Source organism: Crassostrea angulata, chromosome 5 (genome assembly GCF_025612915.1).
Source record: "Crassostrea angulata isolate pt1a10 chromosome 5, ASM2561291v2, whole genome shotgun sequence".
In the NCBI taxonomy this organism is placed as follows: Eukaryota; Metazoa; Mollusca; class Bivalvia; order Ostreida; family Ostreidae; genus Magallana; species Magallana angulata.
The window spans coordinates 5950664-6018479 of NC_069115.1; the positions used below are offsets into that span (position 1 = coordinate 5950664).

Consider the following 67816-nt stretch of genomic DNA (forward strand, 5'->3'; position numbering starts at 1 on the left):
GTATTTCTTCAGTATTTCTCAAAGAACAAGAACTGACTCTTCTCGCGACTTCAAACCGGAAAACGACCTGATATTATACTTACGCTGATAAATATTTCATTGATGTAAATATATTTTGACAGTTAAATGAATTCAATTGATTAATTTCTTAGTATACCAAGAGTAAATTCATTAAATTACAAAAATAAAAATAAAATTGTGTTATTAGAATTTAAAACGCTGCGTACTATTTTTGTCAGCATATTGTGGCTGTTCCAGTGGCCATTCTGTTAATTTCGCATCACTTGTTTAATAAGACAGAGCCTTTTAAAAAATGATATTTGCGGGAAGGAAATACATTTTTAAAAAACGTAAATATAAGCATTGAATCATTATTTTTTGAAAAATGTGGTCTCATAACTGCAACAATGTGTGCAAGCAAATTTTCATAACGCGCTAGCGCGCGTCATACAATTTGTATGCACACACCGTTGCAGTTATGAGACCACATCTTTCAAACAATAATGATTCAATGCTTAATTATACAATATAATATTATATGTTTCAATGTTATGATGTATTATTGCAGTTTGATATTGTTTCATATAATACAATATTGTATTATGTTTTATAATATTGTATTGTTTGATCAAATACAATAATGTATAAGACAATACAATGTCATATCGTACGTTAACAATATCATATCTCACAATATTTTACGGTATGTTATGGTATTATATGATATATATTGTAATTATGATAGGATGCAATTTTAATTTTATATTATTGTATGGATTAACATATGAACAATTTTTAAACAGATGATATACGATGATATACGATATTGTTTCAAAACAGAATCCATGAATATCCAAGATCATAAAGGATGGTTTTCATATGATAAAGGTGGTCTCATAAAGGTGATGCCTCGTCTCGGTGAGCTTTGTAATCTGTGATTACCTATGTTTTATAATTGCGGAGCTCTCCATCTTTTAAAGGGTTCCGAGGCATATTTTGGAAATCTTATTTTTATAAAATTAATTAAATAAAATTAACCAGGGGGATGGGGTCCGGACTCCCTCTCCCCTTTTACTGCGTGAAATTATTAATATTTAATTTTCCGGGGTGGGGGCGGACCCCCTATCCCCCTCTAGATCCATGCATAAGCAAGGAGTGTCGCATAATGAAATAACTTGTTACTGTGTTTGGTCCACTGTAAAGAGACGGCTGGAAGTGGATTTGTACACATTATGGCGGACATTAAATTTTGTTCGGAGTAGATAATGATTAGGCATAACCAGCACTGGTAAACATATATGTTACATGTACACATTAAAATATTTATAAACGTTCATAGTAAGCGCGATGGCCTAGCGCATGCGTACCGATAACAGCATGGATTAATCGGAAAACCTTGGCGAGTACAGTGCCTGTGAATGCAATAAAAAATTGCGAAGGCGAAAGTGCGAAGATGCGAAGGCCAGAGTGCAAAGGTTGGGAAGGAGCGATAGAAGTATCGCTCCTTCGCCTTCTCACTTTCGCACTTTAGGCATCATCTTCGCGCTTCGTCGTCGCATCTTCGCACCTTTGCTCTTTCGTCTTCGCACTATCGCCTTTGCAACTTCGCATCTTCGCCTTAAGGTCGAAGTGGCCCTATCGGAACACCATAGATATATGTAAATGTAATTGTTAAGATGACAATCATATCCCGATGCAATACGTCAATATCTTGTTATAACGGAAGGATTTTTTTTTCTAAGATATACCCCTTCTTTCACTTTAAGTTTATTTCAATATGAATTATAATTTCTGTTACTTTATGGAAACTTTAGCGGTAAAATTTACAATAGTGTAAAGACTATTTCACAAATAATGAAAAAATATACTGAAAAACTTTAATCTACAAGGGGGTCATTATTCTACAGGGGTCACTTTTCTTCATGTGGAGTGTGCTCATTTTTATGAAAATGACACTTATTCTTCAGGCAAAGGGGTCATTTTTCTACGTAGAATAATGACCGGGGGGTCATTTTTCTGCGTAGAATAATGACCGGGGGGTCATTTTTCTACGTAGAAAAATGACCCCCGGTCATTATTCTACGGGGGTCATTATTCTTCATTACACCGGTAGTGTACATCTTTACGGAAAAAACCCTTCAGCTTATACAATGACAGCTAAAGAGCAGTAAGAAATAAAATTTAAGACATGTGTTTATTTCATAGCAATAGTTAAGTAAAGAAAAAAAGAAGATCCGAAAATAGCATTCACAAAAAAGTTTTCTTTCACGGTTCATCAATAATCTGCTTTGGATTAAATACCGCGTTTTGAATAAGGTGGCTACGCTGTACGATTGTAGTTGAAATTTGATGGGAAATTCAAATTGTAAATCGAAAGAGAAATCGCCTCTTGTAATCAAACCTTCATCAAAACTAATAAATCATTCACAGTAATAAACAGTATCTGAGATCTGAAAACAAATTGAACTTACATAAAGGTCATCTTAAAGAGATTTAGACACGATTTGATTTCAAAATATTAGACAAATTCTTCTATTTGTTATGTTCAGTATGGTAGCATGGGTATTTTAAATCAATTTTTAATCAATCAAATGTTGCTTTCTTCTGTTAATAATATTATTTATGAACACGTTGAATCAGTTTACCTAGTTTGCCACAAGTCATTTTGTCAAAGTAATAGTAATTCCATACTGAACATTATTTGCAAATAAATATAAGACTCGAGCTTTGTTTAATAACAATGATTTCTTACTTCTGTATCTCTCTTATAACTTGACTTAAAACGTTCAAATTTTGGTCAATCATTCAAGATGCGCAAGTAAGCCATTTTATACATAAAATAATAAAAAATAAAATCTAAAATCGTGTTCAGGTCCCTTTAAGATTTTATTTAATTTCAAGAAAACAAAGACATTTGACATTATTGTAAATCAATATTTCTTGATTAGAGAATTTTAGATATTGAACATTTTCTGGTTTGATGATGATATTGACTTTTGATAAAATATATACGCATTAAATAAGCTTTTAAACAACCCCTCACCTGTATACATTTTAAAGAACAGTCACATAGAAAGTCAGAAAGAAATGAAAACTGCTTTGAATATATAACTTTTTCTCTGACACTATCAATTGGCATTTTGGGTACACGAAAATGCTGAAGAAGATCATGAAAAATGCCTGTGTGTTACTGGAACTATCACGTTAAGATTTCAAACGGACCGCAATTTTTTAAATTTCTTTTTAAACAACAGTCCCATAGGCCCGAAGGTCACCTTAGTACTATTAACGGTGTGTTCCCGGTTTTCGCATATTTTTATAATTAGGTACAGAATCATAGGTATGAACTGTGTTTTGATAACGGTTATAGTGTACTTTTTATCTGAAATTTACGTTTATTTTTAACAAAGCATTATAAAGATGAATTTAGTGTATAATGTAACTTCATAAGTTTCAAAATATTCAAATACTTTCCTTTTTTTAAAAATTCGTTTTGATTAAAAGTAATATTGGCATATTCAGCTACTGAAATACACCTGTAGTGGAACCAAAAGTTATCTTTCTTGATGTTGTACTGTACAGTCTGAGAGTTATTCCTCTTTATGTCGAACTCTTCTATGTTCAGTTTTTCACGCTGTGTACGTGCGGTCCCGCCACAGTGCTACACATTTTCTTTCCTAACATATTTCCATGTTTCATTCTTGTCCTCTTAAATTGTAAGTATCATAATTATGTATTTAGATATATGAAATACTCATTTTATTTGTTGTTTTTGCCATGACATGTTTATAAAAGCAAACATAAAGCACCCTCGTAATGATTGATACTGTAGTAGGTTGTAGGCGCCATATTTTCTCGTGTTTACCTATCTTGATGTCAAACATATATAGATACCTTCATCATTTATATGATTTACTGGTCATTAATTAAGTACACAGCACACCTATAAAGTGTGAAGTCTATGTTCATATTTTTCAATTAAATTTTTCCTTTTTTTACTTACATTCCATAACTTCCCTCGGGCTACTGTTTCAATACTGTGTGCACATTTTGGAATTCGTCTATTTTGATAATTGTCAATTTATTTCTTATGACAACTATGATATAAATACATATATGATATAAATGCATTTTTGTGTGAATTGTTAAAATGTCAGTTTGCATATTATCACATGTATTCATAAATTGTTTATAATTTGTTTTAGCACTATACTATCAGATCTTCATGTATCTATATTCAATAAAGATTCCATATTAAGTATTGGTTATACTTGCTGTTTTTCAAACAGTATAACACCAGACACTAGCTACTTGCACTATTCTAGATTTTCAAGTTTGTAAAAAGCAGGAACAGATCCTATAAAACAACAGCATTAGGTTACCCAAATGACTGAAGCGACCTAAAAAAAATACATGTTCACTATATGGGTATATAGTGATCCCTCCTCTAAAAAAAAAGCGTAAACCCCAAGAGTCAATGGATTTCAAAATTTGAGGAAAAACATTTAAGATATAATAGCAAAGAATTAAGTTAACCTCTCAATAGAAAATGATTTATACAATTTTCTAATTTTAATTTTGTGGCTATAATAGTTCTACATAAGGGCTTGAACCTCTAGCCTAATGGTCATCATTTCACAATTTAGGTAGAAAAATTTGAGGACATCATATCCTTGCATACAGTTTACCTCCTTCCCCTATGGAAGTAAAGAAGACATTTTTTTCTAAGATTGAATACATTTTCAATGAATGACTATATTGGCTCCACCTAAGGGTCTGAATCCCTGACCATAAATTTCACATTTTAGGGAGAGGGTTTCATGAACATTATCATCAGTCATTCAGGTTTTCTCCCACTACTGTGGAAGTAAAGATGAAGATATTGTAAAAATTTAGTACGTTTTCAATATATAACCATATTCTCCCCGCCCTAGGGCCTGAACTCCTGACTCAGGGGACATTTATTTTAAAATTAGAGGGATTCATGTACACCTTAATCATGTATTTAATTTTCTCAGATAGAATAGATAATATTTTCTAAGATTGAATACTTGTTCACTTAGTGACCAAATTAGCGCCGCCCACAGGTCTAAACAATTGACCCAAGAGCCATTAATTTACCAATTTGGCAGCAGGCTTTATTCATGGACTTTTTTCTACATGTGTGGGAGTAGAGAAGAATATTTTTGAAAAGGTGCCTTTTTTGGAAGATTGGCCCTGTCCATAAGGCTCCGGGATAGTAAGATCATAAATGTCACAATTTAGATTGCTCTTACCATAAATATGTTTCACACCAAAACTGGTATCAATTGGCCTTGTACTTTTTAAGAAGATGTTAAAATGTAAAATAGGAAACGGACAACGCACGCGATGACCGACGAAATTGATATGCATTTGGTCACCTGAGTGACTCAGGTTACATGTACCTAAACATTTACAAAGTTGCATTTCATGCTGCCAGTCCGAGACATCAAGACTTTTGGTAAACGTTCTATCAAGTCAAACAATTTTCATATTTCCCATTTATGTCAGAAATTTGTGATGACAATAACAAGACAATATTCACGCGTGACGCTCGTCTGACAGACATACAAATGATCTCTTTTTAAGGATCACCAGCATAAACAGTATTTGTAGCTGTATTATTGGTATGTTAACACTCAACAAAATATCTTAGGTAAATAGGTATATATATATATATATATATATAGGTAAAAATTACGAGAAAAACCAGCTATTCCCTTGTCTTCTCTTAAAATAATTAAAATTCGTAATTATAGCTTCATGTACCCCCTGATTCATTACATCGTGTTGATATAATGTATAACAGGTATTTTTTGCGGCTCAAAATCTTTTTATAGTTTTAAGATTTAAGTTTTGTTTTTCGATGAATGTTTGCTATCACCTCACGTCATTAATTAAGTTTGTACAGAAAGCATCAATTTTTCACACTAATATTCATACATTAGTTTAGTTATGAAATTGGTGGATTTTTAAAACCTACTCAACCCTATGTTTTATTGAATATTATTAGTATAAGATATGAAATTTGAGATTGGATGTTTAATATCTAAATTAACCAATCAAATCATGAGTATAAAATCAAGTTTCTTAGAGACACCGAAATCTAATGAGTTAAAAATCAGTCATACATGCTCTCACCTACAATAATTGTTTTATAATTTCTCATTAAATGGTTACCTGACTTTAACGAAATAGTTCTAATATCTATACTACTATATTAAAATAATAGACTTGAATTTTTGGGTTTTAATACCGAGAAATCGGAAGAGTACTGTCTTTTGTTTTATTAATTTTTAACATCGTTGGTACTTGGATAATACCAATTTGTTTTTAGTTTTTCTCAATCAGGCTTCGCTAAACAATAATCAACGAAAATTCCTTTTAAAAAATCCGGAAATCGTCTGAATTTTTCGGATTTTACAATATTACTCATGCACATTACATTCACGCTAAATCGCGGGATGCTCCTTAGTTTATATTTCCACAATATCACATTTGCATGGATAAATTAAAAAACGATAATATAAATACGTGCAAGTTTTCATTAAAAATTTGCCATATAATTATTCTGTTCATGAAACAATATACGGGAGATAACTCTAACGCAGTGCGTTTAAGGTAGTCCATCCATAAATGAGGTGAATTCAACATCTTTGGTTGATATGAACTATATTGAATTTCTATTTTGAAATTATTATGAGGCCGACATAAACCAAACTCGGGAATAAGTATGCAGTCCATTAAATGAACTTTTTGCACTTGGAACTTTTTTTAAAGAGTTATCTGCCTCTTGCATAAATTAATAAAATTGTATTATCAAAAATATGTACAGTAATATGTTTTTTTAACATTATCAAAAAAAAGGAAAGCTTTTGCAACTTTTTACCTAGAGATTTGTGAGAAAATTATTTGTACAATAAAGATATATTTAAAAATGCATTTTTCCCATAGACTTCAATGTTAATTTCAAGATGGGATTTTGTTAATGATAAAAAAAAAATTCAAAATTTTAAAGGTGAATCTTTATTTTTGAATAAACCCTTTGAAATCACACTAAGATTTTATCAAACTTGCAATTCACGAGATATGAAATATGACAGTTATGGATGGACTACCTTAATATCAACATGGTGTGCAAAATTGATGTATCTATTTCGTAAATGCCCGAATTAATATGCATTGTCAACCCGTGCACACACGGGTTAAAGTCTAGTAATAATTAAATTAGTTGAATATCGTGTGCATTGTAAATCTATGATAATTTGCTCTCCCTGGGTATATCCATCCCCACCATTATTCGTTTAAACTCAGTGTGTTTTACGATTTGATTTGGTAAAAATGAAACGGTTAAGAGAGATTTTAGCCCTGAATTAAAACTCAATAATCAAAATACAGGTACCACTAGCATAGAGTTTGGACGCCTTCCAAGACTTCCAACCACATGTCTAGAATCCAAACATGCAAAGTGTATTGTAGTTTAATACATACCCATTAGTTTTTCTTTCTTGATACTGTCAAATGTTCAGATTGTGATCTCGACGAACTTAATCTTGCTGAAAGTACCAAATAATTTCACTCTATCAATGAATGTACATGTAGGTCAAACCTGGACAGATCGCTTTCGCTGGCGTCGAGTCATCTTCCTCCATCTCTGATGAGAATTATTCAGCTATAATATCAAACTAGATGCTGTCATTAGACAGTAATACCCGCACCATGTGTTTGCCTCTAAATAACACTGTTTTGTACCAGTTTAATTAAAAATGAAGGCTATATGCAAGCTCTGGTAATACAATTAAAATTTATAATTTTCATAACTGAAGGATGAGATCCCTTCCCATATGATAATACACATCGTGACATGAGCAGCACTTTATGTGCAATTTGGGGTAGAACTGTTTGCGTGAATTTTCAGTTAATCAATAATCTTAACATTTTATGTCATAGAAATTATAATGGTCTACAGAATTATTACAAACAAAATTAAAAATTAAATTATGCCCCCTCCCCGTGGCGGTTGCCGGTTTTAGATGTGCTTCTGTGTGCATACATGAACATCATCGTGTGCACAGATTTAGAGAAGGGGTGGGAGTGAGGGGTCCAGACCCCCCTCCCCATGAAAATTCATTTATATCAATTGTAAAATTACCAAAAATACACCTTGGACCCCAATGCTCCTACAGACATGTAAACGCTCAAACCCATTGCGCTTCAATGTTACGTAACATTATTTGGGGAGTAAATATTTAATCAATATTTAATATACTGTATTGTTTATCTCAATAGAAAGTATACATGTACATCACAATATGTAGGTGTCCTGCACCACCTTAAAGCTGTTATTTACCTAATAAAATAGTGCACGTGGATTTGAAGAATAGGTCATAAAAATACATGCATGTTACAAATGAATGATCTTTGTCTGAAGTTACGTACCGGTACACAACACAGGTCTGCATGTCTCATTAGCGGGTACTAGTTTTACCCAGCTCTTCGATTAGATGGGTTCACGTGTATATACACATGGGTGTTGCTAAAACGCGGAACGGAAAACGGAACGGAAGGGAAAACGGAAAATCTTATCTAATATTATTTACCTCATAGATTTGTTAATCATGCTAAAACGATATACTTTATGTACCTTTTTATTTTTTTTTGAAAGATTAGCAATATTAGATTATTTATTCAAGAATATTCATTTCCTCAAAATTAACAGTACATGCATTGACCACTATATTCTGTCCCAAAATATCCTCGATTCACTTTTTGCTGTATATTTATATATACCTCAGGGTTCAAGCAATTCTCTTTTAGAAGAATTAAACATTCTCATTATTCTTTCTTTAAAACGTCCTCTCTAGCTTATCAGCTGGTATATATACACGGCTAAAAATAAAGAAGTCTACGGGGTTTTGCATTTCAACAGCCCCGGATGATAGTGTTGAAAAATTGTGCAAGGTCTTCTGAGTGACTTCCAAATGGAGAAAAGATGTCAACATTTTCCATTATAAATCGTCCAAATGTGCTGCATGAATACATGTGTATTTTGGGATCGACAGACTATAGTCCCAATATATAATCGGAAAATCAAACAAGGCGACGTCTAGAGCTCTCTATTTGGATCATATGTATAAAGCTGCTGGAATAAACAACTGCTTAGTAATGCAAACGTAAACAGAATTGCATTGCTAAAAATACTAGTTTCACAAATTACTAGTTTCAAAAATTACCGGGTATTTTAATGTTTATTGTATTTTAAATTTTAATATCGTCAGTCCTACGTTTTTTTTTTCTTCCATCTCAATGATACTGTATCGTCTGTATGATAAAAGATCGTCTAGAACACCCAAAATTCAATTTTGATGTAAGTATATACATGTACATCATATTTGAAATATAAAAATACTCAAAACACGCATAAAACGCTTTCACTAACTGTGTACGTTACGCTGATATGCCAGCAATACCATATAAGAAAAATAAGTAAAAAGTTATAGCTAATTTGCTCGTTTAATCATGTTAATGTTTCACAATTCGTATACATTTGATTTTTCTGTTTCTGTACTCAACTAAAGCCGAATGAATACAATGCTATAATTGACAGACATTCATATGAATATTAATAAGATAACAACATGTTGATAATCATTCATTAGATATAAATAAAAGATACAAAGTAAATCATTTCTGGCCAGTCTATACCCTTTTAAGCGATAAACGTGATGATATTTTCCATTCCATTCCGCTTTCCGTTCCGTTTTCCGTTCCGCGTTTTAGCAACACCCATACATACATGTCTGTGTTTTCCGTATGCAGAAACGGATTAGTTAAGATCAGCTAAAGGAATTCATTATTGTGTTTTAATTGGATTATCATTATGATGTTGACCAATTTAGGTAAGCATAATACATGTAGTAGCAGAAGCACATTATAATGAGATGCCAGCATACATATATAAGTTCTACTTTCACTTTCTAAATGTGATCTCCCTTTGACAGCATACTGTATCATCATCTTTTAATATTTAAATAAGCTTATCATCGTTACCTTTCCTATCGCATTTGTAAAGTTTCTGTCATTTTAGTTGCAAAAGTTATTTTTTTCATTTGTCAGACTGCATGCACTATTGAGTTGACCCCATATTGACCCTGTATAAACAATTTCTTATTAAATTTGTGTATTACATGTAAGTTGGTGTAGACACTTATCATTTTTATATGAGTTATAATAGGAAGGAAGGAGTATTTCTTTCTTAATGTATTATAATGCATCAAATACAATGTAGGTCATGACCTTATGGGACTGTTCTGACCCCACGAAACAGGAAATTACAAAATATCTTCTAATGTCATTATGATGCATCAAATGGTGTAAAGTACATTAATGACCTCCAGGTGTTGTCTTTAACCCCCTTGGGAGTTCCAAGTCATATATTTGACAATTTTTTAATGAATTTAAAGTAAGACTAAGCCATACTACAGTCATGAACATGAATAGTATAGAACAGAACACAAACTAATACATCTACATGTATCTACATGTATATATACATAGGAAGTATTACAAAACAGATGATTGATCTATATCTGGGTTCTTAAATTGAATCATATATCATGTACATATTATATTATTGTTTCTTTGTTCAAGGCATTTAAGATGGTATGTAGGTCATGGTCCCAAGTGCTCTTCCTGAAATTATTAAATATCATAAAAACCATTGAGATCCCCACCTTAATCCAAAGATATAATTATTCCTCCTTAGGTCATGCAGGCGCATCAGATCATTATGGCATGTAAGTCATGACCCTAAGGGGTCATCCTGACCCCCTTAGAATTAGAAATTGTCAATTATCTTTAAATTATTGATGTTTGATGACCCTATCTCTATTTAATCTTTATCATTACGTCTCCCGAATGAAATTTGGAGACTTACTGTTTTTGTACGGTTCTTAAAACATGTATTATTATTCTTCATCTTCTTTTTCTTCTTTCCTGCTCTGAACTTGTTTCTCAGAGATGGCTGAACAGAATTGTACAAAACTCTCGGATATGATAGGCCTGCATATCTAGTTGTGCACCCTGGTTTCATTTTTCTCATTTTGGGTTAGACAACCACTTTTCGGGGGAGGGGGTGTCAAAAGGGTGTGGGGTCTAACATTGAACCTTGTAGGAAGAATCGTAGACTCTATTGTAAATGGTAACTTGAAAACGGACAAAGATAATAATATAGGGTTTTCATAATCATATATTGGCTGTTACCGGCAATATATAGGGTTTATTAGATCTGACCCCTGGGGTCATCCCCACCCCCCAGGAATTTGAAATTACCATATATCTCAGAAACTGTTATAATCATGACCCCTAAACCATATATATTCATGTTTCTGATGTCAAGGGGCATCAAATGTTATGTAGGTCATGGGCTCTGTGAGTGGTCCTGACCCCCTCAAACAGCAAGTCCCTTAATATCTTCAAAACAGTTGAGATTCCCACCCTTAAACCATATATACTCTTGTTCCTTGTGTCAAGGGGCATCAAACGGTATGTAGGTCATGGGCCCCGGGGGTGGTCATGACCCCCCTTGAACAGGAAGTGCACGAATATCTCGAAAACGGTTGAGATCCCCACCCCTTAACCATATATATTCTTGATCCTTAAAGGGCATCAAAAGGTATGTACCGGTAGGTAATGGGCCTCAGGGTTAAATTTAATTTTTCAAAACCGTAATGCACATCAATGGAACAATTCCTATAATATCCCAAGATATGATGTGTTTATCCATTAAATCATAAAAGGAGTTCTAGGATCTATGTTTTTTTGAAGTGATAAACGTCAATTTTCTGCTACTTTTTGACTCCCTGGATGAAATTTAGATTTTGAAAACCTTACTGCACATCTATAGAACAGTCCCTATCATATTCCAAGATATGATTGTCTATCCATTAAATCATAAGAGGAGCTCTTGGATCAATGTTTGTTTTTTTAGTGATAAACATCAATTTTCTGCTACTATTTGACTCCCTGGATGAAATTTAAATTTTTAAAACCTTATTGCACATCTATAGGACAGCTCCAATTATATCCCAAGAGATGACGTAGCTTATCCAAAAGTTGTTAGAGGAGTTCTGGGAACCATATTTTTTTTGCCAAAAAACGTCATTTTTTGTTGCCCACTGATACCCTTTATAAAAAAAAAATTCTGGAACCTGATTACGCCTCAATATGACACCCCCAATCATATTCTAGAAGATCATTTGGCTACTGCCAAAAAAAAATTACGTTTTTGAAACCAGTTTTTTTTTGTTTAAAAAACGTCATTTTTAGCCATTAAATGACCCCCAGGACAAAATTGAAAATTCCGATTATTAAAATTCCTTATTGCGCATCTATAGGATACCCTAAAACATATTCCAAAAGATGATTTGTCTACTGTTGAAAATGTAGGAGGAGTTCGAGGAAGAAGGTTTTTTGTGAAAAAACGTCATTTTTTACCAATTATTTGACCCCCAGGACTAACAGAGAATTCTTGAAACATTTTTACAAAACAACATGATACCCCAAATCAAACTCTAAGAGTTCAGTTTGCTGGTTTATAAGATGTATGAGCAGTCTGAGAAAGTAAAACGTGACAGACGGACGGACGGACGGACGGATCAGGGTAACAACAATATACCCAAACTTTCTTTAGAAAGTGCGGGTATAAATATGTGATTGGTCTGCCAAAGAGAGCGTCCACGTTCGAACTAGACCATCCTTTTTCTGAGCTTTAGCAACCTTTATGTGGCGATTGGTCTTCTCAGCATTCAAAATCAAATCCACTTTCCTCCGCATTGCCGAAAACTTAACTGATTTTTATGTCGTAAAATAAGAATTTTGGGTTAAATTAAGTCTTATTATCATTTCTATTCACGTTTTATTTTAAAAAGAAAAAAAACTACGAAATCCTTTCCACTATAAATTTTCTTGTTTAATACCTTTGAATTGAACCAACAGATTTAACGACCACGAATTGGTTTACGCCATTCGGAGTAGATTCAAACAAATGAGCAGTTTGGTCTTTAGTATAGACCTGCTTTGCTTTTGAATCACTTAGATTTTATGAATGATAAAATTTGATTTCTAGGAATCTTTTTTGAATCACATAGAGTTGATGTTTTTTTTTTAACATTACCCTAAAACCATCAGGATCATCTCAATTCAACATCATGATATACTCGTGATGCAACTGATTAATTTTTAATAAATGCAGTAATTGGGACATTAAGTTTATGACTGATTTTTAACTCATTAGATTTTGGTGTCGCTAAGAAACTTGATTTTATACTCACCAGATTGTGTTACCGATCAACACCTGTTAGTGCTTGCATAGAGACTTTAAAATGGATTTTCCTCTTAAGACGATAAATGAATGATTCAAAAGACAGAAAAGATTATGATTCAAATATATTATGTCATATATTTTTTTTTTTAGAAAAAAAGTTATTTATGTGAAATACGATGCATCGACTACAAAATAATGACTTGTCTTGAAAATTTAATTAAAATATCCAAAGTAAATCAATGTTTTATTTATTTATTATTTTAATTCTTTAATCGTCTATAAAGAACTAAATTATAACCAAATCAATTCAAACTGGTATCAGATTATTTTTTTAACCTGATAACAAGATTGGATATCTACAATTGATGCACATTGTTTACATCACAATTATGAAAAATAAAATGGAATATACATCCATTTATTATACAGGAATCTAACAGGTAGTTTTGTAACTTTAAATTGGTTCTCACTCTCATCAGATTCTTGTATTTCTTGAATTGGAACAGTTGATCCCTTTACATTCTCAACATCCACCTGAACACGCTATGCCATTTTTTCGACAGCTACATTTCTTATGGTCGTAGTTGGTTTACAATTGCACTGGATGATTTTCAATAGGAATTCAGGTGCAGGTGGTTTAGACATTTCATTAGGTAGAAGTGTGTCAGTTTTGAGAGTCCAACCCCTTTCTGTAGGATCAAAGTCTGCCACTGATATGTCTTTCCAGTACTGACAGTGTAAGTAAACTCGCACTGAATGAAATATGGCATCATCAGAAGTGTGTGGAAGTGACTGCACGTGGACCACACCTTTCTTTTTAGATGACAATGCCTTTGTCGTGAACTTTCTCCATCTGAGAATGTATAAACCCTCTAGCGATACTTTACCATACAGGTTTACCAATGCTTCTTCTCCTGCCTATATTATATCTTCTTTGCTAAAATTTTCTTGCAAAAATACAGCTTCTTGTGATTTTAGATAAATGTCATTATCTTTTTCAAGGCAGCAGGTTTTCTTATGTCATTCAAACGACTAGTTGTGTAACACCCTTATAAAGCATGAATAAACAAGAGTTGACAACAACTTCTAAGAACTGACTTTGCTTTTGATATATCCCAAACTCTGTTGTTTTGCAGTGGTGAAAAAAAAATTGTCTACCTTCTTTTGCATAAGGCGACAGCAGAACTAGCAAATCAGTGTCTTTTCCACATACAACCACCGTGTAATCATCTGCCTTTATTAACAGCTGTCAGATGTATCAACAAATCTGCATCACCCTAATTTGTATAGCTTCGATATTGCATGCTCTCTTCTAGTTCTCGTACAAGGAGTTCAGCAAAGCGTTGCTTGCTTGATACATTCAGAAGAAAAGCTTTCTTCTTTATTCTCACTGGCATATTCTCAGTAAGTTATTGAGTTTGTTTGAATTCCTTTGGTGCGCCTCATGTGAGTCATATCTTTAGTTGACGTGCCGATGTAACCATCCATTACAATGATGGGATTTTGAAAGTGCCTTTGACATGATCAACATATTTTAAGCAAATCTTGGAAAATGTCTCGGCTTTGGACCATGAGATCCTCCATCGATTACATTTAATAGATTGGTTGTTGGAAGTTTTTCAGCATGGCAATCATGTACTTCATATAGCTTCACCAAGCCTGGCTTTTTCTTTGATTTAAACATTGGTGACGGAAAGGTTGAAAGTTTATAGTGAAACAACTCAGCTGTTGTGTTTCTGATTCAACAGTTGTCAACCTCTGAAACATTATCTTAGGATCAATTTGCGAGAATTGTGTGACATAAGTGTTCGACGTTCGTTTTATATCAAGTATTTACTGTACACAATGTCTTTTTTTTTTAGCATTATCATTTACCGGTTTTCCACAAAATAGACATTCTTCTTTAAAACTTAATTGCATTTCTGATCAAACAGATTTGGATGGAATAGGGATTACCGGTGATGTTGATTTTCCTCTAAACTCTTCATAATTATGGGATTGACATAAGAGCGTCGGGATTCCTCATGAAGAATCTGTCCAGCCCTAGTAGATATACAATCACCTCTTTCAGAATTCGAATTGTTAACACCAATGCTTCCCTTTTCACGTAATTCAATTGTTTTCCCTGTATCCAGATCTTTCTTGCAGAAAACACACTTTCTATAATATCTTATTCAATTCAAAGTGTTTTTAGTTTTTAAATCATTTGAATTGAAGAATATTATTCACAAAAAATTGTTTCATCCATGTATGTGCATAAATTAAAAAAAATAGACTTGAAGAATTATAAATCAAACTGAATTTCAAAAACTGCTTTCGAATTTGTACCGTGTACCTTATATGCGTATAAATTGCATAAAATTGTCACACTTGGCTCACCGGATTTTTATCAAACATATGAAGTCGATTTTACGTTCAATAAGAAATGAAGCATGGGACTTTTTGGCATCTCCTTTAGAATATTTTATCTCAGATTATGGAACTAATGTTTAATATAAGGAATATGGCACTGGGCGATAATTGTGGTTTGCAAGTTTAGCTAGTTGCCTACTTGTTTGAATTTATGTCGTTAACTTCTTACACAAAGCAGCAAATAAAAAAAAAGTTACCGGGTAACCCAACTTTTATGTACTTATGTAACAGGAATGATCAATGAAGCTTATCTAAAATCAATGAAAATGCTTTTACAGTGTCTCAGCGACTTGTGAGGTGATACGTCACTGACTTGTGTCATCATAACCTCGTAATTTCCTGTGTATAGAGGACAAACCACACAAAACATTTAAATTCAAATTTTACAATTCGTGGTCACATTAAAGATCCCCTTTTCAACGTCTTCAGCAAATGATATTTGTGTGTAGTTTTAATATGTTGTTTACTCTGTAATGTAGTATAACTTAAAGCAGAAAAAACTTTTTGTAGCAATTTTCCTGGTATCATTTTGTATATTGACTAGACTAGGGGACCAGGCAAAATTTATCACTATGGTGGGACTGGTACAAACAGGCATGGGACAATGACTGTTTTCATAAAGGAAAAGCGTGAGACAAAAACTTTTTTTAGCATTAAGTACCTATGGGACAAACGCTTTTTGAAAATGAGTCGACTAAAGAAAAAAATTATTACTTTAAACATATTTTCTTTTTTAAAGACAAACATCTTTTTAAAAACTTATTCAAGAGGGAGGTACTCCCCTTGTTATCCGAAACCGTCACTTGTTTCCTATAACTTACTTTTAAGTCACACTAACATTCTCTGAAACGATATCGTGTCTTAAAATTAGAAAGCTTGTGCAATTCTGCGTAAAACGATGCCTCATATTGCCAATTTCATTGAGGTTTAAGAAAAATACGGCCATTTAAGTAAACCAACCATTTGAACTTTTCTTTATTTAAATTAACATTAATTCATAGGGCTCTCCTTCAGTAAAACCTAACTACTTATTTTTTTTTATATATCAATCGTTGTTCAACCTCCTTTGATAAGAAACCATACATACATCTACGTGATATTATCATGATAAAAGCATCACATTACGTAGAAATACCCTTACATGTATACGCACCCCCTATCTTCAGATTTTCATAAAAAACATTAGTTTGAAACATTTACTTAATATTTTACTTAATATTATGAAACTTGAGGCAATTTCCTTAAGTCATTTCTCAAATACATATTTGAAATAATCATCACTGATGCTAGCAATTACTTTTTCTTTGGTAAATTGGATGATTTGTAGCATTTTAAAAATCACAAATAGATTTACTGTCCTGCACGAGGTTTGTTGTTTCCATTAAACAGGAAAAAAAACAATCGTATTTAGTGAGTACATGTATCATATCTACCAGTTCATATATTCTTGTTTCTAGTCTCCTTTTGTCAAACCATGCTGAAACAGTTAGACCTACAAGTGTGATGCCCGTCGTAACTTAAACAAATTTCAAACACATCCGGGTAGATGGAGATGGATGAGAACTCCATGAGAAATTTACATGTGTTTCTAAATTTTTTATGCATATACTAGCATACAATAAAAAGATGTTGATTCTTGTTCATTTCAAAATAAGTAATCACAGCAGATGTTGTTTGTAGGTCAAATGTACATTTACATATCCTACATGTATTGTTAATGAAGACAATTGGAAAGGGGGTCTTTTTCATGTAAATACATCTGAAATATCACTTTTTGACTGGAGGGAGCATGAACTTGGATATTTAGAGACTTTGTATACTATTGTAATTGCATCTATCTACATATTGTAAGCTACATTTGAAAGATAATATTCTTTCCCAAAAATGGGGTTATATTTTTCAGGTTGCTTAATGTCATTTCATAGAATTAAATAGCAAAATTGCTGCAAATTTATAAATTTAATGATTAAATTGTTTAAAACTGTTTCAAAGTATTTACTCTTATCTCAGTAATTAACTTAAGCCTATTAATTGTCACCAGGATATGAAATCCATACTTTCTATGCCTATTTACTCAAGTTGTGGCTATTCTATATGCATTTAACAGGGAGTTATTCCCTTCCATGTACATTCACTGTACTTATAGTGTACAACAACAATTGTTTACATTGTACTTCTTGTAGTGTTGGTTGCTACAGTCTCCTGAATATGAAGATTCATATTCATGGGTCAGTAACTTTTTTTAAGCCTACAGGCTACACATATTTTTTTTCAAAGTGAAAGCCATGGGACGTCTACATGTCAATTTTTTTAAAAAGATATTTTTGTGTACGTCTCCTATCATAGTAATAAATTTTGCCTGGTCCCTAATATTATGAGTATAAAATATTTTAAAAAATATCGAAGACTGTAAATTATCTGGTGTTTTAATAGAAATTACAATTAAAAAAACCACAGACAAAGTCTTGTCTAAAGTGACATGCCACTAAAGAAATTATGCCCCTCAAAGCAAAGAACAACAGCCCGTAATCGGTTGTTTAGATTTCAAATATGTTCAATATGCCGATGCCGTACAGAAGTCTTACGCTCATCCCACAACAATTGATCAAAAAGGAAAATCACCCTGTTGGAAATATACTTGAAATAGGCATATTTCATTTTCTTCTAAGGAAATGATATAATAATACGATTTAACTAATCAGAGTTAAATCCATTTATCAAAGGAAAATCATGTTTAGATTTTATCATATTTACATTTGATTTTATTATCAACTCATAAATCTCGGCACATATTTCACAACTATCATTCCCACAATAACCTGCTTCTCCTGGTATTAGCCTTACCATCGGCCTTACATTTTGAGCTATTAGCCAAACCTGTGACGTCATTCTGTACTTGCATCAGTCATCAGTCAAAATATATTTAAGAGGTAAGACGTGTTTTTGTTTCAGGTTTATCCATTTTATAATGTTAATAATTATGCCGTCGTTTTGTGTAAATTATTTTGTTACAAAAAATTCTAATAATTTTTTAAAATTCTATTTCAATCCTCGATGACAATTTAAAGCTTAGATTTTTATGGATTTAATTTGTTCGTAATACGGCACATGTAGCCATTGCTTCAAAATAAAACGCATCACACGTAGCAATTGCTCGATCGTGCACGTGTTTTCAAAAACATCCGACGATTATTTTGTCTATCTTACAAAATATATATGTGTTGATTTTTATTTTTTATTTTAAATGAGTAGACTATGCCAAAGAGGAAAGTTCGAAAGGCCCCACCTGCACCACTTGCAAAGCCGTGCGACCGGAAGCACGTCGCAACAGACAGCTCTGGTGGTTCCCAGCGTAGTGTGAATCTGGTTGATCTATCTGGTCCCCAGCATAGTTTGAATATTGTTGATTTGTCCTCCTCACCTTACCTAGATAAGGAAACTGTGTCAACCCAAAAGCAACCAGCAGCGCTGAACAGAGAGCAGTTGGACGAGGTGACACGGGCAGTGATTGCCGCCATGTCTAGTAGGGTAGAGACCTATCATCTACAGAACGAGATGACCCAGGATGCATCCGTAGAGTATCTAAGTACTGACATTCTACCTACACTAGCCATAAGTAACAATCAAAAGTCTCATGTGCAAAGTTACCATAATGACCTTGGGCACAATGTTTCGAATAATCTCAAGCTAAAATTAGCTATTGGCGAGTATGTTAACTTGGGGCTTTTAGTCGATCGCACTTATGAATCTGATCCTAATGACGATACAAAACACTTCTCTATGCAAGGTGGCAACATTACCTTGTCGTCCAAATACATACCCAAGGTTATTAAAGATATTCAGGTATGGACTGATGCATTTATAGTTTATGGTTTATGCCTCTATATATATCCTAGCACAACCCGAGTGCAGTACAGCTTTATTCAAGTATATGCATACTATTAGGCTCGGGGCTAGTCGTGCTAAAGCTCTCGGCTGGAGAGATTATGACATACAATTCCGTTTGAAAAAAGAATGTAATCCAAAATGTCATTTGCTGTTGTTGATCAAGAGTTGTTGCTTATATATATGTACAGCCCTTTGGCTGTTCAATGGTCTGTGACACACAACGTCCCCGTTAGATGTTATGAATTCAATTATAAAGGTCAATGCAACAAAAGTGTGTATGTCAATACAAGCATGAGTGCATTTTGTGTTTCTTTAAATCACCCCTATATCAAATGCAGACGCGGTTCAGGTTTTGATTCAACTTACAGGCCAAACAGCGTTTTAACGTCCTGGCGCCCTCAGTTACCTAGAATGCAGTCAACCACGTCCACCTATGCTAGACCTGCCCTACCTCAGCGTCCCAGAGCCCCTCAAGCGCAACCCACCAATTTAAACCTTAGCATCATTACACACTCTCCGGTTAATGTTCTAAACTTAAGTAAATATCTCGCTCACTATCCGGATCGACTAGCTGCTTTTGAATTATAACAAGGTTTTGAATATGGGTTTAAGCTTGGTTACCAGGGTCCACGAGTTGCATCAGTTGCTAAAAACCTAAATCTTTGTACAGTTTGCAGCGCGAAGCTATGCAGTCCGTCAACAAGGAGCTAATTTTGGGGAGGGTTGCGGGCCCCTTTGTGTTTTCACAACTTTCTAATCTAAGGTTGTCACCGGTGGGCATGGTGCCTAAAAATGATGGCTCATTTCGACTCATTCACCACTTATCATACCCATAATGATTTAGTGTTAATTACTTTATTGACAAAAGTTAGTGTTCATGATCAGTCAAATTTTCCTCTTTGGATGAAGCCCTTTGTATGTTAGCTTATCTGGGCCCCGAGGCACAAATAGCTCGCATTGATATTAAAAGTGCCTTTAGATTGATTCACAAGTCTGATTTTGAGTTGTTAGGTTTTAAGATACAAGACATGATTTTTATTGACAAGTGTTTACCATTTGGCTGCTCTGTTAGCTGTGCTAGGTTTGAGAAATGTTTAACTTTTTTAGAATGGGTATTTAGGGACAGGTCAGGTTGTGGCAACATAGTGCATTATTTAGCTGATTTTTTAAAAGCTTGAAAAGCTGGATCACAGGACTGTGTCGATAGGAGTCCCATTAGCTGAAGACAAAACTCTTGGTCCCGCAAACTGTCTAGTGTACCTTGGCTTAGAAATTAACACATCTCGTATGACTGTTAAGATCCCCTTGGAAAAAAACCGCAAAGTTACTTTACTAGAGTTTAAGAATAAACTGAGTTGCTGAACTTCTGTATTCGTGCTATCACAGATGGTAGGGCACTTGTTAGAAGGTTAGAAGGATGTTTGATGCATCCTGTGGGCTGTCGCGTCCTTATCACAGGCGTAGAGTTACTGAGGATATGAGAAGGGATATTGACACTTGGTTAATGTTTCTTGGAAATTTCAATGGAGTTACATCATATAGATTGGTAAATTGGTCAAATGATTTTGATCCCCAGTTATATAAAGATAGTGCAGGTATTGCTGATTTGGGATGCAGGGCAGTTTTCGGTCATCATTGGGCATGCTTGGATTGGCCTGACATTTGAAATGCATCGGATATCTTCTCAGACAACATTTTTGGAGCTAGTTCCTATAACTATGGCTTTTGCAATTTGGGACAGCAATCTGTCTGGTAAAAGATTAATAATTCATACTGAAAATGAAGCCTTAGTTTCAATTCTCAATTTAAATACCTCAAAGTCCAAAAGAGTCATGTATTTGCTTAGGCAATTAGTTTTGCAGTGTCTGATGCTTAATATTCAGTTCAAGGCTAAGCATATAGCAGGGATATACAATGTTCAAACATATTCTCTTTCCCGACAGCAATGAAATCGATTCAAGGCCAGTTTTCCAGGAGCAAACAGCTAGCTATCAGCAATTCCTGCATCATTTCTGCTCATGATTTACAGCTTAGATCCCAGGAGCTTTTAAGTTATGCTTTGTCAAACAATAACTACAAACTATATGATACTGTAGTAAATGCATTTCATTTGTTTTGTCAAATCTATCAAGGTCGGCCAGTTTGGTCCTTATCTCAGTCAGATTTAGTACCGTTTTTGTATCATTCCTATCACTGCGGAAATTCTCAGCCAACACAACTAAAACATATATTGCAGGTATTTCCTACCACTGTAAATAACATGGCTTCCCAGACAGGACCCAAGATTTCTTACTTAAAAATGTTTTGCTGTGCCTGAGCCGCAGCAATCCCCACCATGACACTATAAAACCAATTACCTTGCAGATTTTAACCAGCACTGTCCCCCCCCCCCCCCTCCCCCCAAGCATCTGCCATTCATATTATGAATCTACACTTTTTACAACTATATTTGTTATAGCATTCTTTGTTTTTTTCAGAATGGGCGAGTTAGTACAAAACACAAAGCAGGATGTGAGGCATGCTATCCAAGTGCAAAATGTGTCATATTCACCACTTGACAACAACATTAAAAACGTCCATCATTCAAAGACTGACCAGGCGGGTAGGGCGGCTACCATTCAACTTAAGTCTACACATAAGATTGTTTGTCCTGTGTCCCGCATTAGGTTATATTTACAGTGAGGCCGAAGTGTAGGGGGTCAATGGTTTGTCATATTTCAGAAAGTTCGGTGACTAGATACCAGGTAGTATCAATTTCTATATGTTACTAGAGAAATTAGGTTTAGACACAACGGTGTACAAGACACATTCATTCCGTATTGGTGCAGCATCTAATGCTTGGGCGTCAGGAGCAAGTCACCAGTTTTTTGCAATTGAGGGTAGATGGAAATCTTCTTGTTTGCTTAGTTATATAAGACAGTAGCTCCTCTCAAAAATGTTAAGGTATTGAAGGTGACAGCCTTATCTCATGTTTTTATTTACATGCATGTCACTTTTTCAGATTATACAAAAATCTGGATTGTTGGGTCATCCATCATTAAACATGCTTTATGTCATGCAAGGAAGTTTTGTGGGGGCACTGATTTACAGCTAAGTAGACACAAGGCATCCATTTTCTGTCGGGCAAAGGGGACATGAGGTGGGGTGAACTTTGCTCTTAAGATTAAGACATTGCTTAAGGTAGAAGATCCACCTCAGATTTTGGTCATACATAGCGGAGGCAATAATATCTCTATGCAAAACGGGGCTAAATCAATTGAACTGCGATTTAGTGTTCTCAAAACCTTGGAAAAACATTCTAGACTGATACCATCCACCACTTTAGTTTGGTCCCAGATTCTGCCCAGGGGTGTATGGAGGGGTTGGAGGAATCAAGTAGTTTTAGAAGAGGTTAGGAAGCAAACAAATAGGGCTGTTGCATCTGCTCTAAAAAGGTTGGGTGGAAAATATATAAAACATCCAGAGCTGCGCATTGATATCCCTGGTTTGTTTGCCACGGACAAGGTACATCTTTCTGGCCTGGAAATAATAGCGTTTTCTGCATCGCTTGCAACAAGCACTACAAAAATTTTTGTCTGACCCCACTGTGTTTGCGTCGCCTACAGTAGGGGAAGAGGGGCTATGGCTGCGCTATGACTAATTAGGTCATAGTTAGTCACACTTGACGGTGACTTCGTGTTGTTGTTATTTCACCTAGTCCACTTGGTCTCGGTCATGTTGGTTGAGAAAAATTTTGTGTATGTGTTTTTTCTTACTTGGTCAATTTTCAGACCATATAACTATTAAAAAAACCATTGTTTTACTTAATCATTTCAAGTAAGGGCTTTATTTCAACAACTCCTACAACATGTACATGTAGTTGTCTTATACGCTTATGCCTTGGGGCATTATTCTTCTCTGCCCTCGTGCTTTGATCTCGCTTTTTAATTTTTAATAGCTTAATGGTATATAATGATTAATCTCACCTATAGCCCTCGTTCATGAGTGTAGCTCTACTTGTGGCGCAGACTATGCTGTGCATAGTCTCGTGGCGGCATTTTGGCTTACCAGTAGTGCTTACGTCAACAATATCAATTGACAGTTATTTGCATTTGTATTTATATTATGGACTAGGTGAGCAAGCAGTTGATCATATTTTCCCAGGGCTCAAGCTTTTGCTTTGCTTGTTTGTTAGGGATTGTATATAAGGCAAGAGTTAATGCCTGGCTCCCACATTTTTTTTAGCAGCCATGGCCAATCATCGCCAAATAAAACTTAAAATAAAATACTGTGTAGTTGTTTTTCGTTGGGCGATTCCCAAAGCTTGTTTTGTTTTCTGTATTTCATCTTTGATAAATGTATATCAGTTTACAAAGAGGCAGAACTCGCGACTCCTTGTTTCAATAATGCGTAAGCAGAGTAACTAAACCTTTTACCAGGTGTGAAGACAGTTTTCAGTTTCTAATGAGGATCACAAAGATACACTTTATTTTGCACAATGGAAATTAAGGTTTTTATAATTGCAATTAGTCACTTTATGCATATGAATTTAATTATACTACGTTATGGTATGTAATTTTAATGATACACTATGGTATAGCTATGCAATGCTTTGAGATCTTTATGCTATGACATGAGAAATTGAAATGATATGGTATGCTACATTTGTTACGCTTTGCTATGGAATTTAAAAAAAAATCTTTATACAGATTAGTTGCAATCATTTCTAACATACACAACTAAAAAGACAGCTTTAGCATTAATTTCAAATTAAAACATTTATTTTGTTGAAAAGGGTGACAAAAATTAAAGAGCCAATAAAACTGTAATAATCTGAAATTGGTGCAGCTTTTGAAAACTTTCTTGCATACAGATAGTCACATCTGAAAAAAATTGAGATATGGCATGAACTAAGCAAAATTTAGATAAAATTTTTTTCTTGACTTCTATGAAAATAAATCTACATATACCAAAACAAATCGATAGAAATTTTGAAATACTGTTTAAAAATGTTTTTAAAACATGAATATATCATAAAACACAAACTGTATGTTTAGTCTGCGCTGAAAATTTTGAGGTTTAATTAACAGTACTCTTAAACTATTGATTTATGAAAATTGTCCATTTTCTTCTCGAAAACCTCCGGCCACAAAATTTAGTCCCTTACTGAACTCTGTTAATATATATAATTTTCTTTTACCAATTTAACTAGTTCAATATGGTTTATTTGGTTTGGTTTATTTGGCATTGTAAAACATGAACATACAAATAGAATTAATACATAATTTTTAGATAAGAGGTAACATAAAAAGGTTACCCAAAAGGAGAGAAGCGAATCTCTTTAAAATGATACCATGCATGAATATTTACACAATATTCAATTAATAGTAAAGCTGTCAATGGTTAGGAATATTGACGTTAATCTTTGAAAAATGTTTGACACAAGGGCCAAATGTATTGTTTATGGAATTAAAACTTTAAAATTGAGAATAAGGGTCACTATGTGATCGAAATCTATCAACCTTTCAGATCAGTATGTATTACTTGATATGATTTTTCACCATAAATTAAAGCTATTAAAATAATTGTCTTCAATGAGGCTTGTCCGGTATGCATTTTGTATTCTACGATACCTCAAAAGCATTTGACTCAAAAAGTGAAATGAACATTATATCTCTCTAGTGTATTCTCTGCAGTTTGAAGTACATAATTGATATACTATTTGAATCAATTTCTGACATGCGTCACGGTATGCTTGTTTAAGTACATATATTATGTACTTTCAAAATATGCTTCACAACAAAATTCACCAGCGATAGCAAAATATCCAATCGTATATTGGCCATCAGTTTTAATTTTTTCCCTGAAATTAAGACATTTTCCTTGCCTGTTTAAGTCATAGGTGGGCAATACTTTGTTGAATCTTTGACAGACAATGGACCAGTCCTAAATTCATTCTACACCTGAAAGAGTACCATCATCAACGAAATCGCGCAAAGCGTTATTGCGCTATGCTTAAATACACATAACATATCAAACAGTCACTGTGGTGGCACAAGATGTAAACGATGTGTGTATGAAAGCTTAGTTTTGTGTTTAATTTTACGGGTAGGGAGATTTCGTTATCTGTAAGAACCTACTAGGTTAAGGCTCATTATATCACGGTTGCTGAGCCATCCAAGCGCTGCAATCCTTTTCTGTTGTATTTCGCAAGATTCACTACACGGAAGAATGGGTATCAAGTAGCAAAATCTAATTGTATTGAAAATGTGTTTATACTTTTTACTTTTACTTTCCATATCATTAAAATGAACAAAGTATATTTTCAAAGTTTTCAATTTTGTATTTTGGTAGTGCTTTAACTGGCCATCAACTGAAAACTCCAAACCTCAGGTAATCGATTCATACCGCATGACATTAAAATTGCGCTATTAAACTAAAAACGACACCAGCTTGTGCTCTCTTTGTTTGTATGGAACGTCTATCAAATCAGTAATGTTGCAAGATTAATATGTTGCCTCCTATTCAACCGGTCACCATAACTAGCTTTGACATTTGTGTCTATCTGATCGGTTATTTTTCATTATTTTCGCGCATAGTATTATGATTTAGCAGGTTCTGGATAATTATAAATTGGAACGATTGCTTTCTTTATTGATTGAACGACGGAACATTCATCAGAAAGTATGTCGTATTATTATGAATAGCATTGTTGCTTTTTTATCTGATCAGTTTCCTCGGCAAGCATCTTCCTAAGACAATACCCATACTTCATTGAATTAACTGTTTTAAATAGTTGAATGCACCTATGAAAAATAGGGATCTAATCATATTTAGACTCATTTTTTTTATCCGATATATTTTCTGTTTCAACATTTATATCATTTTCCTTGATTAGTTTTTATTTTCATTTATTTAAAATTCTTCAAAAGGAGTCCTTTTTAACAATTTCATTTTGTCAGATACATTCGTATACTTTATTTTTTTTCACTTCAATTTATAAAAAGATTACAACTTTCTGTTAATACAAGATAAACTTGTAAAAAAAATAAGACATAAGTCTTTATTCAGTTTATGGTCTCAAGACCTTCGATATCTTACAGCGTCGAAATATATCTAATATTTAAAATACATGATTCAAAATACAAGATTTGATTTTCAAAATTCAACATCTTAATAAACCAATAAAATCATGAATATAAAATAACCTAGTGACAACAAACTGTTCTTAATAAAGATCATCCAAACTTGTATTACGTACAAATAAATGTTTTATTATCTGTAATTTACAGTTGAAGCGACATTAATGTTGATAGGCTAATAGTGCTTATTCGTTTGTTTATAATGCATGATCGCTTATGTATCGTTTCGTTTGACACTCCAAACCAAATATATAGTATGAATGCTTTTTGATTAATTTTTTTTTTTGGGGGGGGGGGATGATTTTGCATTGAACAGATTGCGTTTTAGATTAAGTAGGTATTAATAGCTATTAAATATTTCAGCAGTTATGATTCTCATCAGGAGTTGCAGAAAATGATACATGTTGTTTATTTGGGGTGAGACCTGAGATCCTGTGGCATTTAAAATTCTAAATATTATATTCTTATACTTTTAGAGTCTTTTATTTTCAGTCTTTAGGACAATTATTGAATTTAGTAACTAATACTTAAGTGTCTTCTTGAGGATGCTTTTCGCTCGATTTTTTTGTTTGAAATTTGAATTCATTTCTAGAAAAGAGCTACCTTGCTTTGGTAGATGCACCTTAAAATCATCAACTGATGTAACATATTCATAATTGTAGGGTTGAAAGTATTTCTTGCTTGTCTAATGCAATCTCCCTTTACAAAAAATTTAAAACAGATAGACTATGAGCACCCCTGAAGTTGATTGTAGATTTAATTAATAACTTTACGCTCAACTTGGATTTTGTAACCTTTGTAAACGGTATAATTTTGTAAAGTTTACATAGGACTCAGAGACTACAAAATTGAATTGCTTGTGACCATGATGTGAAAAAATCATCTGTTGTTTAACGGTGTTTTTAATATAATGAAACCTTTATCCCGGTATGGTATCTTCCATCAAAAGAAAATTCTTGCATTATAAAATTGCGTAACCATGTGCTAATATGTGTTTTTACACATTTTTATGTCAAACATTTATGAATTCGGAACTGCACCTGTGCCTGTGCTAATGGTTTTCTTTTTTTTTAAATTTACAAGTAAATATTTTCAATAAAAAAATGATGTAGTTCCCTGGATTCGGGATATGGAACGTCCAAATTAATTCTATAAGCCCGCGTGTTATCCTCGTGCACCAATAAGAAAAGTTGATTGAATTTGTTTGCTAGTATATAGGCTTGTCATGTAATTAATAAGGCGTTTGGCGGCGGCTGGAGGCTCTCATTGATAAACTAGTGTTTTTAATGTAAGTTGATTTTTTTTTGTAGAATAGGACAAGAAAGTGATCACTGCACTGTCCTATTTTCCTTGTCAGTGTATTTCATTGCGAGATAGAAGATATAGATGGCCACATTTTAGTGACGGTCTGTTGTCATTAAGAGGCTTGTTAGTTTCTTTGTCTTGACTGACCCATTTTTATGCATTTCCGATTTTTTTAAATATCACTTTGCAGAGTAATCATGTTCGGTTCATATAACAATACTAACTAGGTCATTGTTATTTTAAAGAGATAATATAGTTTCTTTCTCAGTTTTAGTTATAATCGGGCTTACAGTATCCATTTGGAAAAGTTTCAGTTTTGTTTTTATCTATGTAACTCTCAAGTTCTCGGCAAGCCAAAGGCGGAACAAAGCTATAACCTGTATTTTTCTTACATTCGACGGGTCATAATATAAAAAAGTACATTTAATGATGTAGTCAAAAAATATTAAAAGTATTAAATCGAGATCAAAAGAAATAAAAAAAATAACATTTTGTCTTACTACCATACACGTTCGCATGGAAATATTTTTCAAAGTTTAAAATCTAACCAGGACAGTATTTTGGCAGAAAAAATGTAAAGGAAAATATAGCATGTTTTTGTTTTTTAATAATAATTGTAGATATATGAGCGCATTTGGTATTTTTAAAGCATTAAAATTAGTACTGGATTTTTTTTCAACTAATGTGAACTAATGATTTGATACTTGGGTATAAGAATGTGATTTTGAGTGGGGTGATGATTTTTCGATAAAATTATATTTTTATTAGTGCTTTTAAGCGTTCATTTTTTAAATGGATTTGTTTATAAAAAAATCACAAAAACTGGATTTTCTCCATTCTTAATGGTCAATAAATTAGATTTGATGAAGTCAATTTATTTTTATATATAAAATCTTCACGCAATGTCAATCATCAAAATCAGAAAAAAATAAATGTTTTAGTTTTAATATTTGAAGTAAAGAATATAATCATATAAACGTTTTTCAGTAAAGTTGTTAGAAAGAGAGAGAGAGAAAGAGAGAGAGAGACAGACAGACAGACAGACAGACAGACAGAGGGAGAGAGAGGGGCGGCACATATTAAATAAACATGTACATGTATTTGTACACTTTTACCTACTTGCAAAATGGGTCTGTTTCTCAGGGGGTAAGGGGTGTTTAATTTCAGAGACAAACACTGATTTAAGTATGCTATTGTTTTTTTATGAAAGAAATCTAAATAATTATGTAATCTAATTGCATTAAGTAATGAGAAAATGATTACAACATGTGTATAGATGGAATCTGATTAGGCAGAAACACTATTTTACTTGATCAATGTATCGAAATACCTCTTTTAGCGAGTGATATATAATTTCTGACCATACAGAGTCTATAACATATCAGACATTTTCATTTTTAGCCTTTAACATTCATGAGGGTTTAGAGTCTAAATGAATTGTATTTGCAACAATATCAGTTTGTAAAACTCATTGCCAAGCCCATTGATAACGTAATTAGAGATTTTAGGGGACTAAAATCTTAAATCTTTAATTTGCTGTAGCTGAAAAAGCAAAACTCTTTGTTAAGCATTTGAAAGGATATTGACAATCGTATCAATTATCTGAAAGCGAGGGGTTGAGTGGAAATTCCGAAATTTCATTGATATTTTAATGGTATCGTTTAAAGAATTGAGCGGAAGACCTTCTCGTTACTCGTAACGAGATCGTATCTAGTTATTAAGGTCTTCCGTTTCCAACGGAAGACCTTATTGTTTTCGTTCATTTCTTTTTCCCTATTATTAAGGTCTTCCGTTTCCAACGGAAGACCTTATTGTTTTCGTTCTGTTTCTTTTTCTTCGCTATTTTTCTTTTTTTTCCAACAAATTTTGTGCACGCGATTTCTCAAAAATGACTCAACCGATTTTCATCAAACTTTCAGATATGATAGATACTGATCTAAACTTTATACATAATTTTTTATTTTGATGACGTCATTTCCGTTTTTGATATATTGACGTTTTAGCGATTTTCAGAGGGTCGGCTTGTCCAGAGATCTTCTCCTTAACGATTGAAGATATTGAGTTCAAACTTTCAGGGATTGTAGTCGAAAGATTGTAGATGTGTCTTTAGGTATTCATTTTTGTCTGACTCAAAAGGCGCTGAAGCTCGCCTGGACTCAAAAATTGAGATTTAAAAAACGTCGTTATTTTTTCTGGTTTTCTTTGTTTATCTCTTTTCTGAAAAATATTTTGTTAAGACATATAAAGTAAAAAACGTTTCTATTTACATGACCTTTTCTTTGAAATCAAGAAAAAGGGGCTGGTCTCTCAAATAAGGGGTCCAAAGGGCTCTAAAGTCTTTAATCTGTAGCTCTTTACTGAGAGATATTTTGTTAAATGTTATAGCAGCAAATATGTTTATCTCACAGTTATGTATCCAAGCAATGTAAAGATTTTGTCATGTATAACGTAATTAGGGGGTGTTAGGGGCCAAAAGTATAAAATTTTAAACACCCATATCTCAGAAAGGAAAAATATTTTGTAATGCAATACCGAAGAAAAGTTGTTCAAAATGATGTTCTTAACGAGAGCAACCTTCAAAATTTCGTCAAACGGCCCCTATAAGAGGATAAGGGATCGGCCCTTAAAACCTTCTTTCTCATATATCTCCGGAACGATAACGAATTTTTAAACACTTATTGAACAAAATGTGTATAGAATTAGATGACCTTTCATATGATATCAAGAAAAAGGGGCTGACCCCTTAAATAAGGGGTCCAAAGGGCTCTAAAGTCTTTAACATATATCCTTTTACTCAGGGATATTCTGTTAAATGTTATATAAGCAAATATGTGTTTATCTTACAGTTATGTATCTAAGTAATGTAAGGATTTTATCATGTGTTATGTAATTAGGGGTTTTTAGGGGCCAAAAGTTCGAAAATTTGATCACCCATATCTCAGAAAGGAAAAATATTTTGAAATGCAGTATAGAAGAAAAGTTGTTCAAAATAATGTTCTTAACGAAATGCAACTTTCAAAATATCGTCAAACGGTTCCTATAAGAGGATAAGGGATCGGCCCCTAAAACCTTCTTTCTCATATATCTCCAGAACATTAACGAATTTCTAAACACTTGTTGAACAAAATTTGTTTAGAATTAGATAACCTTTCAAATGATATCAAGAAAAAGGGGCTGGCCCCTTGAATAAGGAGACCAAAGGGCTCTAAAGTCTTTTATCTGTAGCTCTTTACTGAGAGATATTTTGTGAAATGTTTTAGAAGCAAATATGTTTACCTTACAGTAATGTATCCAAGAAATGTAAGGATTTTATCATGTGTAACGTAATTAGGGGTTTTTAGGGGCCAAAAGTCCCAAAATTTGATCACCCATATCTCAGAAAGGAATTTTTTTTGAAATGCAGTATAGAAGAAAAGTTGTTCAAAATAATGTTCTTAACGAAATGCAACCTTCAAAATTTCGTCAAACGACCCCTATAAAGGGATAAGGGATCGGCCCCTAAAACCTTCTTTCTCATATATCTCTAGAACGGTAACGAATTTCTAAACACTTGTTGAACAAAATGTGTTTAGAATTAGATGACCTTTCATATGATATCAAGAAAAAGGGGCTGGCCTCTTAAATTAGGGAACCAAAGGGCTCTAAAGTATTATACCTATATCCTTTTACTCAGAGCCATTTTGTTAAAGGTTATTAAAGCTATATTAGGTATAATACGTTAATATATCCTAACAACATAATGATTTTCTCATCTTTTCTATCTTAATTGGAAGAGTGCAAGTATTTAAAAAAGCAATGTCAGAGAACTTATAAAAAGAGATACAAAAAAAAAATTTAGTACTCCGCTCCTTTTTTCATATCATGTTTTGTTGTCGAAAATCAAAGTCAATGACATCACATTTCCTTATAATAATCGTACGGAAGACCTCCTCGTTGCTCGCAACGAGATCGTGTCTAGTTATTTTTCTTTTTTTTCTTACAAATTTTGTGCACGCGATTTCTCAGAAACGGCTCAACCGATTTCTATGAAACTTTTAGATCTGATAGATAATAATCTTAACCTTATAGGTTTTTGATTTTATTGATGACGTCACTTCCGTTTTTGAGAATTTGACGTTTTAGCGGTTTTCAGAGGGGTCGCTTGTCCCTCTACGTTCTCCTAAACTATAAGAGATATCGAGTTGAAACTTTCAGGGATAGTAGACAAAAGATGGTAGATTTGCAATTTTATTTTCATTTTGATCTGACATGAACGGCGCCGTCGCCTGGACCCGAAAATTGAGATGGAAAAAAAGTCGTAATTTTTTCCGGTTTTCTTCAATTATCTCTTTTCTGAAAATATTTTGTTAAGATATGTAAAGTAAAAAAAGTTTCTATTTACAGGACCTTTTGTTTGAAATGAAGAAAAAGGGGCTGGTCCCTCAAATAAGGGGTCCAAAGGGGTCTAAAGTCTTTAATCTGTAGCCCTTTACTGAGAGATATTTTGTGAAAGGTTATAGAAGCAAATATGTTTATCTCACAGTTATGTATCTAAGTAATGTAATGCTTTTGTCATGTATTACGTAATTAAGGGTTTTTAGGGGCCAAAATTCCAAAATTTCGATCATCCATATCTCAGAAAGGAAAAATATTTTGTAATGCAATACCGAAGAAAAGTTGTTCAAATTAATGTTCTTAACAAAATGCAACCTTCAAAATTTTGTCAAACGGCTCCTAAAAGGAGATAAGGGATCGGCCCCTAAAAACTTATTCTCATATATCTCCAGAACGGTAACGAATTCTAAACACTTAGTGAACAAAATTGGTTTAGAATTAAATGTCCTTTCATTTGATATTAAGAAAAAGGGGCTGGCCCCTCAAATTAGGGGACCAACGGGCTCTAAAGTCTTTAATCTGTAGCCCTTTACTGATAAATATTTTGTGAATGGTTATAGAAGCAACTATGTTTTTTTTTTACAGTTATGAATCCAAGTAATGTAATGATCTTATCATGTGTTGCGTAATTAAGGGTTTTTAGGGGCCAAAAGTCCAAATTTTGGTCACCCATATCTCAGAAAGGAAAAATATTTTGTAATACAGTACAGAAGAAAAGTTGTTTCAATTGATGTTCTTAACAAAATGCAATCTTCAAATTTTCGTTAAACGGCCCCTAAAAGGAGATATGGGATCGGCCCCTAAAACCTTCTTCCTCATATATCTCCAGAACGGTAACGAATTTCTAAACACTTGTTGACAAAATGTGTTCAAAATTAAATGTCCTTTCATTTGATTCCAAGAAAAAGGGGCTGGCCCCTTAAATTAGGGGATCAAAGAGCTCTAAAATCTTTTATCTATAGCTCTTTAATGAGAAACATTTTGTGAAAGGTTATTAAAGCTAGATTAGGTATAATACGTTTATATATCCTAACAATATAATGATTTTCTCTTGCGTTACCTAACTTCGGTTTTTTGGGACCAGAAGTAAACAAGTTTAGTCTTTCTATCTTATTTGGAAGAAATGCAAATATTTAAAAAAGCAATGCCAGAGAACTTACAAACAGTGATACAATAAAGCATGAGTTCTTCACTCCTTTTTTTCATAGAATGTTTTGTTGTCGAAAATCAAAATCGATGATATCATACTTCCTTTCTAAAGATCAGAGGGAAGACCTCCTCGTTACTCGCAACGAGATCGTGTCTAGTTAAGGTCTTCCGTTTTCAACGGAAGACCTTATTGTTTTTCTTAGGTTTCTTTTTCCCTATTATTATTATTTTTTTTTCTTACTGATTTTGTGCATGCGATTTCTCGGAAACGGCTCCACCGATTTACGTTAAAATTTCAGATCTGATAGGTATCGATCTGAACCTTGTTGGAAAATTTTTTTGTTGATGACGTCACTTCTTGTCTTGAGATATCGTGGATTTGTCAGTTTTTATAGGGGTATTTTGTACGGAGAACTCCTCTTTTACCATTTAAGATATGATGTTGAACTTTTCAGGGCTGATAAACAAAAGACTGAAATAGTGTCTAATGGTCATTAATCATCTTTATCTCAAAGAGCACCGAAGCTCGCCTGAGCTTGAAAATTAAGATAAAAAAGGCGTCGTGATTTTTCTTTGTTTTCTTTGAATATCTCTTTTGTTGAAAGCATTTTGTTAAAATATATAGAACAAAAAAAACTTAATTAAATCAAGAGCTTTCATTTGAGATCAAGACAAAGGGGCTGGCCCTTCAAATAAGGGGCTGAGGGGGCTCTTAAGTCTTTTAATGATAAATTTAAACCGCGCGGAGGTGTTAAGGAAGCATATGGGCAATTTAGCGTCTTATTTTGACTGTTATATTCAAAATCGTGAAATTAAATAATTATTTTGAATAAGATCAAAAACTTAGTATTATCCTTTAAAATAGATGTCAGTGCAATAAAATCGGGTAGTACATAACTGCCACATTGGTGCATTATCACGTGACAACTATAAATAGCTTACGTATATTCCTTAACATAAAATGAGATAGAACAACACTACCCCGCGGTTTCAAAAAAAAGATTAACATACCAAGTAAAAGCAAAACATCTCAGTTTAATCAAAACCGCTGCTAGAATCCTATGTTTTTCCTTATTAAAAAGTTATTTATCCGGTTCTCGTAAAACCTTCCCAACTTTTATAAAGTTTGCACGGAAAACGGCAAATTGCATCAAAACAACACACAACACGGGATTCTAGCAGCACTTTTCAATTTAAGCATTGATCAAACTAACGATACGTATAAAATTTCAAGTTCAATATATACGGGGTAGTGTTGTTCTAGTCGGATTTTTATATTGTAAACAACGACAGAGGAAAGCCTGGCCGAGAAATAAAAGCAAATTCACATACCTTTTAGCGTATGATTGTTAAACTAACATCTCCCCCAGTATTCTTATGTTCAATTCTCAATTAATCACACCACAATACTTTATTAGAGTTCTTAGATTAGTTATATTTTGAATATGTTTACAATGCTTTCCGATCAAATTCACACGACATTCAACTTTTAGTCATGACGTCATCAATGTGTAAATCTACGTAATACAAACTAATTTCTGGAAAAAAATTGTCTTCAGTATTTTTTATTTGTTTTTGATCTACGTTTAGTTGCTTAGATATTTGAATATGTACATAATAATTAAGATTTGTGATTTCACGGAATTACATGTAACTCAGATTCCATATGCTTCCTTAACACCCTTGCGCGTGAAATATTTTATGATGCGTTATTGAAGCAATTATGTTTATGCTAACGTTATTTACCTATACATTGCAATCATTTACTCCTTTGATGCTCAATATCTAAAAATGAAGAAACATTTGTAAAAGCAATATTGAACAAAAGATGCTCAAAATATTGAGCTCAACAATCTGAAACCATAATTTCCTTGTTGTATGGTCCCTAAAAGGAGTTACAGGGTCAGCCCCTAAAACGACCCTTTCCAGATATCTCGAGAACCGTACACAATTTGTAAACACTTTTTGAACAAAATGTGTTTGAATTGACAAGGGCTTTCATTTGAGATCAAGAAAAAGGGGCTGGCCCTTCAAATAAGGGGCTGAGGGGGCTCTAAAGTCTTTTAATGATAACTTTTTACCGTGAAATATTTTGTGATGCGTTATAGAAGCAATTATGTTCATTCTAAGGTTATTTACCTATACATGGCAATCATTTACTCTTATGTTACGTAATTAGGGATTTTAAGGGGCCAGAGGTCCAAAACTTTAATGCTCAATATCTCAAATGGAAGGAGAACTTTGGAAAGCAATATTGAACAAAAGATGCTCAAAATATTGAGCTTAACAATGTACAACCATATATTGTTTGTTATCTGGATCCTAAAAGGAGTTTTAGGGCCGGATATCAAAACGATTTATCTCAAAAACGGTAACCAATTTCTAAACACTTATTAGTGGTACACAAAAATACCTTTACACTAAAATAAATGAAAAGGAGCTGATCCCTGAAATAAGGGACATCAAAGGGATAGACAGTTGTTCACCAAATACTCATAGATCCCGCCTCCTTTTCCAGATACGTTTCGTTGACGAAGATCAAGAGTAAGGTCATCCCATATTCTAAAAATCGGACGGAAGACCTACTCGTTGCTCGCAACGAGACCCTTTTGTTTTTCTACGGTTTCTTTTTTTAGGGTCTTCCGTTTCCAACGGAAGACCCTCTTGTTATTCTACGGTTTCTTTTTCTTTAATATTCTTTTTTTACTTTTTCTGACTTTTTTGGAGCACTATTTCTCAAAAAGTCTACAACCGATATGCACAAAATTTTCAGGACTGATAAAGCATGTTCGGTGCTACATATAGTCAAATTTTCAAATGATGACGTCACTACCGGTTTCAGATATTGACGATTTTGTAAATTTTTAAGGGTCATTTTCTCCACGCATCTCCTCCAAAACTAATCAAGATAGAAGCCTGAAATTTTCAGGGATTGTAGATGAATGTCTGTAGATGTACCCCCATGCTTTCAATTATGAAAATTGCTCAAGGCCTCGAAGCTCGCCTGAACCTGAAAATTAGCACCAAATTTTTTCACGAAATTTTCGCACATTTTCTGTAATATCTTTTGATGTATAAATATTTTGTGAAAACATGTAATGCAAAAGTTGTTTAATTTTGCAAGACCTTTAATTTGATATCAAGAAAAAGGGGCTGGCCCCTCAAATTAGGGGCCAAGATGGCTCTAAAGTCTTCTTACAATAACTCCTTACTGAACAATATTTTGTTATTAATTATAGAAGCAAAAATGTTCACTGTATAGCTGTTTATCTATTCAGTACAATACCATAGTCATATGTTGCGTAATTAGGGGTTTCAAGGGGCCAGAAGTTGAAAAATTTGATCATTAATATCAGAAAAAGGAGAAATATTTTGAATAGCACTGTAGAACAAAAATTGTTTAAAATAATGTTCTCAACAATACAAAAACTAAAATTTTGTTGTTGGTGGCCCCGGTAAGGAGTTTAAGGGTCGGCCCCTAAAACACATTTATACAGATATCTTGAGAAAGGTTAGAAATTCCTAAACACTTGTTGAACAAAATATGTTTATATTTGCAAGAACTTTAATTTGATATCAAGAAAAAGGGGCTGGCCCCTCATATCATGGGCCAAGGGGGCTCTAAAATCTTTTTATAATAACTCTTTACTGAAAAATATTTTGTTATTATTTATAGAAGCAAAAATGCTCATTGTACAGCTGTTTATCTATACAGTATCATACCTAAGTCATATGTTACGTAATTAGGGGTTTCAAGGGGCCAGAAGTTGAAAAATTTGATCATTAATATCTGAAAAAGCATAAATATTTTGAAAAGCAATGTAGAATAAAAGTTGTTCAAAATTATGTTCTTAACAAAATGATACCAAAAATGTTGTTGTTAGTGGCCCCAATAAGGGGTTAAAGGGTCAGCTCCTAAAACACAGTTGTTTAGATATCTCGATAACGTTTTACAGTTTGTGAACACTTGTAGAACAAAATATGTTTAAATTAGCGAGACCTTTTATTTGATATCAAGAAAAAGGGGCTGACCCCTCAAATAAGGGGCCAGAAGGGCTATTAAGTCTTTTAATAATAACTCTTTTCTCACCAATAATTAATCATAAAGCAACAAAGAAGCTTTTTTATGCTTAATTTTAAACTGAAATCCGTTTTAAAATCGGACGATGCATTACAATAATATTGGGATTTAAAAATTTAGTTTTCCGGAAATTTTGATTCCACGTTTTTGGTTAAGAAAATAGCGTTATGTTCAAAGAAAAATTAACTCGTACCAAAAATAATTGTTAAGTCGTACTTGAACACATTCGGATTTTTTTGTTAAGTCGTTCTTGAAATCAGAAAGGATTTTGTTAATTCGTACTTAAAATCATTCGGATTTTGTTAAGTCGTACCAGGAATAATTCGATTTTTTTCATTTTTTTATTATCGTTACTCTTGTTATTGGTTTAAGAGCTCTGCTTCTTACAGGAACTTCCAGCTTTACTTCCTACATTAACGGAAGACCCACTCGTTGCTTTGCAACGAGCTTTGCTCTAGTTATTATTATTATTCTTTTTTTTTCTTACCGATTTTGTGCAGACGATTTCACGGAGATGGCTGGGTCGACTTCGCTCAAATTTTCAATATAAACGTGTTTTTATCTAAAGCTGATACATGTTTTTCATTTTTGAAAAAACACTTCCGGTCAGAAGTTATCGTCCGTTTACGACTTTAAAAAGTCAATTTTGTTGGTCGGGTTTCTCAAAAACGAGTAAAGATAGAGAACTGAAATTTTCAGAGATGATAGATCTACCGTTTTTCTGGTGCACCTCGGTATAAAGAATGTCCGCCGTCACTTCCGGTCGTCACCGGAAGGAAATTTCAAAAATTGAATTTTTTGACTTTTTTATTTTTTAATATTTTTCTTTGAAATTTTTACACCTTATAGTGACCCTTTTACTGATTAAGAATATGTAATTAGTTTCAAAATCGATTAAGGCATTCTCGAGAAATTAAGCGTCAAAGTTCTGAAGCGGAGTCCGAGTAACTCAGTCGTTATAGTCGTGGACATGGCCCAGGCGACCCGGGTTCAAGCCTCGAGTGCCGCAAAATATTTTTCTCTTTTTTTCGCTTAGATCTATGATTTTATCTTTCAATTGATAAGTTTAATCTCATCTTTTCAAAAATTGGACGAAAGACCCACTCGTTGCTCGCAACGAGATCGAATCTAGTTTCTTATTCTTATTAAGGTCTTCCGTTTCCAACAATTGTTATTGCTTTGTTTCTTTTTCCCTTTTATTTTTTTTTTTTTTTCTTACGCATTTTTGTACAAGCGATTTCTTGAAAACGACTTCACCGATTTCCGTGAAAATTTCAGATCTTGTAGATATTGATAAAAACCTTATATATAATTTTTTATTTTGATGACATCATTTCCGTTCGGGAGATATTGACGTTTTAGTGATTTTTAGAGGGTCATTTTGTCTGGCTATCTCCTCCTAAACGAAAAAAGATTTTGAATTAAAATTTTCAGGGATTGTACACAAAAGATTGTAGATGTGTTTAAAGGCATTTATGGTTGTCTGACTTCAAAGGCCTCGAAGCTTGCCTGGACCCGAAAATCGAGTTTGAAAAAACGACGTAATTTTTAATGGTTTTCGTTCTTTATCTCCTTTCCTAAAAATATTTTAACATTATATATAGAGCAAATAAAATTTATATTTACAAGAGCTTTCGTTTGATAACAAGAAAAAGGGGCTGGTCCCTCAAATTAGGGGCCAAAAGGGCTCTAAAGTCTTTCTTCCATAGCACTTTACTGAGAAATATTTTGTAATATGTTTAAGAAGCAAAAATGTTCATCTTTCACTTATAAAACTAAACATTATAAAAATTTTATAATGCGTTACGTAATTAGGGGTTTTAAGGGGCCAAAAGTCCAAAACTTTGATCCAATATATCTCAAAAAGGACAAATATTTTGAAAAGCAACATAGAATAAAAGATGCTTAGAATGATGTTTTAAACAATATTCAATCATAAAATTTTCGTTATCTGGCCCCAATAAGGAGATTAGGGGTCAGCCCCTAAAATGTCCTATCCATGATAGCTCTAAAACGGCAAAGATTTTCTAAACACTTGTTGAACAAAATATGTTTAATATCAAAGGAACTTTCGTATGATGCAAAGAAAAAGGGGCTGGCCCTTCAATTTAGGGGCCAAAAGGGCTCTAAAGTCTTTCTTCCATAGCACTTTACTGAGAGATATTTTGTAATATGTTTAAGAAGCAAAAATGTTCATCTTTCACTAATAAAACTATACATTATAAAAATTTTATAATGCGTTACGTAATTAAGGGTTTTAAGGGGCCAAAAGTCCAAAACTTTGATCGAATATATCTCAAAAAGGACAAATATTTTGAAAAGCAACATAGAATAAAAGATGCTTAGAATGATGTTTTAAACAATATTCAATCATAAAAAACTAGTTATCTGGCCCCAATAAGGAGATTAGGGGTCAGCCCCTAAAATGTCCTATCCATGATAGCTCTAAAACGGCAAAGATTTTCTAAACACTTGTAGAACAAAAAATGTTTAATATCAAAGGGACTTTCGTATGATACCAAGAAAAAAGGGCTGGCCCTTTAATTTAGGGGCCAAAAGGGCTCTAAAGTCTTTCTTCCATAGCACTTTACTGAGAAATATTTTGTAATATGTTTAAGAAGCAAAAATGTTCATCTTTCACTTATAAAACTAAACATTATAAAAATTTTATAATGCGTTACGTAATTAGGGGTTTTAAGGGGCCAAAAGTCCAAAACTTTGATCCAATATATCTCAAAAAGGACAAATATTTTGAAAAGCAACATAGAATAAAAGATGCTTAGAATGATGTTTTAAACAATATTCAATCATAAAAAACTAGTTATCTGGCCCCAATAAGGAGATTAGGGGTCAGCCCCTAAAATGTCCTATCCATGATAGCTCTAAAACGGCAAAGATTTTCTAAACACTTGTTGAACAAAATATGTTTAATATCAAAGGAACTTTCGTATGATGCAAAGAAAAAGGGGCTGGCCCTTCAATTTAGGGGCCAAAAGGGCTCTAAAGTCTTTCTTCCATAGCACTTTACTGAGAGATATTTTGTAATATGTTTAAGAAGCAAAAATGTTCATCTTTCACTAATAAAACTATACATTATAAAAATTTTATAATGCGTTACGTAATTGAGGGTTTTAAGGGGCCAAAAGTCCAAAACTTTGATCGAATATATCTCAAAAAGGACAAATATTTTGAAAAGCAACATAGAATAAAAGATGCTTAGAATGATGTTTTAAACAATATTCAATCATAAAAAACTAGTTATCTGGCCCCAATAAGGAGATTAGGGGTCAGCCCCTAAAATGTCCTATCCATGATAGCTCTAAAACGGCAAAGATTTTCTAAACACTTGTAGAACAAAAAACGTTTAATATCAAAGGGACTTTCGTATGATACCAAGAAAAAAGGGCTGGCCCTTTAATTTAGGGGCCAAAAGGGCTCTAAAGTCTTTCTTCCATAGCACTTTACTGAGAAATATTTTGTAATATGTTTAAGAAGCAAAAATGTTCATCTTTCACTTATAAAACTAAACATTATAAAAATTTTATAATGCGTTACGTAATTAGGGGTTTTAAGGGGCCAAAAGTCCAAAACTTTGATCCAATATATCTCAAAAAGGACAAATATTTTGAAAAGCAACATAGAATAAAAGATGCTTAGAATGATGTTTTAAACAATATTCAATCATAAAAAACTAGTTATATGGCCCCAATAAGGAGATTAGGGGTCAGCCCCTAAAATGTCCTATCCATGATAGCTCTAAAACGGCAAAGATTTTCTAAACACTTGTAGAACAAAAAATGTTTAATATCAAAGGAACTTTCGTATGATGCAAAGAAAAAGGGGCTGGCCCTTCAATTTAGGGGCCAAAAGGGCTCTAAAGTCTTTCTTCCATAGCACTTTACTGAGAAATATTTTGTAATATGTTTAAGAAGCAAAAATGTTCATCTTTCACTAATAAAACTATACATTATAAAAATTTTATAATGCGTTACGTAATTAGGGGTTTTAAGGGGCCAAAAGTCCAAAACTTTGATCGAATATATCTCAAAAAGGACAACTATTTTGAAAAGCAACATAGAATAAAAGATGCTTAGAATGATGTTTTAAACAATATTCAATCATAAAAAACTAGTTATCTGGCCCCAATAAGGAGATTAGGGGTCAGCCCCTAAAATGTCCTATCCATGATAGCTCTAAAACGGCAAAGATTTTCTAAACACTTGTAGAACAAAATATGTTTAATATCAAAGGAACTTTCGTATGATGCAAAGAAAAAGGGGCTGGCCCTTTAATTTAGGGGCCAAAAGGGCTCTAAAATCTTTCTTCCATAGCACTTTACTGAGAAATATTTTGTAATATGTTTAAGAAGCAAAAATGTTCATCTTTCACTTATAAAACTAAACATTATAAAAATTTTACAAGAGGCCCAGGGGCCACATCGCTCACCTGAGCAACAATTGCCTTAATTCTGATCAAATTAGCATTACAGTATCAAAATATCTTGACAACTGAGTACAGTAGATCTTGCTAAAAAAAATTTGAAAATCTGCCAATTTTTATCCACCTCTTATTTTTTAGTAAAGCCCCTTTTGTTGTTGTACCTGTAAGAAGATTTTTCTCTATTCCTATAAACCCCCCCCCCTCCCCATTTCGTGGCCCCACTATTCTCTAGGGAATCATGGTTTCTACCTTTAATCTCATAACCTGTGCTTTCACACTAAGTACTGAGTTTTGGACCGAAAACTTTCCCAGAATATTTTTAAGGAATGTAAAACTTGATCCCCCAATTGTGGCCTCACCCTACCCCTGGGGACCATGATTTGAACAAACTTGAATCAACACTTCCTGAGGATGCTTCAATTTTAATTTGAGTTTTCCTGGCCTAATAGTTTTTGAGAAGAGAATTTTTTAAGATTTTCTCTATATATTCCTATGTAAAACTTGATCCCCCAATTGTGGCCCTACCCTACCCCCGGGGACCATGATTTGAACAAACTTGAATCAACACTTCCTGAGGATGCTTCCATTTTAATTTGAGCTTTTCTGGCCTAATAGTTTTTAAAAGAAATCTTATAAAAGATTTTCTCTATATATTCCTATATAAAACTTGATCCCCCAATTGTGGCCCCACCCTACCCCCGGGGACCATGATTTGAACAAACTTGAATCAACACTTCCTGAGGATGCTTCCATTTTAATTTGAGCTTTTCTGGCCAAATAGTTTTTGAGAAGAAGATTTTTAAAGATTTTCTCTATATATTCCTATGTAAAACTTAATCCCCCAATTGTGGCCCACTCTACCCCGGGGACCATGATTTGAACAAACTTGAATCTACACTACCTGATGATGTCTCCACTTAAAGGTGAGCTTTTCTGGCCAAATAGTTTTTGAGAAGAAAATTTTTAAAGATTTTTATCTATATATTCCTATGTAAAACTTGATCTCCCAATTGTGGCCCTACCCTACCCCTGGGGACCATGATTTGAACAACCTTGAATCTACATTACATGAGGATGCTTCAACTTAAATTTGAGCTTTCCTGGCCTAATAGTTTTTGAGAAGAAGATTTTTAAAGATTTTCTCTATATATTCCTATGTAAAACTTGATCCCCCAATTGTGGCTCCACCCTACCCCCGGGGACCATGATTTGAACAAACTTGAATCAACACTTCCTGAGGATGCTTCCATATTAATTTGAGCTTTTCTGGCCAAATAGTTTTTGAGAAGAAGATTGTTAAAGATTTTCTCTATATATTCCTATGTAAAACTTGATCCCCCAATTGTGGCCCCACCCTACCCCCGTGGACCATGATTTGAACAAACTTGAATTTACACTACATGAGGATGCTCCCATTTTAATTTGAATCTTTCTGGCCTGATAGTTTTTGAGAAGAAAATTTTTAAAGATTTTCTCTATATATTCCTATGTAAAACTTGATCCCCCAATTGTGGCCCCACCCTACCCCCGGGGACCATGATTTGAACAAACTTGAATCTACACTACCTGATGATGCCTCCACACAAGTTTAAGCTTTACCGGCCTAATAGTTTTTGAGAAGAAGATTTTTGAAAAATACCAACAAATTTTCAATAATTCTCAATTATCTCCCCTTTAAAAAGGGCGTGGCCCTTCATTTGAACAAACTTGAATCCCCTTCACCTAGTGGTGCTTTGTGCCAAATTTGGTTGAAATCTGCCCAGTGGTTCTTGAGAAGAAGATGAAAATGTGAAAAGTTTACAACGACGACGACAACGACGACAACGACGACAGACAACGGACAAATTGTGATCAGAAAAGCTCACTTGAGCCTTTGGCTCAGGTGAGCTAATAATGCGTTACGTAATTAAGGGTTTTAAGGGGCCAAAAGTCCAAAACTTTGATCGAATATATCTCAAAAAGGACAAATATTTTGAAAAGCAACATAGAATAAAAGATGCTTAGAATGATGTTTTAAACAATATTCAATCATAAAAATCTCGTTATCTGGCCCCAATAAGGATATCCCAGATAGCTCTAAAACGGCAAAGATTTTCTAAACACTTGTAGAACAAAAAATGTTTAATATCAAAGGAACTTTCGTATGATACCAAGAAAAAGGGGCTGGCCCTTTAATTTAGGGGCCAAAAGGGCTCTAAAGTCTTTCTTCCATAGCACTTTACTGAGAAATATTTTGTAATATGTTTAAGAAGCAAAAATGTTCATCTTTCACTTATAAAACTAAACATTATAAAAATTTTATAATGCGTTACGTAATTAGGGGTTTTAAGGGGCCAAAAGTCCAAAACTTTGATCCAATATATCTCAAAAAGGACAAATATTTTGAAAAGCAACATAGAATAAAAGATGCTTAGAATGATGTTTTAAACAATATTCAATCATAAAAATCTCGTTATCTGGCCCCAATAAGGAGGTTAGGGATCAGCCCCTAAAATGTCCTATCCCAGATAGCTCAAAAACGGCAAAGATTTTCTAAACACTTGTTGAACAAAATATGTTTAATATCAAAGGAACTTTCGTATGATACCAAGAAAAAGGGGCTGGCCCTTTAATTTAGGGGCCAAAAGGGCTCTAAAGTCTTTCTTCCATAGCACTTTACTGAGAAATATTTTGTAATATGTTTAAGAACAAAAATGTTCATCTTTCACTTATAAAACTAAACATTATAAAAATTTTATAATGCGTTACGTAATTAGGGGTTTTAAGGGGCCAAAAGTCCAAAACTTTGATCCAATATATCTCAAAAAGGACAAATATTTTGAAAAGCAACATAGAATAAAAGATGCTTAGAATGATGTTTTAAACAATATTCAATCATAAAAATCTCGTTATCTGGCCCCAATAAGGAGGTTAGGGATCAGCCCCTAAAATGTCCTATCCCAGATAGCTCTAAAACGGCAAAGATTTTCTAAACACTTGTTGAACAAAATATGTTTAATATCAAAGGAACTTTCGTATGATACCAAGAAAAAGGGGCTGGCCCTTTAATTTAGGGGCCAAAAGGGCTCTAAAGTCTTTCTTCCATAGCACTTTACTGAGAAATATTTTGTAATATGTTTAAGAAGCAAAAATGTTCATCTTTCACTTATAAAACTATACATTATAAAAAATTTATTATGCGTTACGTAATTAAGGGTTTTAAGGGGCCAAAAGTCCAAAACTTTGATCGAATATATCTCAAAAAGGACAACTATTTTGAAAAGCAATATAGAATAAAAGATGCTTAGAATGATGTTTTAAACAATATTCAATCATAAAAATCTCGTTATCTGGCCCCAATAAGGAGATCAGGGGTCGGCCCCTAAAACGTCATATCCCTGATAGCTCAAAAATGGCAAAAAATTTCTAAACACCTGTTGAACTAAATATGTTTAATATCAAAAGACCTATTTTTTTATTTTTAGGGGCCAAAAGGGCTCTAAAGTCTTTCTTCCATAGCACTTTACTGAAAAATATTTTGTTATATGTTTCACTGCACGAAAAGTCGCGTTTAATATAATTTTATAGATTCGTTTACCAAATTATATTTCTTGTTTTTAATATAATTTGTGTATAACGTTATATTATATGCAAAATATAATGTCATTTACTTGATTGGATTTTATTATAAAGTATAATTAGATTTAATGCGATATACAACAAGAATAATGTAGTTTAATAGAAAAAATTATACGTTTCGTTTAAGAAAATTGACATTCATACGTAAATACATTTATACATAAAGTTTATTAATGTTTCTGGTATTCAGGAAATATATATGATAATTAATTTGTCATTTTAAAATATGTTATTTTATACAAAATAAAATGTTGTTTACGTACTCATTATAGCAAATACACAAAATCGTCTATATGTATCAAAGTATCTGATATTATGTTCTGATTTAATCATGGGAGGGGTTCGAGACGGTAAACACAAAACATCCTAATGATTATTTTTTTCAGACACGTATAAGTAGATTAGATACAATATACAAAAAAAGAATAATAAAGTTTAATAGAAAAAATATATAACTATGATAATTTTAGTTTGATCTTTATATGTAAATTTGCTTATACTTGAAGTTTAACTAAGTTTGATTTGCATTAAATATACGTGATAATTAATGTGCCATTAATACATCTTTCATTTAGAATAAAACATTGTTTATACACTAATACAAACAGACAAAATATTATAAAGCATCCAATATTATTATATGCTGCAGCTCTGAACTTACATGTACGTGGAAGGGGTTTGGGACGAAAAAAAACCCCACTAAATTAATCACTTCAAAGAAATATTTGATTTGTAGTAAAAAAATAAACAACTCACAAAGCAAGTAAAAAAGATTCAGGATGAGAGAGAGAGAGAGAGAGAGAGAGAGAGAGAGAGAGAGAGTTTGTTTAACCTCTACGCGCATGCGAATCAAATTAAGCCAATCAAAAATCGAGAGAATTCTGAACCCGCCAAGCTGCGTTTGAGATAACATGTCGGATTCGAGAGAAGTAGCGAAGTAGATCTATCAGAATTTAGTGCTCTTGGACTGATGAATCATCAGATTCGTACATCGACGAAATCTTTAGGAATACATCCATTGTCAAGTGCCGAAAGGGAAGAAAAAGTCACCACCATGTCAAGCAGGTAGAGCGCTCGTGAGAAACAAGATGGCGAAACAGTCCCACAACGTCACACATGGTCAGTCCTTTGCCTCAACTTCTGTTCTTACATGTAGCAGCACCTTGGAGAAAGGTTCGCGGGTGTACCAGTTGTTTAATAGGTATGGTGGTGATTACGGTATCGATAAACAAGCGTCCCATTAACACATGCTCTTGTAATTTTATAGTTACTTCCCCTTGTGAACATGATTATTTCCCTTGTAAGAATTACAGTCAACTCGTAACCAAACTGATTTGTAATCAAATAGTCGGATAGTCCGAGTGAAAAATAACTTAAAATAACATGATTATGCCCACAGTCATAACTTTTTAATATTGATATTCATTTAAATAAATATTGTCGGGTATGTCATATTATCAAATTACCATATATTATCTACCGTTATAAGTATTTGTACTCACAGATGCTTGGGGACGGGACCCCCAACCCCCATATTCACCCCCTCCCCCCCCCCCCCCCCACACACATTCACAAGTTATTTTTTTACCATTTGACACCTTATGAAATTAAAGAGACCATCATTTCCAGCCGGTCAGTACTTTTTCAGTTATGAGCCCGTCCTATGATATCGCGGTAGTTATATTATTTTGTCAAAAAATCTATCGATACGAAAATATTTCCAGAAACTAATGTTTTGTGAGTTTATATACCTCAGTAATGTTTAACGTGTCTGTTTACAATGTCTAAAAATATTCTGACGTCAAATGTCAATTTCAGCGCGTGCTACTATAAGTAAACAGAAATACCGCGATACCATAGAACCAGCGATATGATAGAAACAAGTATAAATAATTTAAGGATTTCCTAGCGAGGTGTCAAATTTTACAATATGGTGTCTGCTGACATTGCAAAGTCTTTGCTTTTTATACCAGGGGTATATATTTTATTTCTACATAGCTTTTGCGTTAATTGCGTTTTTTAAATGTAGCATAAATCAACATATGTAGTTAAAAATAAATGATAAAAAAAAACTCGAGAATGGAGAGGGGGGGGGGGAGCAATGATTAAACACACAAGTTTCAAATTTAATCAATGTTGATTATAATTTGTCCCAAGTTATTGCTTCCATCACTTTTTGATGATTTTTTATAAAAATACACCTACACTCAATTAGAAGTACAGTTGAAATCGATGAAATGGAAAATATATCCAAGATATCTCCATTCATTTTTCACTCATAAAAGTTCACAGGAAGGTAAATAAATTTCTTACGGAAATTTATAATAGGAAATGTCTACATCTTTTCACCATCTGGAAATCACTTGGAATATATACCTTGCACAATTTTTCAACGTTATCCAGGCTATTTCATGGCTGGTGCAATGAAAAATCCCCATAGACTATTTTGAGTTGTATTTTGAGATCTGAAGGGGCAAAAGCCAAAGGGGTGTTTCAAAACAGATAATCTGAAGATATTTCATATCTATTTTGAGGATGAACATAATTTGAGCACATAGGTATTTATGATTATCAGAATATCAAGAAAAAGTGAAAGAAGAAAAAACTCGGGACAGAGTGTAGCTATTAACCAAGAATTGCTACCCATTATAGTCACAATCTGTGACCTATTGATTAAGAGTCGGCTTGGGTATACGAGTCGGTTTGGGTATGACTTGACTTGATTCCCCTTTGAGGACTAGAATAACTCTTCAATGCCTGTATTTTGATTTATTTTCACTATTTTGATGAATAGGACCAGCATCGTGGCCTCTTTTCAAGTTGAGAAAGATTGAGTTTCAGCAGGAAAAAATCTTGGAGGGGCAGAAGGAAATCATCGCTAAATACTCTCTGAAAGTAATCCATCGCAAAAGAAAGGAAATAAGAAAGTTAAAATATGTGTTCCCAGCGAAGTACATGTAAGTATATTTGATGTCAATAAAATATAGGGATGGGACAATACACCAGTGCATCACAGTATATACCTTGACGATATTTGGATTGATACATTTACCATTAATACAGCGATACCGTAGCGAACTTTTTTTTTATTTTCCAAAAATATCCGAGCTTCATATATCAGCTATTTTAAGTCTGTGCGCCTATTATATGAAAGTACAAAAATGGCAGAAAACCTCGTAAAGTTGTCAAATCGAAGCTAAATCTGGAGTGTGGAAAACTTTCGGATTACTTGTTTATGAAAAGTAGTGAATACAAAACGAAAGTAATTTGTAAATTGTTCAACGTTCATTTTAAATATAATGAAATCACTTTGGACATGTGGTAATACATAGACAGATTCAATTAATTTTAAGCCCTTATTCATGTTTTCATTAAGTTGCAATGTATCGTGATATGTATCATATCGCATCTCATGTATCGTGATTTGTACCAAATCTGCTAAGTAAAGTATCGTCCCAGCCCTGAAAAAATTCATAACTGAATTGAAGCTGCAGATTTTTTTTTCAATGACTAATCTATTGTAGCTTTTTGTTTAAATGTTTTTTGAATTAGGTTTTGCTGGAATCTTGTTTGGGGGTGGGGGGGGGGCTAAGAACTAGTGGATTGTGTGGTATATTCTCTGACAAAAAACAGGAATTAAAACAGTAGGCTTCATCTGAACACAACATTTTATAAAGCTTTGGCCTTTGGCTAAAATAAATAAAAGAATTGGGTGATAAAGCCTTTCATTTTTGTTGTACACCTGATTTCCACACCTAAAACTCATGATGTTCTGTATACCTTACTGATTTTTTTTTTTTGGCATGTTTGAATGTAATATTGCTGAGACATAACATACATATATTTGATAAGCATAAATGTTGTGACTGGCTTGTATATTAATATATATTCAATCATTTGTACACATCTAAAATTTTTGTTAATTGTATTATACAGGCTTATACTGTAATGTACATGTGGAGCGTATTGAGAGGAGTTATCTCAATATCAGCAACTATATAATTGTATGGCCTTGGTATGATATTTTGTAAATGCATACTTTCAGATTGCTGTGCATGATGGATACTCCCATGGAATTACCCTAGGATTGTAGTGAAAAATGAAATCTGATGATGGAAACCAAATATTGAAGTAAAACTTTTTAAAGAATTAATAACTTAGACCACACCAATAAAAAATTTTGTTTGCAGGGTTCGACACTAACCTTAGTCCGTTAGTCACAGACTAATAGATTTTCATACGGATGAATAAAATTTCTGTCTAGTCTGTCCGGTCAAACTAATAAAAAGTTTTGCTTAAAAAATGTGTAAATTAACAAAGTGTGATTGTCGACATTTTAATGGAAAACCCTGACTGTATTTTTATTATCTAGCATATGATACATCGCAGTGATTATAGAGTTACCGAGCGAAAACAAAAGAGGTATTGCAGGATATTATGGGTGACTTGATTATTTCTTTGCCGTAAGGTAATGTCCGAGAAAATTAATAGGTTACAAGCGCACGTGTTCACAACAACAGCTTCGAAAGGGACGCTTATGTGTTTTAAAAAAATAAAGGTGAAACGAATCTCCTGCGAGTTGTTTAATTTAAATGAATTGTTTTACGTTAAATAATTTGTGATATATTGCTTATTATTTTAAACAGATTTTTAAAGAACTTAGACAATGAAAAGAACAAGGTAGCTCATAGCCTGGATCTAATTTGCATAGATCTATTTATAACATCTGTAATGGCGGCATACACCTAGTACACAGAGATAGTGAATACGCAGCTCATTGCTGCATAGCACAATACAACTAAACATGTGCAACACCTGTAAGAAAAACATTATAGTGTATATTATGCACCCCTTTCTTACAAATGCTATTTAAAAACTCCATACTATATATAAGGCAAATACGGTAATGCTTTCTTATTTATTTCTGACGGGCACATAAAATTGCCTGCGGACTAGTTAAAATGAACAGGCACTAGTCCGGCTGGACTAATGGATAAAACAGATAGTGTCGAACCCTGTGTTTGTCAGATCCCGCACTTTTGTATTTAAATAAAACTTTAGAAATAATAATATAATTTTTGTTGCAATGTTATATTTTAGATGCAATAAACAGATATTTCCTGTCTATGCAAGATAAAGGAAGGAGAGAGTCGATTCTTTCAAGAAAGGAATGGATCTGTATCAAAGGAAACAAGGGTATGCCCAATTATATGCACTGCATGTTTTGAGAGTCTAGACCATACATATGTTCAAATGTCCCCGTTTACAACTGCCAAAATCATGAACTTGTATTGAAGTTCTAATTTATGCTGTATTATATACAGTGACTGTTCCATGATTTAACTTACCTTTTGATATTAATAAGGAGTTTTGATGTATAAATCGCATTTGCAGATAAGGCAAGAATTAACAGAAATGTAAATACTTGTTATTATGCCCCCTTCAGACAAGGGAGGGAATACTACATTGCTGTTGTAGATCGGCCGGTCCACCAACAATTTCCTTTAACGCAGAGGTTGCTCCTATTGATATGAAATTTGACACACAGATTCATCATAATAATATTTTGGTCAAGTTTGATTTAGAGTCTAATTGAGCAATTTTTGACTTGGATATGGGAAATTCCCAATTATTTTTTGTTTTTTCGTTCATTTCTTTGTATCTCCAAGGAAGAAGGGGACAATTGTGTTTCACAAATATCTCTTGTTTTTTGAAATATAAAGTCTCATAACTGCAATGGTGTGTGCAGACAAATTTTCATGATGCACAAACGCCTGTTACTCCTCTTTCAAAAAACAATGATTTAATGCTTAAATAAATTGTCTGAGGAGTTTAAAAGAAAAGCCTGAACATTTTACAATGTTGGCTTTTTAAAGACAATATGTGTGTATAAACACGTGTATTTATGTGTGTATATATGTTGTAGAAAATGGAAGTTATACTATAGACAGGCTGTCAGGCTGTATTTAAACAAAAGACCTCCTGGGATGAGGAGAAAAAGAAACAAGTAGAACCTGTATTTCTTGTCGAGTACTTGATGATGTCATCAGAATATGAAAATGATTGGGAAGATGACACAATATATGAAATCACATCTCTAAAGTGGTGCTCTGACGAATGTTTAATTGGACACCAAAAGTTCTGCTCTGAAATCCAAATGTTCAAAAAGGCAAAGTATAAGACGTATAAGGACCAACAAAGAATCATCTAGAGACAAACCAGAAAATATATCAAATGAACAGAAATGGGCCATTTGAGATTTTTAAAAGAGTTGCTACTGTCATGTATAATTAGCTCACCTGAGCTGAAAGTTATTATATGGTTTTACTGATATGCAAGCATTGTGACATATACATTGTTGATTGTATAAAATTGTTAACTCCGTCCCATGGGCAATTTTTGTTTCTCGCAAGAGGTTCATATTTTGATGTAGGTTTATTATCCATGTATAAAGAGTTGTTTAACACTTCTTGAGAACTGCAAAGCTCAATATGTGATATGACTGTAAAATCATTGCAAAAAAGCTTGATGTATTGTTGTAGTATGATGAACCTAAAAATATGCTGGGTATTTTTTTAAATACAGGATCTGATATTACTTGTTCAACTCATACTGTTATATTAAAGAATATTCATTGTGTATTTTTTTATTGTTGAATTTTTTTTATGCTGATCAATTACAGATTAAATTTGGCCATTATGATTTTCAATTTTTGTCATATTGGCATGTAACCAAGTCATACTTTTTTTATCTCAATTTATTTACAAATATGTTTAAGTTTATTTCCAGTAATTAGTGCATACATCTTTATAGCATAATAGAACTGAAGACAATAGGAAGTTATTTATTTTTAAAGGGAGCTCTGTTGGCAATAAGTTGCAGATCTTGATACCCAAGTAAGAGAAAGGTGGTGTCTCTGACCGATCCTTTTGCTCTTGCTTGTGGGCGAGTGAGGCTTCCCTGTCAGTTTCTTACAGATGCAAGAAATAAACAAGACTTGATAAGACATTTCTGAGCAAAATATTGGGGAAACTGTTTTCTTTTTATGATAAGTAAGATTGAGTTGAATATTTATAGTGTCATAACTATATTTTACATTCTGTACATGCATATGCCAGGTCTTATTTCAGACCTTAATAGGATAGACTAGAAGAATTTTTATTGCAAGTGAATTTTAAGCAGGAGACAATGAACAAGTATTTTGAAAGGGCTTTGCTGGCAGTAAGTTGCAGATCTTGATACCCAAGTAAGAGAAAGGTGGTGTCTCGGACCGATCCTTTTGCTCTTGCTTGTGGGCGAGTGAGGCTTCCCTGTCAGTTTCTTACAGGTGCAAGAAATAAACAAGACTTGATAAGACATTTCTGAGTAAAATATTGGGGAAACTGTTTTCTTTTTATGATAAGTAAGATTGAGTTGAATTTTTATAGTGTCAAAACTTTTTTAAATTTTGTACATGCATATGCTTGATCTTATTCCAGACCTTATTAGGATAGACTAGAAGTATTTTATTGAATTTCCATGATTTAAATTTACCATTTCGCCAAATTTTGATAATCAAATACGGTATTGTTTGCATTGGAAGTTTGTGTAAATTAAAATTACTTTATATATGTTCCAAAATGTTAACTGAATAGTCTGGTCATTAGAATATGTATTTTTCTTTTCTGTATAATAAATTTTCAATATTATAATGTAAAACCTAAGGAATTTTTTTTAAAATCACATGAAGTGTTTAAAATTAGAGATTAGAGATGCACATTTACATCCTATTATTGAACAATTTGTTCATTCAATTTAGTATAATTTGGTATTTGTATGCATCATATATATAAATATATAGGGGTTTTCAACGCTATTCATATAATATGATTGTTAATATATATCTTCTCTGAAGTGGTTTTCATGGAAACTCTTATCTATTTGCAGTTATGAACTATAGAGTATGTATGTAGTATGTATGTTTCTATGAAAACATGCTTTTTTCAAAATACATGTACTAGGAAAGAGAATTTGTGTGTTAATAAAGTAAATAAGCAAAAAAAATTGATTACTTCAGTATTGTCAACTTTTCTTTATCCACATGCATTATATAGAAAAACTGACTTTGTCTTGTAATTTATGTTGTATATGAATATACGCAAGTTAAAATAGAATTTATTTGCAGACCATGCAGCAATTTTTATGGCTCTGTTTCAGTTGTGTTTTTATTTCCTACTAGTCCATATAGATTCCATTATTTCCATTTAATGTGTATTAGCCTGCATTTGCTTAAGTCAAATGTGCATTTCACAATTCCAAATTTGGACATTTTACCTAAGTAATTTTTAAGAACTATATCAGAAATTGTAATGGCATCCATTCCATATGTATCTGATCATGACGTATATATTGTAATTTTCTAAATTGTGACTTTTATGCTTAAAACTTTGAAATGTTTTGCTCTGTAAGAATACATGTATTTTTTTTTTTTACATCTTTGAGACTTTAACATGCAATAAAATCGAATCTTAAGTGGACTTGTGTGTGATTTAATTTTCAAAAATGATAGCAAAAACAATTTTAAAAAAAACAACTTGATGTTTGAAGTTATATAAAGATGTATGCGGTGGTATAATTATTTAATTAAACGAAAATAATAATGACTTAAAATATATACAATTCCAGTTTATATTGGCAGGTTTAATCAAAATATTATCGTCGCATAAACAAGAGGTATAATGTAAGTCGATAAAATGTTTATTTGAATGTTTTAGGAAGTTTAAGATATCCGTATATAATTTAATTTTTGACAGTTTTATAATGTAAAATGTAAATTAAACGAGAACAAATAATGAATTAAAATTCAACATTAAATTTTATTAACCAAACAAATTTAATATATCCATTAAACTTAATTTTTTTAGCATCTTTAATGAAAATTATACGTTTTATATACAAGAGGTATAATGTTAGTTTACGGAACACTTAAATCTGTATGTATGAGTAAGTTTACAATTTTTCTGACATTATTAAATTTGTTCTTTTACGGAATCCAGTAAACTCATATTAAATGCTAATTATTTTTAAACGTTTTCGGGCACACAATATGTAATACTACATACTTAAATTTTAAATAATCGTAACGTTTAAATTGCATTTAAGGTGAAATTAAACGCGACTTTTCGTGCAGTGTTTAGGAAGCAATAATGTTCATCTCACATTTATTTAACAATATATTGTAATTATTTTATCATGTGTTCTGTATTAAGGGGTTTTAATGGGTTTTAAAGAGCCAGAAGTACAAAACTTTGATTACATACCTCAAACAGAACAAATATTTTAAAAAGCATCATTTTGAAAATCAATACAGAATAAAATGCTGAGAATGATGACCCTAACAAAATTCAACCACCATTTTTTTTGTTGCCCCGATAAGGAGATAAAGGGTCAAATATCAAAGTCAAGGTCATATTACCTTCAAAAAATCGCACGGAAGACCTCCTCGTTGCTCGCAACGAGATCGTGTCTAGTTAAGGTCTTCCGTTTCCAACAGAAGACCTTATTGTTTTTGCTTTGTTTCTTTTTCCCTATTATTAGGGTCTTCCGTCTTCAGCGGAAGACCCTTCTATTATTGTAATGTTTCTTTTTCAGGTTTTTTTTTATTCCTTTTTTTTTTCTTTACAATTTTTTGTGCAGAAGATTTCTCGGAGATGGGTGGTCCGATTTTTGTCAAATTTTCAGCATCGATGTATTATTATCTAAAGCTGATACGCTTTTTTTTGTTTTGTAAAAATCACTTCCGGTTTGGACTAATCCGCCATTTTGTCATTTTTTAAAAAGTTCTTGTCCACACATTTTCTCCAAAACAAGCAAAGATAGGAAGCTGAAATTTTCAGAAATGATAGATGACATGAACATCTCGCCTCACGAGGGAAATCATTGTCCGGAAATTCCGAGTACGGAAGCTAGCTGGGGTCAAAATATAGGACACGTTTTTGACGAATTCTCCTTGTCCACACATTTCCTCAAAAACGAGCAAAGTTAAGAAGCTGAAAATTTCAGAAATGATAGATGACATGAACAACTAGCCTCACGAGGAAAATCATTGTCCGGAAATTCCGAGTACGGAAGCTAGCTCGGGTCAAAATATAGGACACGTTTTTGACGAATTCTCCTTGTCCACACATTTCCTCAAAAACGAGCAAAGTTAAGAAGCTGAAATTTTCAGAAATGATAGATGACATGAACAACTAGCCTCACGAGGAAAATCATTGTTCGGAAATTCCGAGTAGGGAAGCTAAATTTTAAAACTCATATTAAATGTGTTATAATGACCTCAGAGTAATTTGAAAACATAATATCAAAGATGCACTTTAATTCTGCGTCTAAATAAATCTTTTTCAAATTGATGAGATAAAATTTAAATTTTTTTGAAAATTTTAAATTTAATTAAATCGTAATAAAATGACCTCAGGCTAATTTTAAAACAGAATATCTAAGTTGCGCTTACAATTTTGTGTCCAATGAAATCTTTTTCGAATAAATTGGATGAAATTTAATTTTTTTAAAAATTAAAAATTTAATTAAATCGTGTTAAAATGATTTCAGACTAATTTTAAAACATGATATCCAATTTGCGCTTACAATTCTGCGTCTGATGACATCTTTCTCGAAATGATTGGATAAATTTTAAATTTTTTAAAAAAATTAAATCTAATTAAATCTTCATAAATCGACCTCAGACTAATTTTGGAATGTAATATTTAAGTTGCGCTTACAATTCTGCGTCTAATGACTTCTTTCTCGAATTGATTGGATGATTTTTAAATTTTTTGAAAGTTTTAAATTTAACTAAATCGTGTTTAAATGATCTCAGACTAATTTTAAAACATTATATCTAGGTTACGCTTACAATTCTGCGTGCGATTACAATCCTCCCGAATTGATTGGATGAATTTTAAATTTTTAAATTTTTTAAAACTTATTTAAATCGTATTAAAATGACCTCAGACTTATTTTCAAACATGATATTTAAGTTGCGCTTACAATTCTGTGTCTGATGACATCTTTTTCAAATTGATCGAATGAATTTTAAATTTTTTACAAATGTTAAACTCATTTAAATAGCATTAAAATGACCTCAGACTAATTTTAAAACATGATATCTAAATTGTGCTTACAATTTTGCGTCTAATGACATCTTTTTCGAATTGATTGGATGAATTTTAAATTTTTTGAAAATTTTAAATTTAATTAAATCGTGTTTAAATGAAGTCAGACTTATTTTAAAACTTGATATCTAAATTGCGCTTACAATTTTGCGTCTAATGACATCTTTGTCGAAATGATTGGATGAATTTTAAATTTTTTAAAAATTTTAAATTTAATTAAATCGTGTTTAAATGACCTCAGACTAATTTTAAAACATGATATCTAAGTTGCGCTTACAATTCTGCATCTGATGAGATCTTTCTCGAATTGATTGGATGAATTTTAAATTTTTTGAAAATTTTAAATTTTATTAAATCGGGTTAAAGTGACCTCAAACCAATTTAAAGACATGAAATCTAAGTTGCGGTTACAATTTTGCGTCTGATGACATCTTTCTCGAAATGATTGGATGAATTTTAAATTTTTTTAAAAAATTAGATTTAATCAAATTGTTTTAAATTGACATCAGACTAATTTCAAAACATAATATCTAGTTTACGCTTACAATTCTGCGTTTGATGTCATCTTTTTCGAATTGATTGGATGAATTTTAAATTTTTTGAAAATTTTAAGCTCATTTAAATCGTGTTAAAATGACCTCAGACTAATTTTAAAACATAATATCTAAGTTGCGCTTACAATTCTGCGTCTGATGACATCTTTTTCGAATTGATTGAAGGATTTTAAAATTTTTTGAAAATTTTAAATTTAATTAAATCGGGTTAAAATGACCTCAGACCAATTTAAAGACATGAAATCTAAGTTGCGGTTACAATTTTGCGTCTGATGACATCTTTGTCGAAATGATTGGATGAATTTTAAATTTTTTTTAAAAAAATAAATTTAATCAAATTGTTTTAAATTGACATCAGACTAATTTTAAAACATAATATCTAGATTACACTTACAATTCTGCGTTTGATGTCATCTTTTTCGAATTGATTGGATGAATTTTAAATTTTTTAAAAATTTTAAGCTCATTTAAATCGTGTTAAAATGACCTCAGACTAATTTTAAAACTGAATATCTAAGTTGGGTTTACAATTCTGCGTCTGATGACATCTCTCTCAAATTGATTAAATGAATTTTAAACTTTTTGAACATTTTAGATTTAATTAAATCGTGTTAAAATAATCTCAGACTAATTTTAAAACATGATATCAAAGTTGCGCTTACAATTCTGCGTCTGATGACATCTTTCTCGAATTGATCGAATGAATTTTAAATTTTAAAAAAAAATTAAATTTAATTAAATCGTGTTAAAATGATCTCAGACTAATTTAAAGACATGATATCCAAGTTGTGCTTACAATTTTGTGTCAGATGACATCTTTCTCGAATTTATTGGATGATTTTTATATTTTAAAAAAAAATTTAAATTTAATTTAATCGTGTTAAAATGACCTCAGACTAATTTTAAAACATGTAATCTAAGTTGGGGTTACAATTTTGCGTCTGATGACATCTTTCTCGAAATGATTAAATGAATTTTAAATTCAGAATATGTAATTTGTTTTAAAATCGATCAAGGCATTCTTGAGAAATTCAGCGTCAAATGAAGCGAGAGTCCGAGTAGCTCAGTCGATATAGTCGTGGACATTGCCAAGGCGACCCGGGTTCAAGCCCCGAGGGCCGCAAAAAATGTTTCTCTTTTTTTCGCTTAGATCTACGATTTTAATCTTTGAATTGATAAGTTAAATTTAATCTATTCAAAAATCGGACGGGAGACCCACTCGTTGCTCTCAACGAGATCGAATCTAGTTATTTTTCTTTTTTTTCTTACAAATTTTGTCCGCGCGAGTTCTCGGAAATGGCTTGGCCGATTTTCGTGAAACTTTCAGATCTGATAGATATTGATCCGAACCTTATTGGAAATTTTTTATTTTGATGACGTCATTTCCGTTTTAGAGATATTGACGTTTTAGCGATTTTTAGAGGGTCAGCTTGTCCGTCGAACTCCTCCTAAACGATAAAGGATATCAAATTCAAATTTTCAGGAATTGTAGACGAATGATTGTAGTTTTGTCTAAAGTGAGCCATTTATGTTTGGCACAAAAGGCGCCGAAGCTCGCCTGGACCCGAAATTTGAGACATAAAAAATGTAGTGATTTTTCTTGGTTTTCTTTAATTATCTCTTTTCTTGAAAATATTTTGTTAAGACTTGTAGAGCAATTAAATTTTCTTTTTTCAAGAGCTTTCATTTGAGATCAAGAAAAAGGGGCTGGCCCTTCAAATTAGGGGCCGATAAGGCTCTAAAGTCTTTTGATGATAACTTTTTAATGTGAAATATTTTGTGATACATTATAGAAGCAATTATGATTATTCTAACGTTATTTACCTATACATGGCAATCATTTACTCCTGTATTACGTAATTAGGGATTTTAAGGGGCCAGAAGTCCAAAACTTTGATGCTTAGTATCTCTAAATGGAGGAAAATTTTGATAAGCAATATTGAACAAAAGATGCTCAAAATATTGAGCTTATCAATATGCAACAAAAAATTCTTTTTTATGCGGTCCCTGAAAGGAGTTACAGGGATGGCCCCTAAAACGACCCTCTCCAGATATCTCCTGAACGGTAAAGAATTTCTAAACTCTTGTTGAACAAAATGTGTTTGAATTGACAAGAGCTTTCATTTGAGATCAAGAAAAAGGGGCTGGTCCTTCAAATTAGGGGCTGAGGGGGCTCTAAAGTCTTTTGATGATAACTTTTTACTGTAAAATATTTTGTGATACGTCATAAAGCAATTTTGTTTATTCTTACGTTATTCACCTATATATGGCAATCATTTACTCCTATATTACGTAACTATAGATTTTAAGGGGCCAGAAGTCCAAAACTTCGATCCTCTATATCTCTAAATGGAGGAAAATTTTGAAAAACAATTTTGAACAAAAGATGCTAAAAAAGTTAAGCTTAACAATATGCAACCATATTTTCTGTGCGATGCGGTCCTTTAAAGGAGTTACAGGGTCGGCCCCAAAACGACCCTCTTCAGATATCTCCAGAACGGTACAGAATTTTTAAACTCTTGTTGAACAAAATGTATTTGAATTGACAAACACATTCTTATGATATCATGAAAAAGGGGCTGGCCCTTCAAACAAGGGGCTGAGCGGGCTCTAAAGACTTTTAATGATAAATATTTACTGTGAAATATTTTTTGATCCGTTATAGAGGCAATTATGTTTATTCTAACGTTATTTACTATACATGGCAATCATTTACTCCTACGTTACGTAATTAGGGATTTTAAGGGGCCAGAAGTCCAAAACTCTGATCCTCTATATCTCAAAATGGAGGACAATTCCGAAAAGCAGTATTTAACAAAAGATACTCAAAATAATGTGCTTAACAATGTACATCCATGTATTGTTTGTTTTTTGGACCCTAAAAGGAGTTTAGGACCAGATATAAAAACTATTTTTCACATATATCTCAAAACGATAACCGATTTCTAAACATTTATTAGCAGTACACAAAAATACCTTTTAACTAAAATGAATGAAAAGGAGCTGATCCCTCAAAAAAGGGACACAAAAGGGGTAGATAGTCTTTCACCCATTACTCTTAGACCCCGCTTCCATTTCCAGATACGTTTCGTTGACGATGATCAAGAGCAAAGTCATTCCGTATTCTAAAAATCAGACGGAAGACCTCCTCGTTGCTCGCAACGAGATCGTGTCTAGTTATTTTTCTTTTTTTTCTTACAAATTTTGTCCGCGCGAGTTCTCGGAAATGGCTCGGTCGATTCTCTTGAAACTTTCAGATCTGATAGACATTGAACTGAACCTTATTGGAAATTTTTTATTTTGATGACGTCATTTCCGTTTTAGAGATATTAACGTTTTAGCGATTTTTAGAGGGTCAGCTTGTCCGTCGAACTCCTCCTAAACGATAAAAGATATCAAATTCAAATTTTCAGGAATTGTAGACGGATGATTGTAGTTTTGTCTAAAGTAAGCCATTTATGTTTGGCACAAAAGGCGCCGAAGCTCGCCTGGACCCGAAAATTGAGACATAAAAAATGTAGTGATTTTTCTTGGTTTTCCTTAATTATCTCTTTTCTTGAAAATATTTTGTTAAGACATGTAGAGCAATTAAAATTTTTTTTTTCAAGAGCTTTCATTTAAGATCAAGAAAAAGGGGCTGGCCCTTCAAATTAGGGGCCGATAAGGCTCTAAAGTCTTTTGATGATAACTTTTTACTGTAAAATATTTTGTGATATATTATAGAAGCAATTATGATTATTCTAACGTTATTTACCTATACATGGCAATCATTTACTCCTGTATTACGTAATTAGGGATTTTAAGGGGCCAGAAGTCCTAAACTTTCATGCTCAGTATCTCTAAATGGAGGAAAATTTTGATAAGCAATTTTGAACAAAAGATGTTCAAAATATTGAGCTTATTAATATGCAACAAACATTTCTTTGTTATGCGGTCCCTGAAAGGAGTTACAGGGTCGGCCCCTAAAACGACCCTCTCCAGATATCTCCTGAACGGTACAGAATTTCCAAACACTTGTTGAACAAAATGTATTTGAATTGACAAGAGCTTTCATTTGAGATCAAGAAAAATGGGCTGGCCCTTCAAATTAGGGGCTGACGGGGCTCTAAAGTCTTTTGATGATAACTTTTTACTGTAAAATATTTTGTGATACGTCATAAAAGCAATTTTGTTTATTCTAACGTTATTCACCCAAACATGGCAATCATTTACTCCTATATTACGTAATTAGGGATTTTAAGGGGCCAGAGATCCAAAACTTTGATGCTCAATATACGGTATCTAAATGGAGGAAAATTTTGATAAGCAATATTGAACAAAAGATGCTCAAAATATTGAGCTAATCAATATCCAACAAAAATTTCTTTGTTATGCGGTCCTTGAAAGGAGTTACAGGGTCGGCCCCTAAAACGACCCTCTCTAGATATCTCCTGAACAGTACAGAATTTCTAAACACTTGTTGAACAAAATTTGTTTGGATTGACAAGAGCTTTCATTTGAGATCAAGAAAAAGGGACTGGCCCTTCAAATTAGGGGCTGATAAGGCTCTAAAGTCTTTTGATGATAACTTTTTACTGTAAAATAGTTTGTGATACCTTATAAAAACAAGTCTGTTTATTCTAACGTTATTCACCTATATATGACAATCATTTTCTCTTATATTCCGTAATTAGGGATTTTAAGGGGCCAGAAGTCCAAAACTCTGATCCTCTATATCTCTAAATGGAGGAAAATTTTGAAAAACAATTTTGAACAAAAGATGCTAAAAAAGTTAAGCTTAACAATATGCAACCATATTTTCTGTGCGATGTGGTCCTTTAAAGGAGTTACAGGGTCGGCCCCTAAATCGACCCTTTCCAGATATCTCCAGAACGGTACAGAATTTCTAAACTCTTGTTGAACAAAATGTGTTTGAATTGACAAACACATTCTTATGACATCATGAAAAAAAGCCTGGCCCTTCAAACAAGGGGCTGAGGGGGCTCTAAAGACTTTTAATGATAAATATTTACTGTGAAATATTTTTGATCCGTTATAGAGGCAATTATGTTTATTCTAACGTTATTTACCTATACATGGCAATCATTTACTCCTACGTTACGTAATTAGGGATTTTAAGGGGCCAGAAGTCCAAAACTCTGATCCTCTATATCTCAAAATGGAGGACAATTCCGAAAAGCAGTATTTAACAAAAGATACTCAAAATAATGTGCTTAGCAATGTACATCCATATATTGTTTGTTATTTGGACCCTGAAAGGAGTTTAGGACCAGATATAAAAACTATTTTTCACATATATCTCAAAACGATAATCAATTTCTAAACATTTATTAGCAGTACACAAAAATACCTTTTAACTAAAATGAATGAAAAGGAGCTGATCCCTCAAAAAAGGGACACAAAAGGGGTAGATAGTCTTTCACCCATTACTCTTAGACCCCGCTTCCATTTCCAGATACGTTTTGTTGACGAAGATCAAGAGCAAGGTCATTCCGTATTCTAAAAATCGGACGGAAGACCTCCTCGTTGCTCGCAACGAGATCGTGTCTAGTTATTATTATTATTATAAGGGTCTTCCGTTTCCAACGGAAGACCCTCTTGTTATTCTATTTTTTCTTTTTATTACGGTCTTCCGTTTCCAACGGAAGCGGAAGTTAAGTCCTACTTCAACGCGTTCGGATTTTTTTTGTTAAGTCGTTCTTGAAATCGGAAAAGTGTTTGTTAAGTCGTACTCAAAATCATTAGTATTTTGTTAAGTCGTACCAGGAATATTTCGATTTTTTAAACTTTTTATTTATTACTCTTGTTATTAAATTTAGAGTTCTGCTTCTTACAGGAACTTCCAGCTTTACTTCCGACATTAACGGAAGACCCCCTCGTTGCTTTGCAACGAGCTTTGCTCTAGTTATTATTAGGGTCTTCCGTTTCCAACGGAAGACCCTCTTGTTATTCTACGGTTTCGTTTTCTTTATTATTAGGGTCTTCCGTTTCCAACGGAAGACCCTCATGTTATTCTACGGTGTCTTTTCCTTTATTAGGGTCTTCTGTTTCCAACGGAAGACCCTCTTGTTATTCTACGGTTTCTTTTTATTATTAGGGTCTTCCGTTTCCAACGGAAGACCCTCTTGTTATTCTACGGTTTCTTTTTCTTTATTCTTATTAGGGTCTTCCGTCTTCAGCGGAAGACCCTTCTATTATTCTTCGGTTTCTTTTTCACTTTTCTTATTATTCTTAAGGTCTTCCGTTTCCAACGGAAGACCTTATTGTTATTGCTTTGTTTCTTTTTCCCTTTTATTTATTTTTTTTTCTTACGCTTTTTTGTACAAGCGATTTTTTGAAAACGACTTGACCGATTTTCGTGAAAATTTCAGATCTTGTAGATATTGATAAAAACCTTATATATAATTTTTTATTTTGATAACGTCATTTCCGATCGGGAGATATTGACGTTTTAGTGATTTTTAGCGGGTCATTTTGTCCTGCTATCTCCTCCTAAACGAAAAAAGATATTGAATTTAAATTTTCAGGGATTGTAGACAAAAGATTGTAGATGTGTTTAAAGGCATTTGTGATTGTCTGGCTTCAAAGGCGTCGAAGCTCGCCTGGACCCGAAAATCGAGTTTAAAAAAACGACGTAATTTTTAATGGGTTTTGTTCTTTGTCTCCTTTCCTGAAAATATTTTACAATAACATATAGAGCAAATAAAATTTATATTTACAAGATCTTCCGCTTGATAAAAAGAAAAAGGGGCTGGTCCCTCAAATAAGGGGCCAAAAGGGCTCTAAAGTCTTTCTCCATAAGCACTTTACTGAGAAATATTTTGTAATATGTTTAAGAAGCAAAAATGTTCATCTTTTACTAATAAAACTAAATATTATAAATTTTTTATTATGCATTACGTAATTAGGGGTTTTAAGGGGACAAAAGTCCAAAATTTCGATCGAATATATCTCAAAAAGGACAAATATTTTGAAAAGCAATATAGAATAAAAGATGCTTAGAATGATGTTTTAAACAATATTCAATCATAAAATTTTCGTTATCTGGGCCCAATAAGGAGATGATTGGTCGGCCCCTAAAATGTCCTATCCCAGATAGCTCTTAAACGGCAAAGAATTTTTAAACACTTGTTGAACAAAATATGTTTAATATCAAAGGAACTTTCGTATGATGCCAAGAAAAAGGGGCTGGCCCTTCAATTTAGGGGCCAAAAGGGCTCTAAAGTCTTTCTCCCATAGCACTTTACTGAGAAATGTTTTGTAATATGTTTAAGAAGCAAAAATGTTCATCTTTCACTAATTAAACCATACATTATAAATTTTTTATTATGCATTACGTAATTAGGGGTTTTAAGGGGACAAAAGTCCAAAATTTCGATCGAATATATCTCAAAAAGGACAAATATTTTGAAAAGCAATATAGAATAAAAGATGCTTAGAATGATGTTTTAAACAATATTCAATCATAAAATTTTCGTTATCTGGCCCCAATAAGGAGATGAGGGGTCGGCCCCTAAAATGTCCTATCCCATATAGCTCAAAAACGGCAAAGAATTTCTAAACACTTGTTGAACAAAATATGTTTAATATCAAAAGAACTTTCGTATGATGCCAAGAAAAAGGGGCTGGCCCTTCAATTTAGGGACCAAAAGGGCTTTAAAGTCTGTCTTCCATAGCACTTTACTGAGAAATGTTTTGTAATATGTTTAAGAAGCAAAAATGTTCATCTTTTACTAATAAAACTATACATTATAAATTTTTATTATGCGTTACGTAATTAGGGGTTTTAAGGGGCCAAAAGTCCAAAACTTTGATCGAATATATCTCAAAAAGGACAAATATTTTGAAAAGCAATAAAGAATAGAAGATGCTTAGAATAATGTTTTAAACAATATTCAATCATAAAATTTTCGTTATCTGGCCCCAATAAGGACATGAGGGGTCGGCCCCTAAAATGTCCTATCCCATATAGCTCAAAAACGGCAAAGAATTTCTAAACACTTGTTGAACAAAATATGTTTAATATCAAAAGAACTTTCGTATGATGCCAAGAAAAAGGGGCTGGCCCTTCAATTTAGGGACCAAAAGGGCTCTAAAGTCTTTCTTCCATAGCACTTTACTGAAAAAATATTTTGTTTTATGTTTAGGAAGCAAGAATGTTCAATTCACATTTATTTAACAACATATTATAATTATTTTATAACGTTTTCCGTATTAAGGGGTTTTAATGGGTTTTAAGGGACCAGAAGTACAAAACTTTGATAACATACCTCAAACAGAACAAATATTTTAAAAAGCATTATTTTGAAAATCAATATAGAATAAAATGCTGAGAATGATGTTCCTAACAAAATTCAACCATCATTTTTTTTTGTAGCCCCAATAAGAAGATAAAGGGTCAAATATCAAAGTCAAGTTCAAATAACCTTCAAAAAATCGCACGGAAGACCTCCTCGTTGCTCGCAACGAGATCGTGTCTAGTTAAGGTCTTCCGTCTTCAGCGGAAGACCTTACTGTTTTTCTACGGGTTCTCATTCTTCTATATTATTATTATTTTTCTCCTTGGTAGACACCCTTAATTTCTCAGCCGTTTCTCAATCGATTTTAATGATTTTTACAGGGATAATGTCTTTGGTCAATGTCTCCTTGCATCTCACTTCCTGTCTGAAAATTCACTTCCGCTTCTGAATTATCTCCCTTTTTCCTGTATTTTGGAGCATGATGTTGTCCACGCATCTCCTCAGGAACCGTTATAGTTAGAGACTTGAAATTTATATGCAAGACAGAGTGGTTATGGTAGATATGCTTGCTTGTTTTAGATTTGTCGAGAAGCCATTTTCCTTGAAGCTCGCCTGGACCCGAAAATTGGGATAAAAAAATGTTGTAATTTTTTGTGGTTTTCTTTAATTATCTAATTTCTGAAAAATATTTTGTTAAGACATGTAATGTAAAAATAGTTTCTATTTACAAGACCTTTCTTTTAAAATCAAGAAAAAGGGGCTGGCCCCTCAAATAAGGGTACCAAACGGCTTTAAAGTCTTTAATCTGTAGCCCTTTACTAAACAATATTTTGTTAAATGTTATATAAGCAAATAAGTTTATCTCACAGTTATGTATCCAGGCAATGTAATGATTTTTCCATGTGTTACGTAATTAAGGGTTTTTAAGGGCCAAAAGTCCAAAATTCTGATCACCCATATCTCAGAAAGGAAAAATATTTTGAAATGCAGTACAGAAGAAAAGTTGTTCAAAATGATGTTTTAAACAATATGCAACCTTCAAAATTTCGTTAAACGGCCCCTACATGGATATAAGGGATCGGCCCCTAAAACCTTCTTTCTCATATATCTCAAGAACGGTAACACATTTCTAAATACTTGTTGAACAAAATGTGTTTAGAATTAAGTGACCTTTTATTTGATACCAAGAAAAAGGGACTGGCCCCTTAAATTAGGGAACCAAAGGGCTCTAAAGTCTTTTATCTATAGCCCTTTACTGAGGGATATTTTGTTAAATGTTATATAAGCAAATATGTTTATCTCACAGTTATGTATCTAAGTGATGTAATGATTTTATCATGTGTTACGTAATTTGGGGTTTTTAGGGGCCAAAAGTCCAAAATTCTGATCACCCATATCTCAGAAAGGAAAAATATTTTGATATGCAGTACAGAAGAAAAGTTGTTCAAAATGATGTTTTTAACAATATGCAACCTTCAAAATTTCGTTAAACGGCCCCTACATGGATATAAGGGATCGGCCCCTAAAACCTTCTTTCTCATATATCTCAAGAACGGTAACAAATTTCTAAACATTTGTTGACAAAATGTGTTCAGAATGAAATGGTCTTCCATTTGATTTCAAGAAAAAGGGACTGACCCCTTAAATTAGGGGATCAAAGGGCTCTAAAGCGTTAGCGTTTTACTAAGAGCTATTTTGTGAAAGGTTATTTAAGCCGAATTAGGTATAATACAATTATATATTCTAACAATATAATGATTTTCTCTTGCGTTACCTAATAAGGGTTTTTTAGGAGCCAGAGGTAAACAAGTTTAATCTTTTCTATCTTAATTTGAAGAAATGCAAGTATTTCAAAACACAATATAAGAGAAGTTATAAAATGTGATACAAAAAAGCATTAGTTCTCCACTCTTTTTTCCATATCATGTGTTTTGGTCGAAAATCAAGGTCGATGATGTCATATTTTCTTCTAAACATCGGACGGAAGACCTCCTCGTTGCTCGCAACGAGATTGTGTCTAGTTAAGGTCTTCCGTTTCCAACGGAAGACCTTCTTGTTATTCTTCGGTTTCTTTTTCCCTATTCTTATTAAGGTCTTCCGTTTCCAACGGAAGACCTTATTGTTATTGCTTTGTTTCTT

General features: G+C 32.9%; 1 protein-coding gene, 1 long non-coding RNA gene and 1 pseudogene across 2 annotated transcripts; all 3 read left to right on the plus strand.

The window, feature by feature from the left end:
- The first annotated feature begins 19012 nt into the window (after window positions 1-19012).
- Window positions 19013-20791, plus strand: LOC128183697 (uncharacterized). The gene is made up of 2 exons (XM_052852811.1): window positions 19013-19600; window positions 20753-20791. Exons 1-2 carry the CDS (start codon window positions 19013-19015, stop codon window positions 20789-20791), a joined length of 627 nt encoding a protein of 208 aa, XP_052708771.1.
- Window positions 20792-21590: 799 nt separating this feature from the next.
- Window positions 21591-23463, plus strand: LOC128185837 (uncharacterized; annotated as a pseudogene).
- Window positions 23464-48697: 25234 nt separating this feature from the next.
- On the plus strand, window positions 48698-52068 carry LOC128185845 (uncharacterized). Its single transcript, XR_008243847.1, has 4 exons — window positions 48698-48995; window positions 49779-49864; window positions 50834-50929; window positions 51660-52068. It is a non-coding gene; the product is annotated as an uncharacterized LOC128185845 (long non-coding RNA).
- The last annotated feature ends 15748 nt before the right edge of the window (window positions 52069-67816 follow it).

Bases quoted from the DNA above. Each gene is read 5' to 3' on its own strand.
- LOC128183697 (XM_052852811.1), top strand. From the start codon at position 19,013: ATGCCAAAGAGGAAAGTTCGAAAGGCCCCACCTGCACCACTTGCAAAG. The intron at 19,601-20,752 runs GTATGGACTGAT...TAACTTTTTTAG, and splicing joins AGGTTATTAAAGATATTCAG to AATGGGTATTTAGGGACAGG.